At 38.8% G+C, this 72,089-nt stretch overlaps 2 protein-coding genes and 1 long non-coding RNA gene across 5 annotated transcripts in view; 1 reads left to right on the top strand and 2 right to left on the bottom strand.

Moving 5' to 3' along the window:
- LOC120563179 (atrial natriuretic peptide receptor 1-like) overlaps positions 1 to 31,570 on the top strand; it is a 125,379-nt gene extending 93,809 nt beyond the window's left edge. For both annotated transcript variants that reach the window (XM_039807335.1, XM_039807336.1), the window contains exons 14-21: positions 623 to 778; positions 10,981 to 11,149; positions 15,293 to 15,439; positions 16,060 to 16,183; positions 22,189 to 22,257; positions 23,249 to 23,423; positions 25,697 to 25,795; positions 28,849 to 31,570. In XM_039807335.1, the coding sequence (XP_039663269.1) occupies positions 623 to 778; positions 10,981 to 11,149; positions 15,293 to 15,439; positions 16,060 to 16,183; positions 22,189 to 22,257; positions 23,249 to 23,423; positions 25,697 to 25,795; positions 28,849 to 28,994 (1,085 nt within the window). In that variant the 3' untranslated portion in view covers positions 28,995 to 31,570. The remainder of the gene's footprint in view (positions 1 to 622; positions 779 to 10,980; positions 11,150 to 15,292; positions 15,440 to 16,059; positions 16,184 to 22,188; positions 22,258 to 23,248; positions 23,424 to 25,696; positions 25,796 to 28,848) is intronic.
- Positions 31,571 to 33,484: 1,914 nt separating this feature from the next.
- Positions 33,485 to 45,693, bottom strand: LOC120563177 (NACHT, LRR and PYD domains-containing protein 3-like). Of its 2 annotated transcripts, XM_039807329.1 has the most exons (13): positions 45,536 to 45,693; positions 44,725 to 44,814; positions 43,746 to 43,883; positions 43,421 to 43,558; positions 43,051 to 43,187; positions 41,818 to 41,863; positions 41,297 to 41,522; positions 38,175 to 39,960; positions 37,902 to 38,075; positions 36,802 to 36,975; positions 36,527 to 36,700; positions 36,398 to 36,444; positions 33,485 to 35,660 (listed from the first exon to the last, which is right to left on the bottom strand). In XM_039807329.1, the coding sequence occupies exons 5-13, from the start codon at positions 43,122 to 43,124 to the stop codon at positions 35,116 to 35,118; spliced, it is 3,246 nt and encodes a 1,081-aa protein (XP_039663263.1). In that variant the 5' UTR covers positions 43,125 to 43,187; positions 43,421 to 43,558; positions 43,746 to 43,883; positions 44,725 to 44,814; positions 45,536 to 45,693; the 3' UTR covers positions 33,485 to 35,115. The 2 variants fall into 2 exon arrangements, with proteins under 2 accessions (XP_039663263.1, XP_039663264.1); XM_039807330.1 differs by lacking the exon at positions 43,421 to 43,558.
- Positions 45,694 to 51,735: 6,042 nt separating this feature from the next.
- LOC120563188 lies at positions 51,736 to 62,120 on the bottom strand. The gene is made up of 6 exons (XR_005639918.1): positions 62,102 to 62,120; positions 60,052 to 60,098; positions 53,485 to 53,610; positions 52,851 to 52,896; positions 52,469 to 52,540; positions 51,736 to 51,919 (listed from the first exon to the last, which is right to left on the bottom strand). It is a non-coding gene; the product is annotated as an uncharacterized LOC120563188 (long non-coding RNA).
- Positions 62,121 to 72,089: the final 9,969 nt, after the last annotated feature.

Raw genomic sequence — 72,089 nt, 5'->3', positions numbered from 1 at the left:
TCCAGTAGCATGTTACAGGAAATTATCTACACATTCTCACATATATTAAAGTGATTTTTTCTTTTATTTTAGAAGATATTTAATGTTAAAAGTCATAGTATAATATGTGGAAAAAAGTCATAGAATAGTATGTCAAAAAAGTAATAATATAGTTTTTGCGGGAAAAAAAGAAGTAAAAAAGTCCTACTATTGTATGTATAAAAAAGTCATAGTATAGTATGTTAAAAAGATTCTTAAAAAATCATAGTATAATATCTGGAAAAAGGCAAAAAAAAGTCATAGATGTCGAAAAATGTCAGTCAGAAAAAAGTCATAGTATAGTATGACTAAAATGTCGTGAACGTGTTTTTTAAATGTTAAATGTTGAAAGCAAGCAGCTGTACAAGAGCTTTGCTTGATGAAATGCAGTGTCTAAAGTTCATATCAGGAACTATATGATTAAATAAGAAGTAAAGAATATTATCAATATGACCAAACATTCAATTAGCAAAAATACTTTGTCCGATCAACATCAAACTCTGATTAAAAGAAACGTAGATACTGCATAATCATATACTCCCCGAAGCTGTAAAATCAACAAAATTTAAAGTTTAATATCAAATCTATTATCTTTTGGCTGCAGAGAGGTTGTGGATGGCTCCAGAGCTGCTCAGGATGGAGTCTCCTCCTCCTCAGGGAACTCAGAAAGGAGACGTCTACAGCTTCAGCATCATCCTCCAGGAGGTGGCGCTGCGCCGAGGAGCCTTTTACCTGGAGGGGGACCCTCTCAGCCCCAAAGGTAGGACCCGTGTATGCAGGGTGCAGTGTGTGGACACTTTGGCTTTTTAAAGGGTCTAATTACCCTGACCGCCCTAAAGTCCCTCTCCGATCACATCTACATTTTTTCTTTTTTAAGATTATTTGGTAACTCTTTAGTAAGTAAGTAAAGTTTATTTGTATAGCACCTTTCACAGATACAAATCACAAAGTGCTTCACAATAAAATGCAATACAACACAAGAAGTCACAATACAAGCAAATTGAAATACAAATAGAAAACATAACAAACAACCATAAAAACCCCTCGACTAAGTAAAAGCCTGCTTGAACAGCAGAGTCTTCAGCTGCTTTTTAAAAGATTCGACAGAATCCACACAACGTAGTGAGAGAGGCAAGTCGTTCCACAGCCTAGGAGCCACTGCTGGGAATGACCGATCCCCTTTAGTTTTAAAATGAGTGCGGGGAACCACTATAAGCATCTGACCTAATGATCTCAGACTACGGGTTGTAGCTGTATCAAATCAGAGATGTAGGGAGGGACTTGACCGTGTGTTTACTTGAAGGTATCTACATAAGAGTGACATGACACTGTCATGACACATGAACCATAACCATAACCATAACTTATTGTCATAAATGTTTATGACTTGTTCTGGCAGTGGTGGCCTAATGGTTAAAGAAGCGAGCTTGTGACCGGGAGGTCCCCAGACCGACAGGATAAAATCTGGGTGGGGGAAAGTGAAAGAGCAGCGCTTGTCCCCTCCCTCATTACCATCACTGAAGTGCCCTTGAGCAAGGCCCTTAGCCTCCAACGGCTCCAATGGAGCTGCTCAGTGGCCAGCAGATCAGACTGTGGTTGTTCCGGGAAGCTTCCGGGTATGAACGTGGAACTGTGTGAATGTGATCAGGTAGTCGTTGCAAATGAGAAATTGTTCTCAATTGACTTACCTGGATAAATAAAGATTAAATAAATATATTTAATAAATAATGTTTATGATACGTTCATGACAGTGTCATGTCCCTCTTATGTAGATACCTTCAAGTAAAGTGTAACCGATTATTTTTGGGGGCTTTTATGGTTTTTGTAGTATACTGGAAATGTCTTTGACCCAGACATGTTGTTTTCCTATCAACTTTTATGATTGAAATATCATCTATAGGCCTAGTGGATATAATTACACTACAGGCGAATAATGTACAAATTGTTTTTACTTAATGTAAGTAATCAACTGGTTAAGTTTCAGGTTGATATCTATTAGTTAATTTTTTTGCAGTGTCTTAGTGTCTTAATTAGTGTATTATGCTAATTATTTTAATTGCCCGAAATGCAACTTTCAGCATCCTAGCTTAATTTCCTCCAGGCCCAGAGGGTCATGGCAAACAAGAATATAAAGTTTGGCTTTGATACCATTTATTTTGGCCGCGATATGGCAAAGTTCGTGTTTTCGTAGCTAGCTACACAAATTAGTTAAAAATAAAATAAAAATGATTTTGATAACATTTTGTCAGGTCGGTCTGGCAGATCAGTCTAGGAGGAGTTAGAAAAAGTAGGTTTATGATAAATTAGGGGCTTGGACCCCTAATTATATACCACCACTTATGTTTAAGTAAGTGTACATGCTCTAATACGTCTGTTTCATGCTGAGGATAGTTTTTTTCTTGGAATGAAGTGGGCTGAACACACAGAGCCTAGAAAAACACATTCTTGGGTTTCATCTTAGTACTTTAGTAGCCACATGCTGACAACACATTTGTTGCTCTAAGAAAACAGTCTTTCCAGGAATAAACTTGAAAAATGATATATGAGGCTGAAAGAATTTGTTTGTTTTCCAGGAAAGTCAAGGTTCTTAATTATTCTTTTTTGGCTTGTCTCTTTTTGGGGGAAAAAGGCCTTCAACTGAGGTCTGATTCTGAGGTGAAGTCAGAATCAGGCTGACGTTTTTTGGAAAGAAAGTTTGGTTTGCAGATTGGCTATAAATACGGGTGGAAAAGAAACTTATTCAGTAGCTCTGTGCAGATACTGTGCAGCTTTCTTCGATGACTTTGCTGAACTGCTGTCTATGATCTGTATTGACTTTGACTGTGTAATTATTGCTGGTGATTTCACCACTCATGATGACAACCCGCAGAATAGAGGAACCAAGGAACTGTGTTGTGTTTTTGAGAACTATGGCCTGACTCAGCATGTGACGGAGCCCACACACAATAAGGGACACATTCTGGACTTGATTATCTCTGAGGGTCTGATCATTTCCAAGGTTGTGGTGACAGATGTTGCTCTCTCTGATCATTCCTGTGTGTTCTTCAACGGTTCTATCTCTGTGCACAAAAGGGTTCAAATAAAGACAATAAGAAAATGATACATCACTGAAAACACCACTGAATCATTCATTCAGCTTTTCTCCTCCACACCCGCCATTTCTGGGGTCTCAGTCACTGAGCTTGTAGATAATTTCAATTGTAAAATTACAAATGTTATTGATGCCATTTAGGTCAAAGCTGTCTCTGTTAAGAAAAGATCTCCAGAAATGTCACACTTGTAAGATCCGAAAAAAGAGAATATGGAAAAGCTGAATGAAGGTGGTGAAAAACTAATCTCCAGGTCCATTATGATGCCTATAAAGAGAGACTTTGCATTTATAATTTGGAACTAAGGAATGCAAGGCGGTCCTTCTTCTCCGATATTATTGCTAAAATTAAAAATAATTCACGTGCTTTGTTTGCTACTGTCGATAGGTTAACCATCCCTCCCATAGCAATAGCATCTGAACTTTTATCCAGCAAGGCCTGCAATGACTTTGCCATCTTCAGTGAAAAAATTCAGAAAATTAGACAAACAATCAGTGCCTCCATAACAGGTACAGGGTATGCGTTGTCACAGTGTTCAAGCAAAATAAATTCCAATATGACACAATTTCAAACTTTAACCAAAATAACCTGGAGGACAACATCTGAAAACCTCCTCCTGTTGATTATTGATATTTAACCAACCGGCTTTTTAAAAAATGTTTCAAATAGTTTGGTTTCAGATCTTTTACAGATTGTAAACACGTCTCTTCACTCACTAATGGACAACTATAGACCGATATCAAACCTTCCTTTTTTAAGTAAAATCATTGAAAAAGCCTTTTTTCAACAACTCAACCTTTTTTTGTCACTAAACAATGTTTTTGATGCCTTCCAGTTAGGTTTTAGACCACATCACAGCACTGAGACGGCTCTTGTTAAAGTATTTAATGACATCCACTTAAATACAGATAGTGGCAAAACTACAGTCTTAGTATTACTCGATCTCAGTGCTGCATTTGACACGGTCGACTACGACATATTACTAGACCGATTGGAAAACTGTGTTGGCCTTTCTGGCTCAGTAATAAAGTGGTTTGAATCCTATTTAAAGAATAGGTACTACTATGTGTCTATAGGTAATTATGCATCTGACCACACAAATATGACGTGTGGAGTTCCCCAAGGCTCCGTTCTGAGGCCTCTTCTGTTTAATATCTACATGCTCCACTGGCTCAGATTATGGAAAACAACAACATAAGTTATCATAGTTATGCAGACGACACACAAATTTACATAACCTTGTCTCCTGGGGACGACAGTCCAATACAAAAACTGGCTAGGTGCATTGAACAAAGTAATGATTGGATGTGCCAAAACTTTCTTATAGTAAATGAAGAAAAAACTGAGGTGATTATTTTTGGAGCAAGAGAGGAACGATTAAAAGTCAGCGCTCAGCTTCAAACAACAATGTTAAAAACAACAGACATAGCCAGAAATCTTGGTGTAATTATGGACTCTGACCTGAATTTTAACAGACACGTTAAGACAATAACAAAGTCTGCCTATTATCACCTTAAGAATATAACAAGGGTTAAAGGACTTATGTGTCAACAGGATGTCGCTATTTTTTTTGCCAGCTTTCCTTCCTGTTTTAGGAAGCAGCAACTGTATTGCGGTTGTTAGGTTAGGTGAAGCCGGGTAACTGAAAGAAATCCAGCATGTTGATCTTGCTTCGTAGTAGCCTACAGGCTGCCGGTCTCACAGAATTCTGTGAAATGAACACGGCCCCTTAACTCAAAAACGGTGGCAGTTTCACAGATTCGCCGAAAATTCTGTGACGGGCCCATGGATGCGATGCATGTAAGTCAATGACAGGCATCATCCGTGGTCTACGCACAGATTAACTGATCACAGCACGTTTCTTTCTGTACAGAGAAGCTGTATACAGCTTTACTATTATTGGTATTTTTAGCCCAATAACCGCTGTTTTAATCAACATTTATTCACCAGATCTTATCATGGTTTAATTGTATTTCTTTTAATGTTATTATTTCGGTCTATTTCGGCCAGGGAAGCTGCTTTGTTGTTTTGTTATTTTTTAAACTATAATACTACATCTAGCAACATATATGTAGATATTATCATAGTATGCATTTCTTTATTTTAATAATATTATTTTGGTCTTATTACTGGTGAAATATTACAGTATGCTGTAAGACAGAACAGATATGATCAGAGTTGGGCGCATGCAAAGCCGATTTCCCACAATGCAATGCCGGCATTCATTTCAGAGAATCAGACAACAATCAGCGGGTCTTTAACGCCAGCATCACTTCAATATACATATATATAATCAGTGGTTTTGTCACCAGCAACAACACGTTGCTCAGCTTTGTTCCAGTAAGTTATGCACCGTAATAACATTTAAAAAAATCTGCATGTATATATCTATGGTCCTTGTAGGCTTAAATTGACTTAACAGCGCCACCTGCTGTTGTGGAGTGCAAATTACAGGACATTTGTTAGAAAATGTACCTGCATTTGTGTGTGGATCTGAGGACATTTGTGTGTGGATCAGCAAGGCGGAAAATTAGTGCCAAAAGTCACGTAACAGTTTTTTGTACTTGTAGAATTGGTTTTGTACTTGAAGGATTTTTTTTTGTACTTGAAAGATTTTATTTTGTACTTGCAGGATTTTTTGTCATTGAAGAAATAAGTTTTTGTATGTGTAAAACATACTGTATTTGTTTGATAGGTAGGTTTCTTATTTGCAGAACAAAATGCATTAGTTTGTGAATGATGTTTTGTATTTGCAAATCACACTGAGTTTGTTTGTGAATCGTTGGGCGTGAATAAAACACGTTTTGTGTGTGTTTGTGTATGTGTGAGGTTTTGGCATGATTCTAACTCCATAGTCCTGTGCCTCAAAGAATATATTTCAAAATACTTTCGCTGGTTTATAAATCACTAAAGGGTTTAGGACCAAAATACATTTTGGATCTGCTTGTAAACTATGAACCACCCAGACCTCTCAGATCATCTGGGACAGGTCTGCTTGCTGCCCCCAGAATCAGAACCAAAAAGGGGGAAGCAGCGTTCAGTTTTTATGCTCCACATATCTGGAACAAACTTCCAGATAACTGTAGGTCCGCAGCACCTCTTAGCTCTTTTAAATCAAGGCTGAAGACCTATCTTTTTGACGTTGCCTTTTTTTAATTAATTGCACTGCATTGTGAATTATATTCCTGTATTCTGTTTTTAATATTTTATTCATTTCTAACTGCTTTTAATGTTTAGTGTAAAGCACTTTGAATTGCACTGTTGCTGAGATGTGCTATATAAATAAAATTGCGTTGCCTTACACTGAATATACAATGATTCTTTTCTTTTACTTTTTTCAACATACGATACTATGTCTTTTTCGACCTTATTATGCTATGACTTTTCAATAATTTTTTTTGACTTTTTCAAAATACTATACGGACTTTTCTTTACTAATTTGACATACTATACTATGAATTTATCAATTTTTTTTAAAAAAAAAAAAAAGAAAAAAATAAAAAAAAAAATATTATTAAAAAAAAAAAAAAAAAAAAATTTAATATAAATTATTTTAAAAAAAAAATTAAAAAAGTAGAAAAAAAAAAAAAAAAAAAATAATATTATATATGAAAATTAGGAAAGGCCGGGGCCCCCCCAAAAAAACACCCGGTGTTTTGTTTTAATATAAAAAAAAAAAAAAAAAAAAACACCACCAACAAAAAACAAAAAAAAAAAAAAAAAAAAAAAAACAAAAAAAAACTAATTTCAGAATGCAAAAAGGAAAAAAAGCAGGATATGAAAACAAGAGCCCAGAGAACGCAGGGAAGACTAATACACAAACGCAGAGACTGTCACACAATGATCTGACACGAGACAAGGGCAACACAGAGGCTAAATACAAGAGGCAACGAGCAAACAAGGGACAGACGAACAACAGGTGAAATACATCAGGGCCGGCAGGACAATCAGACAGGCGGGAAAACACAGGAAGTAAAACTAGTCAAGACAGAAAACCAGACTATGAAAATAAAACAGGAAACCGAAACCTACACAATCATCACATTCAACAGGAAACGGAAACCACAGTACAGAAGCATCAACAATCAATAAGAAAATACAGGAAACAGAAACATACACAATCACAACAGTATAGTATGTTGAAAAAAGTTTTTAAAAAAGTCATAATATAGTATGTTGAAAAAAGTCATAGTATAGTATGTAAAAAAAAAGTCATAGTGTAGTATGTTGAAAAAGTATATAAAAACATCATACTATTGTATGTATAAGAAAAGTCGTAGTATAGTATGTTAAAAAAGAGTCTTAAAAAATCATAATATAGTAAGTTATTAGAAGTTGTAAAAAAGTCATAGTATATGTGGAAAACAGTCTGCCTTTTTTCAATAAACTATACTATGACTTTTTTATAACTTTTTTTGATATACTATACTATGACTTTTTTATAACTTTTTTTGATATACTATACTATGACTTTTTTTTACTTTTTTTGCCATACTATACTATGACTTTTTTATCGCTTTTTTCGACATACAGTACTTTACAATGACAATTTTTTTGACATACTATAATTAGTTTTTTAATGACATAACATACTACACTATAATTTTTAACGAATACTATACTGACTTTTCTTTTGCTTTTTCGACATGCCAAACTATGACTTTTTTATAACTTTTTCGACATACTATACTATTACTTTTTTTCTCATTTTTTGCATACTATAAGAATTAGTTTTTTACTTTCTCGACGTGATATTCTGACTTATAAGACTTTTTCAACATACTATACTATGACTTTTTTGTAACTTTTTTGACATACTATACTATGGGTTTTTCGACTTTATAACTTTTTTCAACATACTATAACTTTTTTTTTTACTTTTTATGACATACTATACTGACTTATTTCGACATACTTTAGCCTACTATGACCTTTTCTTCGACATTATGACTTTTTTATAAATTTTTTATAACTTTTTTGACATACTATACTTTAACTTTTTATGAATTTTTCGACATACTATACTATGACTTGTTTATGACTTTTCAACATACTTTACTATGACTTTTTAACATACTATACTATGACTTTTTCGACATACTATACTGACTTTTTTTTAAACTTTTTTTACATAGTGTACTATGACTTTTTTCGACATACTATGTTATGACTTTTTTCGACATATATGCTGTCTTTTTTTGACATGACTTTTTTGAACATTCTATACTATGACTTTTTAAATTACTTTTTCGACATACTATACTGACTTTTCTTTTACTTTATTCAACATACTATACAATGACTTTTTAAACTTTTTTTCGACATACTATACTATGACTTTTTTTGACATACATCCAAAAAAAGTCTTAGTTTTCTCTATTCAAACTCATTTACATGCCTAGGAAAATAAAAAATCATGTGAAACAAAGTATTCATAAGTTTATTAGACATACAATATTTTGGTCATGGACAGAGAAATGTGAAAGAACACATCTTTATACTAAAACCAATAGATCAATTAAAAACCAGACCAGGTTTATATCCAAACTAGAAATATTTTCCTAAATTCAAAGGAAAAAATTAAATCATAAATCTGTTAATGAAGACACGGACAAAAAAAATCAATTAAGTTATGAACAAATGAAATCAATAGTCTAATATTTCCTAAAAAAAAACCAAGTCAATGTTTCAATTGAAATCAATTGTGACATTTCAAAGTATGGTCAGAATTATAATGCAGTCATAGTGAAGGAAATATTAATTAAATAAAAAAACAATACATGAGAGAATATTTTTTTTGAATGAAAACATCAAAGAATCAGAACCAAAGTTTCTTAAAATATAAAAAAATAATAATAATGAAATCCAGACAAGCAGCCATTTATCCTCCATCATTAATTGCAAAGTGACATTTTGCTGTTTCTACCTCATTAGTGAAATGAATAATGTTGGCTGTGTCATGGACTTGATTGGAAACTGCTGCTGTGTTAAAGGACAATTCTGGCGCAAAATGAACCTAAGGGTTAATAACATATGTGTACAGAGTCAACCGAATGTGTAAGTGTACAGACAGTTTATTAAAAAGATAGATTATAAAGACAGTGGCGTTCATGTTTACATGCAGGCGCCATCTTTAAGCAGTCGAACCACGAACGCTGTGCAACCAGTAACCAGTAACATAGCTCAAGCAGTCTGTACACTTTTCTCAATGTTTCGGTTTACATGTAGGGGCCCTCAATATGCTACCGTGTAAGTGTGGAGCTATTTTGAGCCTTGTTAGTGGTGTAGAAATAGCGATTTACCCTCTGCCCCGACTACTAGCATTACAAGCTAATCACCGGTTTGCGGAAGCTTGTTTCAAGCTAGAGACACATTCGATTAGCATGAAAACATATCCCAGATAACCGTTGACTCGTTACACATATGTTATTATCCCCTAGGTTCATTTTGCACCAGAATTGTCCTTTAAGTCGTCGATCTGGAGGGCAGGAAATGGTGAGAGCAAACAAAGCAGATGGACGGAGGGATGTGGAGAGATACAGTCTGAGTTGTAAAGCCGTCTGAATTAGAGGAATTAGAGACGTAGCATCACACAATTAAACCCCGACCGAGCAGGAAGACAGACTGGACATTTATGTTTTCTCTTTGTCCGACCTGTTGCCAACTGGAAGACACTTTGATTCCTCAGCAGTTTTTTGTTGTGTTTTTTTCTCTCGCCAGCTTTATTTCCAAAAACACTTTCCAGGACTTAACGTGTTGAACAGTTTACGAACCGTCAGCCCGCAGTCTGCCAAGGCCTCATTTATTTCAAATAGGCTTGTGGTCAATTGTAACGTGTACAGTTGAAAAACCTGAGTAGCCTTAAAGTTGACATGGAAAAGTTTCTGTTTCCAAACCACAGAGGACAGAAAGAATGAGAGCAGAGTTACAGATGAAGTGTGTTTCTAGCAAATAAAACTCAGCAGTAATATCCAGATTGAAAGCTTAATCTTAATGATGTCTAGTATGTCATAAAAAAGTCAGTTTAGTTTGTCATAAACATCATAAAAAGTAGTAGTGTAGTATGTCGTAAAACAATCAAAAAAAGTCATAGTATATAATAGGTCGAAAAAAAGTCATAAAAAGTCATAGTATAGTATGTTGTAAAAAAGTCATAAGATTGATAGATAGATAGATAGATAGATAGATAGATAGATAAAAACTTTATTCATCCCGAGGGAAATTTTAGGCATCCAGTAGCTTAGACAACCATAACACAACAAACACACATACACACATATATTTCACATACATAAAAATCACTCACAGAAATTTAAAGAGTTAAAGGTGCTATGATAGACTGTGTGCAGTGGTGGTAGTGCAAAAGAGAGTGCAGGGATTGAACAGTGCAATAGTTTATTATTAAATATTAACTATGATTATGAATGTAAACATAATAGAATGATACATACATAGTATGTCGTATAAAAGTCCTAGTATAGTATGTCGTAAAAATGTTCTAGTAAAGTGTGTCGTATAAAAGTCATAGTATAGTATGTCGTATAAAATGTATAGTATAGTATATCGTATAAAAGTCATAGTATAGTATGTCGTATAAAAGTCATAGTATAGTATGTCGTATAAAAGTCATAGTATAGTATGTCGTATAAAAGTCATAGTATAATATGTCGTGTAAAAGTCATAGTATAGTATGTCGTATAAAAGTCATAGTATAATATGTCGTGTAAAAGTCATAGTATAGTATATCATAAAAATGTCATAAAGAGTCACAGTACCTTTACCCGCCTATGGCTGGTATTCTTTAGACAGCTAAGACAAGATAACGTGTGTTTCCTTGTGAGGAACGTTCTCATGGCTCTCCCTCCCTCTGCAGAGATCGTGGACCGGGTGGTTCTGGGCGAGTGGCCCTGCCTCAGACCGACCATTGACCCCCAGGTCCATAGTCCTGAGCTGGGACAGCTGATGCAGCGCTGCTGGGCCGAGGAGCCGACGGAGAGACCGGAGTTTAACCACATCTGGTTGCTGCTGCGCAAACAGAACAAGTGAGTCCTCCAACGACAGAAGAAGGGGGTGTCATAGAAACAAAAGAAATTCAAAGAGTTGACATGTTGACATTAGCATGGAATTTCTCTGAGGTAGAGCCGGGACGTTTGAGTATTACGTTGCCTAGAACTTCTAAATCTATTGAGTATTTTTCTACACTTTTCAGGCCACAGATTGCACGGCACACTTACATAATATGCGGTATCGAATGAAAGTAAAGAAATATGCTTCATTGTGTTCTACAAATATAAAGCTGTGGGCTACATGAACATGCTCAAAATCTACTTTAGTTACTGTGATAATTGTGTTGATGTATTACTTTCTACCAACCCTGTAGCACACTCCTTTCAGGGAGCTCACAATAACAGTATGCTCAGACTGGCCAGGAACATTTCAAATGACTCCTCACATGTTTTTGCACAGAGAATATCAGCTTCTGCCTTCAAACAGACGGCATTTAGAGTTCATTCTTTCAATCGCATCAGACTTAAAAACTGTTTCATACATCAATCTATCCTATTGTTAAACCAGCTACATTAAAAATCCAGTGCAATATTTATTCAGGGTTACAAGTCTCCAAGACCTTGTCTGTGTGTATGTTCATGTCATTTTCTGTTGTTATACATGTATGCTTTGTTTCCCCACTTGGGTGTTTATGTCATTTGTGGTAATGTTTCATATATGCCCTTTGGTGTTATTCATCTTATGTATGTCTATGTCCTCATTTTTTATACGAGCTACCCAGGGATGCAAAAAGAATTTCAGCCCTGGCTGACAATACAGTTGTAGTGTATCGTATGTTGTATGATAACAGCAGTAGAAAGAAGACATGAACTGGAGACCATAAATGTATTTAAATCCACAATTATTAACATTATTAACAGGCACTGACTTTAGGAACTGTAAACCAAACTGTGAGCAGTGAAGGCGGACATTTTAATAGAAACTGTGCTGTCATGATGGAGAAGTAATTCTTTAAATCACCATTTACCTCATGTTCACACTCACTAAAAACATGAATACATAGTTTTATTGGTAACTAAAACAGCTGATCAGCATATATTTCATCAAACAGGAGGGAAATAGTGCATGAAATTAATATTTTATTTTCATGTCTGGCCGCTTACATGGCCCATCCATTATACAACATTGCATCATGACTTCAAGTAAATATACACGCCAACTTTCTTAAGCCAAGTGGCGTGTTATCTGTACGCTTTTTGAGCTTAGATTATATAGTATAGTATTATAGGAGAGAGGGGGAGAGAGAGAGGGAGAGTGCAGTTGTTGGGAACTACTTTTAGCGGTGGTGTGTGTTACTAGTAGTAGTAGTAGTTTATTCATCCATCCATCCATCCATCCATCCATCCATCTTCGTCCGCTTATCCGGTGTCGGGTCGCGGGGGGAGCAGCTCCAGCAGGGGACCCCAAACTTCCCTTTCCCGAGCAACATTAACCAGCTCCGACTGGGGGATCCCGAGGCGTTCCCAGGCCAGGTTGGAGATATAATCCCTCCACCTAGTCCTGGGTCTTCCCCGAGGCCTCCTCCCAGCTGGACGTGCCTGGAACACCTCCCTAGGGAGGCGCCCAGGGGGCATCCTCACCAGATGCCCAAACCACCTCAACTGGCTCCTTTCGACGCAAAGGAGCAGCGGCTCTACTCCGAGCTCCTCACGGATGACTGAGCTTCTCACCCTATCTCTAAGGGAGACGCCAGCCACCCTCCTGAGGAAACCCATTTCGGCCGCTTGCACCCTGGATTCGTTCTTTGGTCATGACCCAGCCTTCATGACCATAGGTGAGGGTAGGAACGAAAACTGACCGGTAGATCGAGAGCTTTGCCTTCTGGCTCAGCCTCTTTTCGTCACAACGGTGCGATAGATGGAATGTAATACCGCACTCGCGATTCTCGACCACCAATCTCCGCTCCATTGTCCCCTCACTGCGAACAAAACCCCAAGGTAATTGAACTCCTTCACTTGGGGTAAGGACTCATTCCCTACCTGGAGAAGGCATTCCATCGGTTTCCTGCTGAGAACCATGGCCTCCAATTTAGAGGTGCTGATCCTCATCCCAACCGCTTCACACCTTCGGCTGCGAACCGATCCAGTGAGTGCTGAAGGTCGCAGGCCGATGATGCCATCAGGACCACATCATCTGCAAAAGCAGCGATGAGATCCCCAGTCCACCGAACCGCAACCCTCCCCACCCGACTACGCCGCATATCCTGTCCATAAATATTACAAACAGGATTGGTGACAAAGCGCAGCCCTGGCGGAGGCCAACCCTCACCTGAAACGAGTCCGACTTACTGCCGAGAACCCGGACACAGCTCTCACTTTGGTCGTACAGAGATTGGATGGCCCTGAGTAGAGACCCCCTCACCCCATACTCCCGCAGCACCTCCCACAGTATCTCCCGGGGGACCCGGTCATACGCCTTCTCCAAATCCACAAAACACATGTAGACCGGTTGGGCATACTCCCAGGCCCCCTCCAGGATCCTTGCGAGAGTGAAGAGCTGGTCCGTTGTTCCACGACCAGGACGGAATCCGCATTGTTCCTCCTCAACCTGAGGTTCGACTATCGGCCGAACCCTCCTTTCCAGCACCTTGGAGTAGACTTTACCAGGGAGGCTGAGAAGTGTGATACCCCTGTAATTGGCACACACCCTCTGGTCCCCCTTTTTAAAAAGGGGAACCACCACCCCAGTCTGCCACCTCCTTTGGCACTGTTCCAGACTTCCACGCAATGTTGAAGAGATGTGTCAACCAGGACAGCCCCTCCACACCCAGAGCCTTGAGCATTTCTGGACGGATCTCATCAATCCCCGGGCTTTGCCACTGTTGAGTTGTTTGACTACATCAGTGACTTCCGCCCCGGAAATGTCCACAATCCCCCGTCATCCTCCAGCTCTGCCTCTAACATATAGGGCGTTATTAGTCGGATTCAGGAGTTCCTCAAAATGCTCCTTCCACCGCCCTATTACCTCCTCAGTTGAGGTCAACAGTGTCCCATCCTTACTGTACACAGCTTGGATGGTTCCCCCGCCTCCCTGAGGTGGCGAACAGTTTTCCAGAAGCACTTTGGTGCCGACCGAAAGTCCTTCTCCATGTCTTCTCCAAACTTCTCCCACACCCGCTGCTTTGCCTCTTTCACGGCAGAGGCTGCAGCCCTTCGGGCCCTTCGGTACCCTGCAACTGCCTCCGGAGTCCTCTGGGATAACATATCCCGGAAAGACTCCTTCTTCAGTCGGACGGCTTCCCTGACCACCGGTGTCCACCACGGTGTTCGTGGGTTACCGCCCCTTGAGGCACCTAAGACCCTAAGACCACAGCTCCTCGCCGCAGCTTCAGCAATGGAAACTTTGAACATTGTCCACTCTGGTTCAATGCCCCCAGCCTCCACAGGGATGCACGCAGCCTCCCGCGAGGTGCGAGTTGAATGTCCGTTGGACAGGGGCCTCCTCCAGACGTTCCCAATTTACCCGCACTACACGTTTGGGCTTACCAGGTCTGTCCATAGTCTTCCCCACCCCTGACCCAACTCACCACCAGATGGTGATCGGTTGACAGCTCTGCCCCTCTCTTCACCCGAGTGTCCAAAACATACGGCCTCAGATCAGATGAAACGATTATAAAATCGATCATTGACCTTCGGCCTAGGGTGCTCTGGTACCAGGTACACTTATGAGCATCCCTATGTTCGAACATGGTGTTCGTTATAGACAATCCATGACTAGCACAGAAGTCCAACAACAAACAACCACTCTTATTCAGTCATTGTAAAAACAATAATTATATACATATCAAACAAAGTAAATTAATCACATTTGTTACCCTCAAAAATAGCATTACAAACTAAAAGAGAGCTGCCCATTTTTAAACTTATATTGACATTGTTTCCATAATTTTACCCCAACAACAGAAATACATCTCCTTTTAATTTCTTGGTTTGCTTTTTGTAAATTAATCTTAAAAAATACCTCTAAAATCATATTTACTTTCATATATTGAAAAAAAACCCACAACCTTTGGACACAGTATGGAAGAGGCTTTAAATGAGCCCTGCACATTATCTGGATTATTTTTATAATAAAACAAAAATCCTTTAATTTCATAACTCTGGAATTCATGAATTCAGGGAGTCGAGGACCAACATCCTGGACAACCTGCTGTCCCGTATGGAGCAGTACGCCAACAACCTGGAGGAGCTGGTGGAGGAGAGAACACAAGCCTACCATGAGGAGAAACGCAAGGCTGAAGCACTGCTGTACCAGATACTACCACAGTGAGTACTACAGTACTGCTGTACCAGAATCTACCAGATTAGGGGCGTCGCGATTCGAAATGAGCTTCGAAATCAGAAGCAAGATCAGTGATTCCCCCAGTATTTTTGTCTCCCTTCACCCCGCCTACTTGCGTTTGTCCGATGAAAACAGACACAGACACAGACACAGACACAGACACAGCGTAGCTTACCGTAGCATGCAGCTAAAGACACAGGGTAACGTTAGCTTAGCGGAAGCCGGCAGCTGCACTTTTCCAGGCACCATGGATACTGCCGGAGTTGGAGATGACGGAGTAACAGAACTGGAAGATCCTCCTGCTTCCCTGAAGTCCCTGTGTGGCAACATTAAGCCTTCCCCGTGAGTGAGTTATGCAAAAAACAACAAAGGTAAAGCATGGGGACTTCAACGGGACTCCATGGTGCATTCAGATGCATTCAGGTGCACCTTGTTAAACTAGTTGCATTCAATTGTGTCTCGTAAACTCTTAGGAAATCAAAATGTTGTTGTAAAGTACCCTTCTGCCATCTAGTGGCTCTTATTGTGTAACTGCCGTCTGCTGAAACATATCGTGACACCCCTAATTCGGCGAGTATATTCCTCTGTATCTCTCTCTCCTCAGTTCGGTGGCAGAGCAGTTGAAGCGAGGGGAGACAGTTCAGGCCGAGGCCTTTGACTCTGTCACCATCTACTTCAGCGACATTGTGGGTTTCACTGCCATCTCTGCAGAGAGCACGCCAATGCAGGTGAGCAGAGTCACTACTGTTATAGTCTGGCTTTGTTTGAATGCAAAATATAAATTCACCGCTAGATTGGAGAAATTCCTACACAGTGTACCTTTTAAAAATGGTTGTTTTGCATTATAAAAGAACAAAAAGGCTATGCAATATACAGTGCCTTGCGAAAGTATTCGGCCCCCTTGAACTTTTCGACCTTTTGCCACATTTCAGGCCTCAAACATAAAGATATAAAACTGTAATTTTTTGTGAAGAATCAACAACAAGTGGGACACAATCATGAAGTGGAACGAAATTTATTGGATATTTCAAACCTTTTAAACAAATAAAAAACTGAAATATTGGGCGTGCAAAATTATTCAGCCCCCTTAAGTTAATACTTTGTAGCGCCACCTTTTGCTGCGATTACAGCTGTAAGTCGCTTGGGGTATGTCTCTATCAGTTTTGCACATCGAGAGACTGACATTTTTGCCCATTCCTCCTTGCAAAACAGCTCGAGCTCAGTGAGGTTGGATGGAGAGCGTTTGTGAACAGCAGTTTTCAGTTCTTTCCACAGATTCTCGATTGGATTCAGGTCTGGACTTTGACTTGGCCATTCTAACACCTGGATATGTTTATTTGTGAACCATTCCATTGTAGATTTTGCTTTATGTTTTGGATCATTGTCTTGTTGGAAGACAAATCTCCGTCCCAGTCTCAGGTCTTTTGCAGACTCCATCAGGTTTTCTTCCAGAATGGTCCTGTATTTGGTTCCATCCATCTTCCCATCAATTTTAACCATCTTCCCTGTCCCTGCTGAAGAAAAGCAGGCCCAAACCATGATGCTGCCACCACCATGTTTGACAGTGGGGATGGTGTGTTCAGGGTGATGAGCTGTGTTGCTTTTACGCCAAACATAACGTTTTGCATTGTTGCGAAAAAGTTCGATTTTGGTTTCATCTGACCACAGCACCTTCTTCGACATGTTTGGTGTGTCTCCCAGGTGGCTTTTGGCAAACTTTAAACGAAACTTTTTATGGATATCTTTAAGAAATGGCTTTCTTCTTGCCACTCTTCCATAAAGGCCAGATTTGTGCAGTATACGACTGATTGTTGTCCTATGGACAGAGTCTCCCACCTCAGCTGTAGATCTCTGCAGTTCATCCAGAGTGATCATGGGCCTCTTGGTTGCATCTCTGATCAGTCTTCTCATTGTATGAGCTGAAAGTTTAGAGGGACGGCCGGGTCTTCGTACATTTGTAGTGGTCTGATACTCCTTCCATTTCAATATTATCGCTTGCACAGTGCTCCTTGGGATGTTTAAAGCTTGGGAAATCTTTTTGTATCCAAATCCGGCTTTAAACTTCTCCACAACAGTATCTCGGACCTGCCTGGTGTGTTCCTTGTTCTTCATGATGCTCTCTGCGCTTTACACGGACCTCTGACATTATCACAGAGCAGGTGCATTTATACGGAGACTTGATTACACACAGCTGGATTCTATTTATCATCATTAGTCATTTAGGTCAACATTGGATCATTCAGAGATCCTCACTGAACTTCTGGAGAGAGTTTGCTGCACTGAAAGTAAAGGGGCTGAATAATTTTGCACGCCCACTTTTTCAGTTTTTTATTTGTTAAAAAAGTTTTAAATAGCCAATGAATTTCGTTCCACTTCATAATTGGGACCCACTTGTTGTTGATTCTTCACAAAAAATTACAGTTTTATATCTTTATGTTTGAGGCCTGAAATGTGGCAAAAGGTCGAAACGTTCAAGGGGGCCGAATACTTTCGCAAGGCACTGTATTTCCTAACTGCTAGTTAACTTGGTAATACTAACTTTGCACTAGCAAGTTGTGTTTTAAGCTTTTTTTTTTTGCTGAGTCCGTGGCTCTCAGCTGGACGCCGCTCACAGCGGAGAGCTACGTGACACATTCCACTATATCCCAATATATATTCCATTATATATTCCACTATATCCCACTATATATCCCACTATATCCCACTATATATTCCACTATATATCCCACTATATCCCACTATATATTCCACTATATATCCCACTATATCCCACTATACATTCCACTATATATTCCACTATATCCCACTATATATTCCACTATATCCCACTATATCCCACTATATATCCCACTATATCCCACTATATATTCCACTATATATCCCACTATATCCCACTATATATTCCACTATATATCCCACTATATCCCACTATATATTCCACTATATATCCCACTATATATTCCACTATATATCCCACTATATCCCACTATATATCCCACTTTATCCCACTATATATTCCACTATATATCCCACTATATCCCACTATATATTCCACTATATATCCCACTATATCCCACTATATATCCCACTATATATTCCACTATATATCCCACTATATATTCCACTATATATCCCACTATATATTCCACTATATATTCCACTATATCCCACTATATATTCCACTATATATTCCACTATATCCCACTATATATCCCACTATATTCCACTATATATTCCACTATATCCCACTATATATTCCACTATATATTCCACTATATCCCACTATATATTCCACTATATCCCACTATATATTCCACTATATATCCCACTATATATTCCACTATATATTCCACTATATCCCACTATATATTCCACTATATATTCCACTGTATCCCACTATATATTCCACTATATCCCACAATATATTCCACTATATCCCACTATATCCCACTATATATCCCACTATATATCCCACTATATCCCACTATATATTCCACTATATATCCCACTACATCCCACTATATATTCCACTATATATCCCACTATATCCCACTATATATTCCACTATATATCCCACTATATCCCACTATATATTCCACTATATATCCCACTATATCCCACTATATATTCCACTATATATCCCACTATATCCCACTATATATTCCACTATATACAGTGCCTTGCGAAAGTATTCGGCCCCCTTGAACGTTTCGACCTTTTGCCACATTTCAGGCCTCAAACATAAAGATATAAAACTGTAATTTTTTGTGAAGAATCAACAACAAGTGGGTCCCAATTATGAAGTGGAACGAAATTCATTGGCTATTTCAAACTTTTTTAACAAATAAAAAACTGAAAAAGTGGGCGTGCAAAATTATTCAGCCCCTTTACTTTCAGTGCAGCAAACTCTCTCCAGAAGTTCAGTGAGGATCTCTGAATGATCCAATGTTGACCTAAAATGACTAATGATGATAAATAGAATCCAGCTGTGTGTAATCAAGTCTCCGTATAAATGCACCTGCTCTGTGATAGTCTCAGAGGTCCGTGTAAAGCGCAGAGAGCATCATGAAGAACAAGGAACACACCAGGCAGGTCCGAGATACTGTTGTGGAGAAGTTTAAAGCCGGATTTGGATACAAAAAGATTTCCCAAGCTTTAAACATCCCAAGGAGCACTGTGCAAGCGATAATATTGAAATGGAAGGAGTATCAGACCACTACAAATCTACGAAGACCCGGCCGTCCCTCTAAACTTTCAGCTCATACAATGAGAAGACTGATCAGAGATGCAGCCAAGAGGCCCATGATCACTCTGGATGAACTGCAGAGATCTACAGCTGAGGTGGGAGACTCTGTCCATAGGACAACAATCAGTCGTATACTGCACAAATCTGGCCTTTATGGAAGAGTGGCAAGAAGAAAGCCATTTCTTAAAGATATCCATAAAAGTGTCGTTTAAAGTTTGCCAAAAGCCACCTGGGAGACACACCAAACATGTGGAAGAAGGTGCTGTGGTCAGATGAAACCAAAATCGAACTTTTTGGCAACAATGCAAAACGTTATGTTTGGCGTAAAAGCAACACAGCTCATCACCCTGAACACACCATCCCCACTGTCAAACATGGTGGTGGCAGCATCATGGTTTGGGCCTGCTTTTCTTCAGCAGGGACAGGGAAGATGGTTAAAATTGATGGGAAGATGGATGGAGCCAAATACAGGACCATTCTGGAAGAAAACCTGATGGAGTCTGCAAAAGACCTGAGACTGGGATGGAGATTTGTCTTCCAACAAGACAATGATCCAAAACATAAAGCAAAATCTACAATGGAATGGTTCACAAATAAACATATCCAGGTGTTAGAATGGCCAAGTCAAAGTCCAGACCTGAATCCAATCGAGAATCTGTGGAAAGAACTGAAAACTGCTGTTCACAAACGCTCTCCATCCAACCTCACTGAGCTCGAGCTGTTTTGCAAGGAGGAATGGGCAAAAATGTCAGTCTCTCGATGTGCAAAACTGATAGAGACATACCCCAAGCGACTTACAGCTGTAATCGCAGCAAAGGTGGCGCTACAAAGTATTAACTTAAGGGGGCTGAATAATTTTGCACGCCCAATATTTCAGTTTTTTATTTGTTTAAAAGGTTTGAAATATCCAATAAATTTCGTTCCACTTCATGATTGTGTCCCACTTGTTGTTGATTCTTCACAAAAAATTACAGTTTTATATCTTTATGTTTGAGGCCTGAAATGTGGCAAAAGGTCGAAAAGTTCAAGGGGGCCGAATACTTTCGCAAGGCACTGTATCCCACTATATATCCCACTATATATTCCACTATATATCCCACTATATATTCCACTATATATCCCACTATATATTCCACTATATATTCCACTATATCCCACTATATATTCCACTATATATTCCCCTATATCCCACTATATATCCTACTATATTCCACTATATATTCCACTATATCCCACTATATATTCCACTATATATTCCACTATATCCCACTATATATTCCACTATATCCCACTATATATTCCACTATATATCCCACTATATATTCCACTATATATTCCACTATATCCCACAATATATTCCACTATATCCCACTATATATTCCACTATATATTCCACTGTATCCCACTATATATTCCACTATATATTCCACTATATCCCACAATATATTCCACTATATCCCACTATATATTCCACTATATCCCACTATATATTCCACTATATCCCACACTATATTCCACTATATCCCACTATATATTCCACTATATCCCACTATATATTCCACAATATATTCCAATATATCCCACTATATATTCCACTATATCCCACAATATATTCCAATATATCCCACTATATATTCCACTATATATTCCACTATATCCCACTATATATTCCACTATATCCCACTATATATTCCACTATATCCCACTATATATTCCACTATATATTCCACTATATCCCACTATATATTCCACTATATCCCACTATATATTCCACAATATATTCCAATATATCCCACTATATATTCCACTATATATTCCACTATATCCCACTATATATTCCACTATATCCCACTATATATTCCACTATATACTGTATTCCACTATATCCCACTATATATTACACTACATCGATGAGGACTGGCGGGCAGACACACAGCTGACAACCTCGCAGGGGGATGCGGTGGATACGGGCTCAGACACACACACTACAGAACAATGTGGACTTGTGTCGGTCGCAGGGATGTGCAAGCTGTTCCAGCAACAATGCACAGAACATTGGGGCAGCTGTACTCGGGTGCTTAGCGCAAAAGGTATGTCCGAGCGTCCTGATCGGGTGGACTGGAACTCCCTCGCCTGCCTTTTAGTTAATGGTTAATGATCGGTTTAAGGTGCAGTAAGCAATGCAGCAGATTCACAGACAGATAACTACTGGCCGGCCGGCACATTCACACACTGCCTCACACACTGCTCTTGCACTCCTTTCAGTTTGTTTTCCATTTACACAGCCAGGGCTGTGTTTTAACACCAGACACCCTCCTCTTTCACGTTTTTGCAAGGGCAGCGTTGCTCTATCATCCGGAGGTTAGCGCCGCTCTGGATCTTGGCATCTTCACGTCTCGCTCTCAGCTAGAAATGTCTCGTTTAAACAGAAAGTGTGTGTGTGGATAACTGCAGTGATGCTAACAGCTGAGTGTTGTGACTCTGCAGGTGGTGACGCTGCTGAACGACCTCTACACCTGTTTTGATGCCATCATCGACAACTTTGATGTTTACAAGGTGACAGAATCCACACTAACTACTTTTAATAACTAAGTTCATTAATTAAAAATGTCAGAATTTCCACTTTAACAGAATAATCCAGCACATTTCCAACGGAGGTTCTGCACTGGCTTTATGTTTAAAAGAAGAAGAATCAGCTCTGTTTGTTCAGCAGACTTCAGACTCACAAACATCTTTAACATTAGAGGAGACTGAATATTATTGATCTATAGTATCAAAGTTGTGGCTGCTTAGCTGTTCACTGCAGATGAAATACTTTTCATCAGGTGTAAATATTCATCTCCAAAATTATCAATACAAGAAACCAGCCTCTGGTTAAAAGAGACTAAACAATAATTGGCATTGAAACAGAATTGTGAGCCTGAACACATCCTCCAAAATATAAACTCAATTTATTGAAATATGTATAATGTTTCAGGCTCTTCCAGCTTTTTGGTCCTTCCAAGGGTTCTTACTTTTATGCTGTAATGTCCAGGTCTCGGCCTCCAGCAGGCCTTCACCTCCGTCAACAAACTCATCAAACATGGATAACAACAACATTATATATAACATTTATTATATATAACATGTATTATATATAACATGGAGAATCCTTGAAGGCAGCCTGTATGCCCCAGAAGGGGAAAATAGGAGGAAGAAGAGAAGAAGAAGAACGTTGTCATTTTCTCTTTATTTATTTTATTTCAATTCTTCATCCAATTCCTTTTTCTATTCATATACTGTACATGCTTAATTTTATATATACACTTCAAGTGAAGAAACACACAGTGTTCTGTTTGTGCTCTTCTATTTCACTGTTAAAGAAATGGATCACTTTGTAAAAGTTTGAATCCAAAATGATTGTGAAACTGCTGATATTATGCCGTTCTCAGTAATAAAAAAATAATCTAAACCATTAACATATATTTCAAAAGGCATGTGAACTGAGACAGGCAGTGTTCCTCTCAGACACTCACTCTGTTTATGTGTGTTGCCGTGGCGCCCCCAGGTGGAGACCATCGGTGACGCCTACATGGTGGTGTCGGGGCTGCCGGTGAGGAACGGGAATCTGCACGGCAGAGAGATCGCCCGCATGGCGCTCGCCCTGCTGGACGCCGTCCGAACCTTCAAGATCTGCCACCGCTCAGAACAGCAGCTCAAACTCAGGATAGGAATACACAGCGGTGAGAATATGTACACAGATACTCAGATAGGCTCTACCACTGGTGGAATGTAGTACTAAGTACATTTACTCAAGTGCTGTACTCAAGTACAAATTATTTTTGTTGAGGTATTTGTACTTTAACTTGAGTCTTTTTCTTTTCAGGCCACTTTCTACTTCTACTCCGCTACGTTTCAGAGAGCAATATTGGACTTTTTACTCCACTACATTCATCTGTTCCAGCTTTAGTTACTAGTTACTTTAGTTACTCCGCTACATTCATCTGTTCCAGCTTTAGTTACTAGTTACTTTAGTTACTCCGCTACATTCATCTGTTCCAGCTTTAGTTACTAGTTACTTTAGTTACTCCACTACATTCATCTGTTCCAGCTTTAGTTACTAGTTACTTTAGTTACTCCGCTACATTCATCTGTTCCAGCTTTAGTTACTAGTTACTTTAGTTACTCCGCTACATTCATCTGTTCCAGCTTTACTTACTAGTTACTTTAGTTACTCCGCTACATTCATCTGTTCCAGCTTTAGTTACTAGTTACTTTAGTTACTCCACTACATTCATCTGTTCCAGCTTTAGTTACTAGTTACTTGTTACTCCGCCTACATTCATCTGTTCCAGCTTTAGTTACTAGTTACTTTAGTTACTCCGCCACATTCATCTGTTCCGCTTTGGTTACTAGTTACTTTAGTTACTCCGCTACATTCATCTGTTCCAGCTTTACTTACTAGTTACTTTAGTTACTCGCTACATTCATCTGTTACAGCTTTGGTTACTAGTTACTTTAGTTACTCCACTACATTCATCTGTTACAGCTTTAGTTACTAGTTACTTTAGTTACTCCATTACATTCATCTGTTCCAGCTTTAGTTACTAGTTACTTTCGTTACTCCGCTACATTCATCTGTTCCAGCTTTAGTTACTAGTTACTTTAGTTACTCCGCTACATTCATCTGTTCCAGCTTTAGTTACTAGTTACTTTAGTTACTCCGCTACATTCATCTGTTCCAGCTTTAGTTGCTAGTTACTTAAGTTACTCCATTACATTCATCTGTTCCAGCTTTAGTTACTAGTTACTTTAGTTACTCCGCTACATTCATCTGTTCCAGCTTTAGTTACTAGTTACTTTAGTTACTCCACTACATTCATCTGTTCCAGCTTTAGTTACTAGTTACTTTAGTTACTCCGCTACATTCATCTGTTACAGCTTTAGTTACTAGTTACTTTAGTTACTCCACTACATTCATCTGTTACAGCTTTAGTTACTAGTTACTTTAGTTACTCCATTACATTCATCTGTTCCAGCTTTAGTTACTAGTTACTTTAGTTACTCCGCTACATTCATCTGTTACAGCTTTAGTTACTAGTTACTTTAGTTACTCCGCTACATTCATCTGTTCCAGCTTTAGTTACTAGTTACTTTAGTTACTCCACTACATTCATCTGTTCCAACTTTAGTTACTAGTTACTTTAGTTACTCCACTACATTCATCTGTTACAGCTTTAGTTACTAGTTACTTTAGTTATCTGTTACAATTTTAGTTACTAGTTACTTAAGTTACTCCACTTCCTTCATCTGGTACAGCTTTAGTTACTAGTTACTTTACACATTAGGATTACTCCACACAGAAGACACATGTAGTTCATAAATCTGATGTTTGATTCTAAAGTAAACTAGCCGACGATATAACGGACTACACGTCTACAGCTGAGATGATGAGACCATTACACACACAGCTGGTTGGATCCTTTACACCAGGAGTGTCAAACTCAATTTCCCAGAGGGCCACACTGGAAACTAAGAATCACATCAAGGGCCGGACCTGTTTAGTTAATTCACATGCTTTTATTTCACGGAAAAAGTCAAGGTTCTTTTACTGGATTATTGCGTGTCTCATAGAGCCTTCTCACTTACAGCTTGGTCCACATAAAGACCCAAAAAAGTAACTTAGCCATCAAAGAAAAAAGCGAAAAAGAAAAAACCACCAAAAAAGGCCCCAAAAATGCTGGAAAAAGTGACAAAACATTGAAAAAGCTCCAAAAACTAGGCATGCCAAAGTTGGGCCTTGAGTTTGACACATGTGCTTTACACTTTCTAAAAGGGGTGGATTCTTCTTTACTTTAATACTTAAACGACATTTGTGTTTGTGCGTGGCGTGCGTGCGTGCGTGCGTGTGTGTGTGTGTGTTACCTTGGTGACCTTCAGCACATAAACTGACGGATGCTGTTCCATGTTATGTGTACTTCAGGATGCGTGAGCTGATTGCGACTGTGTGTTGTAGGTCCGGTGTGTGCGGGCGTGGTGGGTCTGAAGATGCCACGCTACTGTCTGTTCGGAGACACCGTCAACACCTCGTCACGCATGGAGTCCAGCGGAGAAGGTCAGAACTGCACAGAAACACGAACGTCGACGAACACATTTTAACACACATTCAGGTTAGATCAGCGGTTCTCAATAATGTACCCCCCATTTGATTTTTTAAGCCAAGTACCACCTGACCAGCGATAGATTTACCAAACAACAGCCATGGAGCTGAAAAAGATTTAAATGCTTTAAAAAACTTGGAAAACGCCAGTAGAAACAAGGAAGTATGGCAAGAATAGGTTGAAAATAGAAAGAAAAACTTCAAAAGAAAAACACAGTAGAAAGAAGGAAGGCAACACTAGGGCGACAAAAGGGACAACAAATTCAAATAAGTGACAAACTTCGAAAAAAGTGACAAAAACTTTGAGAAAAGATGAATTAAAAAAAATAAAAAGAGACAAACTTCGAAGAAAAAAAGACAGTAGAAGAAAGTAATGAAGAAAGGCAAGAATAGGTCAAAACAAACGACAAAACCTTCAAAAAAAAAGGTGACAAACTTCAAAAACAGCGACAAAAACTTTGAAAAAAACGCTCCTGTACCTCCTGCAGTCCTCCAAAGTACCCCTAGGGGTACACGTACCCTCTGCAGTCCTCCAAAGTACCCCTAGGGGTACACGTACCCTCTGCAGTCCTCCAAAGTACCCCTAGGGGTATACGTACCCCCTGCAGTCCTCCAAAGTCCCCCTAGGGGTACACGTACCCCCTGCAGTCCTCCAAAGTACCCCTAGGGGTACACGTACCCTCTGTAGTCCTCCAAAGTCCCCCTAGGGGTACACGTACCCCCTGTAGTCCTCCAAAGTCCCCCTAGGGGTACACGTACCCCCTGCAGTCCTCCAAAGTCCCCCTAGGGGTACACGTACCCCCTGCAGTCCTCCAAAGTACCCCTAGGGGTACACGTACCCCCTGTAGTCCTCCAAAGTACCCCTAGGGGTACACGTACCCCCCCGGCCTCCAAAGCCCCCTAGGGGTTGCATTCCCCTGTAGTCCTCCAAAGTACCCCTAGGGGTACACGTACCCTCTGCAGTCCTCCAAAGTACCCCTAGGGGTACACGTACCCCCTGCAGTCCTCCAAAGTACCCCTAGGGGTACACGTACCCTCTGCAGTCCTCCAAAGTACCCCTAGGGGTACACGTACCCTCTGCAGTCCTCCAAAGTACCCCTAGGGGTACACGTACCCCCTGTAGTCCTCCAAAGTCCCCCTAGGGGTACACGTACCCCCCTTTGAGAACCCCTGGGTTAGATAATGTTGTCGGTCAGGCTGAGGTTCAGTAGCTGTTAACCAGGGCTGGGTATCATCGATACAATATGCTCAACGATACTTATTTCAATACAAATTTTATAAAAATCCATTTTAACAAAAATAAATTTTGACATTACACATTTCGGTAGAAATCAGTTTTTTCCTGCATGTCTCTACGATGTGTCTCGGTAGACCGCCGATCTTTTATTTTTGTTCAGCTCTACAGCTTTCCATCTTTGTGACGCACACGCTGTAGTCAGGCCTCTCAAAGTACAACACACACACACACACCTGAGCCCCTGTGTCTCTGTGTAACGTAGAGATTTTCCTGCGTATCTCTACGACGTGAAACGTTAGCCAATCACAAACATTGTTAGATCTTGGTAGAAGCATGCTGCGTGCTGATTGGCTCACTGACGCTGATGAGATTTACTCCTTAGGGATTGAAATTGGTATTTAATCACAGTGACAAGCAGTCATTGGGCAGGTGCCTAAATCGTTTGGTACCCAGCCCTACATGTAATCATGTAATCAAATCCCTGATCACATCTCAGGTTTAGCGTTCAACTTTAGCAAATACAATAACTACATTTCTCCATTAATAAAACTGCTCCGTTTGTTGGATAAAAAGTCTGAAACAGTCTTGAGCAGCCGGTAACGAAAAACAAACCCATTATACAATATAGTTTGATTAAGAACTAGTAAGTTGATCAGATATTGATATGATAACCACGATAATTAAACTGGGAGATTCTCAGCTGATCAACAGATGTTCAAGATTCATCTGAGCCATACCAAAATGAACTCCAATCAGCCACATCTGGTTAAATCGTTATATCAAATATCACAACATACTTTACCAACCAGAAGCTAGTTCTCTAAGCAGATGAACTCATGTGTTTAGGAGTTCAATTACAGCATTTTTTTAACCTTGCCTTATGTAGAAATTAACTCTTGTGTACGTGTGTGTGTGTGTGTGTGTGTATACCTGTGTGTGTGTGTGTTTTGTGTGTGTTGTGTGTCCCATTTGTGTGTGTTTTGTTTGTGTTCCTGTGTTTCTGTGTGTGTGTGTGTGTTGTGTGTGTGTACCCGTTTGTGTGTGTGTGTTGTTGTTTCCTGTGTGTCTGTGTGTGTGTTGTGTGTACACTCGTGTGCGTCTTTGTTTGTGTGTGTGTCTACCTGTGTGTACCTGTGTGTGTGTGTGTGTGTGTGTGTGTGGTTGTGTGTATACCTGTGTGTGTGTGTGTGGTTGTGTGTATACCTGTGTGTGTGTGTGTGTATGTGTGTGTGTGTGTGTGTGTGCACCCTGTCGTGTTTGTATGTGTTGTGTGTGTGTGTGTGTGTCTACCTGTGTGTACCCGTTATTGTGTGGTGTGTGTGTGTGTTGTGTTTTTGTGTGTGTGTGTGTGTGTGTGTGTGTGTACCCGTGTGGCGTTTGTATTGTGTGTGTGTGTGTGTGTGTACCCGTGTGTGTGTGTGTTCCTGTGTGTGTGGTTGTGTGTATACCTGTGTGTGTGTGTACCTGTGTGTGTGTGTGTGTGTCTATGTGTGTGTGTGTGTGTGTTGTTACTCGTATGCGATGTAGTGTTTTGTGTATTGTTGTGTACCCGTTTGTGTGTGTGTCTACCTGTGTGTACCTGTGTGTGTGTGTGTGTGTGGTTGTGTGTATACCTGTGTGTATACCTGTGTGTGTGTGTGTGTGTGTGTGTCTGTGTGTGCACCGGTATGCGTTTGTTATGTGTATGTGTTGTGTTGTTTGTGTTTGTGTACCCCGTGTGTGTGTGTGTGTGTGTGTGTGTGTGTGTGTGTGTGTGTGTGTGTGTGTGTAGCGCTGAAGATCCACGTGTCGGCAGCGACTCGCGACGTCCTGATGGAGTTCAACTGCTTCCAGCTGGAGCTGAGAGGAGAGATCGACGTCAAGGGCAAAGGAAAGATGACCACCTATTGGCTACTGGGAGAGAGCGACAGCCAATGACAAAACACGGAGGACAGAGACAGAGGAGGAGGGGACGAAGAGACGAGAAGGAGATGAGGGATCAGATGAGAGGAAGGGAAAGAGGGAGGTAAGGAAAGACAATGCAAGGCAGCTTTATTTGTATAGCACATTTCAGCAACAGGGCAAACTGAAAAGGTAAGACGGAGAGAAGGAAGGGAAGGAAACGAGGGAGCAGGAGACAAAAGAGGGAAGTCAAGGGAAGAAAGTAGAGTAGGTATCTCCACGGACGTCTCAGGTCCTCGTCCTCCTGCCGCCGACCTGTCAGAGGACTCGTGTTTGTCACTTTTGCACGAAAGTGAGAGGAAAATACTGCTACATTCTCGCTGACACACAAAAAAAGTGCAAAAACTGAAGGAGGGAGAAGGACATGCGCTCCAAAACGTAAACAGAAACACAGATGTGGAACAATGACGGAGAAAAAGCTGGTCTGAAACAGGAATCAAACCGAACTCACGAAGGGCTGGAACATTATGTAAATGAAGGAGCAGAAAATTAGAGAATATTAACTTTATATTGTGTGTTTTACAGATCTCGCCTGTTATGTTTTATAGAGAAAATCATGATTTGGGTTGAGTTGATTTGAAAACTTTACACCTCAAAAGGTTCAGCGGACAATTCTCTCTTTTGTGCTACACTGCTGACGGACCAGAATCAGCTGTTATTTAGCATGTGGAGGCCCGGCCAGGGGGTTGATGACTGAATAGCTAGACTGTATAAATGAAGCTAACACATCTGGATCTCCCCCTGGTGGCTGGCTGCAGTATAGGTCATAAGCCCCGCCCCCTCTATGTTAACGGATGGGACATGGACCAAACTAAAAATCAAAGTACACATCAAATACGTTTTCCCCAAGATGGTTTTTGGCATTTAGGTAGTTCTGATCACACTGATGTTTGTTCAAGTCAAGTCTTGAAAACTAAAAACATCCACTGGTACTAGGTGAAAATTGTCTTTTTAATTGACGAACATCATATGTGTAATCCATGGCTCAATTAAAACGATTATTTGTGTCTCTCCGTTCACTACCGTTCATATTTTTTATATAAAAAGGTCCCATGGTGGTCCACTAGACGGGGAGGGACAAGTTTCCCAGGCTGGTAAAGGAATGTCCCGCCTTATTCTGCCTCTGATTGGCTAGTACCCGCTGCCTTTGTTGGTTGGATTGGTTGGGGTAAGGGTAAGAATAACAGGGTAAGCCAATCAGGGGCAGAGTAGGGCGGGTCATGCCTTCCATCACCATCCTAAGAAAAGAAATACTGCAGAGCGACATGGTAACTAGGTGTTATTAAATAGGACCTACATTTGCAGTATTAATAAACAAAAACATCTTACTAAAAATGCTAAATGATGGCTACCTTGGGTGCAGCTCTTTTGGAAATAGGACTTCTCTGTAAATATACAAATGTTTTCTTTGTGTTTTTTCAGTAAAAAGTTGCAATTAGATTTAGTAATTATCTCTGCACATCTCTCAGTGGACTGAAACAACCTGAGCAGCCAACAGGACAGACATTTCAGAGCTGTTGCCGGGACTAAATATTTTCTTGGATTCATGAACTGAAGAACCCTCAACGTTAGAGTTGTTCAGATACCGAAAAAAGTCTCCGATACTGCCTAAAATGCTGGTATTGGTATCAGCGAGTATGTGAGTCTACGCACCGATCCGATACCTCACAATTTAGAAAATCTACTTTAGTGCGCAACCTTTTGATATTAATGAACGTCCCATTACATTCAAGCCGTTGCCAAATGCTGCAAAGCTAATGAAGACTATCAGCTTGATCATGTAAGGCTTGTATCATCGACAGTGTTGTTGTCATTGCTTAGAATTCCTAATGGGGGCGACAGAAACTACGCACTATAGTTTTAAAGTAGTTTATTTATGTTATTTTTACGTTATGACTCACTGTCAAACTAGATAATAAAAGAAAGTTCTATGGCATTGATTCTCTGTATGTATTTGCTCACGTTTTACAAAGACTTTAACCTGAGCAAGGCTATACAACAATGATAGTAATCATATCACATCCATCCAGTAGTATACAGCTGTAATAAAATATATGTATATATATATATATTCTTAACTTAATTGGTATCGGATCGGTACTCAGTATCGGACTGATACTCAAGTTCAGATATCAGAATCAGTATCAGGAAGGAAAATATGGTATCGGAACATCTCTACTCAATCTGTCGATGTGTCCTAATGTATTATATGATCTGATATTTTTATATAGTGCCATTACATGTGTATTACATGTGCTGAGTGCCGTACTAAAGCTCATCTCTGAAGAGACTCCAGTCATTAATAACCTGCTATCATTTCAAAACGTTTAGTTTTGTGCCGTCGATCAGTTTGAACTTGTTTATATCTTGTTTCCACTCGATGTTGCACTTTATCTTCCCCGCATCAAGCTGAAGGCTGGCTGCACTTCAAGTAAAGAATCAAAAATGAGCCGTTTGTTTGGAACCGGGGATCAAACCAGCAGTGTGTGTTTGTTTGTACTGACCTGAATAAAGTTGTGTGCAGAGCAAACGGTTTGTTTGGCTGAAACATACATTTCAGGTGTTTTTTGTGTTTTAGAGAGAGCAGAAGATATTACAATTGGTCACAGAGAAAATGTCCTTTATTTTCAGATAAACTTACAGTAGTTATGTAGCATTTTTATCCATATTTCAGTCTAGTACTCATCTTAAACAATTATCTTTCATCATTGCAGACAGGCAGTGATGGAAAGTAACTAACATTAACTTATTGCCTGTACTTTTGAGGTACTTGTTCTTGAGTATTTCCATTTTCTTTTTATCCATTTTTATTCCATTTATATAACTTAAATTACTTTGCAGATTCAGATCAATATATTGTTATAAGTTAAGATAAGGAGGGAACTACACAAACTACCCAGCAGTATAATGGGACTGAATCTCACTTCTTTTATTTGACATCTCTTCGCTTGAACCAGAAGTTGTTGTGGCCCTCCTCGGTGAAGGCCATCTCAAAGCTCTTATTCCTGCCCACAGGAGTGAGGAGCTAGCATAGAGGACGGATCTCTGAGGAGCTATGACCGAGGATGGAGGAGAGATCTCTGAGGAGCTATGATCGAGGATGGAGGAGGGATCTCTGAGGAGCTATGAGCGAGGATACACGAGAGCAGCCTTCCTGGAAGCCGTGCAGCTGAAAGCCGTTGCTAACTCTGCCCGTAGAGCTGACAAATTCACGTGACGCTTAAGAGGAAAGGACGTCTAATACCTCTAAAACACATTTCCTCGTTTCCTCTCACGATTTCCTCACGTCTCTCCCATGCTTCCTCGGCTGGACGGACTAAGATGCGAGGAAGGGAAGCAAGTGAAGGAAATATTAGTTCATTCATTGGTTCTTTCCAAGCGGACCACAAAGCAGTGATTGGTGGGAGTTTTTACAGGATTATAGCAGCTACAGATGACGGATCTTTTTTGCTTCTATGTCAGAGCCCAAAAGTTATTTATTGCTGTCTGGGTGTAAAGAACATTAGAAACAAAATATGAAAAAGGCTATTTTGTAAATAGTTACCAACCCTGCCATTAATGCATCAATAATTATTTTATGTTACCATTATATATCTATATATCTATATCTATATATATTTATACCGTATATATTCTGATATGGGCCATTCTGCATTATGATAAATACTTCTACTTTTGATACTTTAAGTCAGAGGTTGTCAATCTTTTTTTAGTCCCGATGTATGGAATAATTTGACATAGTAGCCAAAGTTTTTAACACTTTATGTATCAAAACATATTTGCAGATTATAAAAGATAGAAGAAAGATATAAGTGAATGTAATCTATAAACTATTTGAGATTAAGAAAATAAAATGTTTGTTGAACTATTAAGCCTTTTGTAAAAAAAAAAAAAAGACGTCATAAATTAAATAAATGAATCTGAAAATCAAATACCTCACCTCAGAATCATTGCTTTAAGTGTATATATAATATGTGGTATTACTGCATTTACTTAAGTAAAAGATCTGAGTGCTTCTAACCCCAACTGATGTGCATTATTCTTAAATAAACACACAGTTCACCGTGGATTCTAGCTACAACAAATACAGCTGTGCTACAATAAATCAGACCTTTATGATGCAAACCAAGAGGCCGTGCTGCTGTTTTAGAGCCAGAGGAGGAACTTCCCTGAATCACGGTTAGATTTTAAACACGTAGGGTCTTTAGTTGTCCTGGCTGCAGCAAACATGAACATGTCTGAGTAAACCAGTTTCCCCAAAATAATACTGATAGCGATAAACCTTAAATAAATACTAATCAATATCACAATTAAAGTATCATATACATCTAAAAAACAAAAAATCACAAAGAACTGCACAGGGTTTCAAATTCACCAAATACAAACACGTTTTGGGCGAGAAATTACCTTAAAAAAATAGAATCAGGAGGATGTGAAATGTGCAAAAGACAAAGCTCAGCCAGTTATACTTTTAGGTTACTTTTAATGAATCCATAACAACATGTTAGTGTTCATGCACAGACAAACAAAACAATTAATAGACCGATGCAGGTATAAAGTGATGTCTATAAATCTATATTATATAAATTACAGATCGATAAATACACAGGATTCCTGCAATGATAACTGCAGCAGATCAACAGGGAATTTGCATATTTTGATAATAGATTAATTTATCATGTTTAAACGGGGCTTGACATCAACTTCTTTTGCTCAGCAGCCACTGTGGTTTTCCAAAGTTACTGGCCACCCAGCATTTCCACTAGCCACAATATTGTGGGAAGTTACATTATTTTGTTAAAATTGCCTAAGGTGTGCTACAATTTACTTATTTTGAGGATGGTCTAGTAGTTTCATAAAAAATAGAAAAATACAGACAAAAAATGAAAATATTAAAACTATACAATAAAAATGTATAAAATATAAAAAGTCAAACATTATAAAAAAAACGTTTATGTTAATTTACGTAACAATTTGGAAAGTTATCACATTTAAATACCACATCATAGAGACAATGGAAACATCTGCTTTCAAATAAGAAAGTAATAATGAAATAAAATAGTATACATGAATCTGAAAATGTGTAAATGTGAGTTACTTAGGACGACTTGTCCTTTGTTGCCTTTACCGTCTTCTTTAATTATAAAAAGATTTGCATTTTTTTTTCAGTTGTGTTTTTTTTTATATTTTGCAGTTTTTTTCTTTTAAATGTCAGTTAATTCATGTTTATTATGAAGTATATGATTGTTTTGGAAGATGCAAAAGACAAGCAGAGTTTGGTTTTTGCAGATGATTTGTTGTTATATACTATAATACAAACGATTATTCAAAAGTTAAGCTTAAAAGAAATGTTTGCAGCTTTCTTTCGACAATTTTTTCAATGTTTTTGTTGCTTCTTTCAACGTTTTTTTTCTCTCGCTTTTCTCAATTCATGCAGGCATGTCCCAGGACCTCCCTAGATAGATGGAGATCTCAACCCCCCAATGTTGAACCTAAAGTTACGCCCCTGAGCAACCTGAATCTGAATAAAGGCTTTGAGCAAGCCGCAGTACAACTTCATGCTACTGCAAGAAAGTCCAATTTAGGGAGGCACACATTTCTTAAATCAACGGGTGGGTTTCCACGGACATTAGTTTTCAGGTTATAAAATGTATCCCGGCATAATGTTTACACGCAACACAGAGAAACCAGGTAATTCACCTATACATGATAAATAGTATCTTGGGTACTGATTACTGCAGTCTATTCTCGCAGGCGCCTTAGATATTTACAAAAACAAACCGACCTACACTGTACACTTAACAACTACTTGACAGCTTTACTCTTCCACCTTTACTTTACTCATCCACCATCTCTCTCTCATGACCTCACACTCACTGCGCTCTTAGTTATTCTTGAAAGCAGCTAAGCTCCTCTTCCTGTCACACTGTCCTCCACACCGGTGTAAGCCTGTCACTACCACCGGGTAGGACTGCAGTTTCATTCTGGATCACCGCTAAAAAAAACAAAGAAAAAATCTGCAGATTCCATTCGGGTCTGCTAATCATACATTGATTCATTGCAATCATCCCTCATTGACTCTTTTCTTCTTGTCAACTTATTCCACCCGACTCAGCCTCACTGAGGAGCCTTCACCCCACACCCGGAAAATTGGGTAGAGCGGCTCAGTGAATTTGGTGTTGAAGGTGTGCAGGTGTGTCAGCGACCCTCCTGAAGAAACTCTGTAGAAGGACAGGATGCCAGCCTCCCAGTCCAGATACACGGCCAGTCTACCAGAGTTTTCATTCAGAGGGACTGGTATGGCAGTGCTCTCGAAGTTATGATACGCACGGTAGCCTTTTCCCGAACAGTGCAGACTCCAAGATATCCCATTGTAACCCATCACGCATTCGTTGCCCGACCCTTTGCGACTGATGCCCCTGTAGGTCACTCCGATCCCGACCCATTTCCCCTCCCACTCCACCTCCCAGTATCGGCGGCCCTTTAGGTCCTCCTGGAATAGGACTTCTGGCCAGTAGTCAAACCTGTCGTTGTGATCTGGATATGGCTGCTCCTCTCGGACCTGGCTAATCTTTCGTCCGCCATCAGATAAGGCGAGGACTTTGTGAGCAGAGTTACGATCCACTGTCAGTTCACAGGCATCTGGTAGCAGGAAATAGTCAAAAGTTAGGCATCTATAATGGCAATTTATACTACAAATTAAAAATATACGTAGAAAAGTGGCCATGGTATAATGGCAATGATGCATGAGGAAATGTCTGAAATATCATTTGAAAGAGGAAACTGAACTTACATGCTTTAGCTTACATGTAGGAGCATGGATGTATAATAAAACCTGGATACAGCGTTCAAAGTGGAGCCCCGTTCATGTCTATGATAGTTGCTCAGTGGCGCATAAAGCCAAAAAAGTTTAACTTCCTTGGCCCATGAAGCAGGCATACTAGAGACCTCCGCCGGCCGAGCCGCTAACTTCAATGGGGATTAAATGATGTAATCGTTAAGCTCTTCTAGACTTTACAAATGTTATCAGACGAAATGGATCAAATTCTAAATCATTTTGTGACGCTCAAAAAATGTCTCCAATGATTTACATTTGAAAAGCAAAAGCACATATTTGGCAAAATTTCCGATTTAAACACAATATTAATAGAGAACCTGATAACGTTAATGAGGCAATCTATAAACTAAACTGGAGAGGCCAGAGATCGAAGAAGGCACTCTGCAAATATTGAGCTTCATTGATGAATTTCTTCCTTTATAAAATGTGTTGTCACGGTGGGAACATTTCCTCACTGTGGCATCCGTATTTCCAAAACATCAACACAATGGTCTGTACTTAATATCGAAAGGATTTTTTTGCAAGAAAATTCAAGACTTACATCGTCTCAGCCCTGGTTTGAACCAGTGTTCTGCGTTGTGGTCGACTCTGTGGAACAGATAGAAAGACATGTTGTTAGCATAGATTACACAAAACAATACAAAAACATTAGAGAGTTTTCTTTCTTTACCTGAGTTTAGCTAATTCGCTCCGTCCTTCCTCCAAAGCTTCAGAGATGAGTTTCACTCCCGACTCTCCTAAGTGATTGTAGCTCAGGTCCAGCTCACTCATGTGGGAGGGGTTGGACTTCACTGCCGAGGCCAAGAAACCACAACCTTTCTCTGTGATATTACAGAACGACAACCTGTGACAGTGTGACAGAATTCATTCTTAACCGGCGTTTTATACCGTTCATAACTATTAAACATGCATTATAGTTTTTATATAGTTTTCTTTCAGTGATACCTGAGGGTTTCCAGTTTACAGACCACATTTCCCAGTCCAGTGGAGAGCTGCTGCACCCCTGAATCTTCAATGTCGTTGTCACTCAGGTCCAGCTCTCGGAGATCTGATGATGGACAGCTAAGTACTGAAGCCAGCTTTTCACAGCATCCCTGAGACAGACCGCATCGGTTCAGCCTGAAGGGACAACACAACATATCCCCTTGCAATATGAAGACATCAAATATAACAATCTCCCAAACTACAATACAACACCACAAATGGTACCACATAGCTAAATCCCTCATCTCAAATATTGATTATAAACCATGCAAAGTAAAATTTATTTACAGGGTTTTGTGTTGGATATTGAAACCATGACTCCTATGACCTTTTTTTATAAGTAAAATGTTGTGAGTCATACCAAAACCTTATGCACATACAGACATCAACGCAAAATGAAAGTGAAATAAAAATAAAAAAACTGAATCGGAAAAAGGCTGCTAGCTGGAATGGAATCTAAATGAATTCAATCCTGTATCAGACCTGATATTTGATCCACAAGGTTCAGTTTGAGTAACAGAGCTGTGATTTTAACCAATGCCAGAACACTGCACAGAGGTTTATAATACTCTCACACAGGATTTTGCAACTCTGGAAAGTGATCAAGGGCCAAGTATTTTATCTTTTGATGGGGCGTTAGAAAATACAGCATTCATGCTTCAATGTAATCATCATGTAATCATTTGGCCAACACCGCACCTTCCCAGATGATGTTGCGTTGCGGCAAAGGTGACACACATAATTGAGTGTAGGTCACCTGTGTTTTGGCAGTGTTCAGAACCCAACACACAAACAGGTGTAAAAAGGAAGAATGAGCTTGATTTTTTTCTCCATCAGACACACTGGAGACGGATGAAAAACAAAGCTGAAATGCCTCCTGTGGAGACACGCCATTAAATTGAGTTGGCCAAACCCACAAATGCTTGCACCATGACTTTGAATTTCTTGGTCTGCATAGTCTGAAATGTGGTCATATTGTAGTCAGTCTGAGTCATGGAAGTTGTGGGTACTTTCCCTATCTTTGTTCAGTTACATTACTGTCAGCTTCAGAACTGACTCACCTCAGCGTCTTCAGTCTGCAGTGTGGGCTTTGGAGTCCAGCGCAGAGAGACTCGATTCCTGAGTCTTGTAAGTTGTTGTCACTTATGTTTAAGTGAATCAGCTCATTAGAGCTTGAGCTGAAAGCTTCTGACAGCTTCTGACAGCAGTCTGCAGTTAGATTACAATCATTCAACCTGATAAACAGAAAGACACAGTGAACTTGTTAGAAAACAAAATCTACGGTTTAAGACACAGGATATTCACATCCAGTAATAAGGATGAAGGATACTTGCTTTGCTGATCTGGATGCTTTGATGGCTGGTAGGAGCCTGAAAAGGCCGTCTTCTGTTCTGGAGTATTTCTTGAGGTGGATCTCCTCTGGTTTCTCTGGTGAGGTCAGCAACGCAAAGACTAGAGCCGCCCACCGAGCTGCAGAGCACTCGTTCATTGCCAAGTCTTGGTCTGAATCCAAGTGGCTCTGGATCTTCTCCACCAGAGCGTGTTCATTTAACTCATTCAGACAGTGGAAGAGATTGATGTACCTCTCGGACTGATGAGTCTGATTTATTTTCTCCTTGATGTACTTGATGGTTTCCTCATGACTTTGGGAGTCACAGGTTTCTACCTCAATGTTCAGGCCTCTGAGAAGACCCTGACTGGATTCCAGAGAGAGTCCGAGAAGGAAGCGCAGGAAGAGATCCAGGTGACCGTTGTCACTTTTTAAGGCTCTGTCCACTGCAGCTTTGTGCAGTTCGGATACAGACTTGGCGTGGTCTACCTGTTCAGGTTCTTTGGTCATCGGGTTTACTCCATAGGCCTTGTACATCACGTGGACATACAAAGCTGCAAGAAACTCTTGGACAGACAGATGCACAAAGCAGAAGACTTTATGCTGCATCCAGGACTCTTCCCTAAAGACTTGAGTGCACACTCCTGAGTAGACAGACGCGTCTTTGACATCAATACCACAGTCTCTTAGATCGCCCTCATAGAAGATCAGGTTGCCTTTCTCCAGCTGCTGGAAGGCCAACTTCCCAAGTGCCATAATCACCTTGTTATTACCTTGGGAGTCCAGTTGTTGCTCTTTGCCGTACTTGACATGAATCTGTACAGTCTGATGGGCCAGAAAGTGGATGTACATCTGAGTCAAAGTCTTCGGCATTTTTCCTCCGCCTGCTTTGGCACACATTTTTCCAAGGACGATAGAGGAAATCCAGCAAAACACCGGCACGTGGCACATGATGTAGAGACTTCTAGTCGACTTTATGTTTGCGATAACTCTCCTGGCTAAGTTTTCATCATCGATTTTCTTGTTGAAGTACTGCTCCTTCTGTAGGTTGTTGAAGCCTCGTATCTCAGTCACCCGGTCGACATACTGTGAAGGGAGGCGGTTTGCGGCAGCAGGACGAGTAGTTATCCAAAGTTTAGCTTTTGGTAGCAGGTGACCTGCAATGAGGTTTGTCAGGAGCACATCCACGGAGGCAGACTGTGTAGCTTTACAACATCTCTCATTTCTGTTGAAATCCAGAGGGAGTCTGCACTCATCAAGACCATCCAGTAGGAACATAACTTTGTACATCTGTAGGTCTTTGATTCCAGATTCCTTTAGGCCTGGAGAGAAGTCATACAGGAGCTCCATCAAACTTCTTGTTTCATTTTTGAGAAAATTTAGTTCCCTTAAAGGAAGTGAAAACAGGAGCTGGATGTCTTGATTGGCCTTATCCTCCGACCAGTCCAGCATGAACTTCTGTGCCATCACAGTTTTGCCGATGCCTGCTATCCCCTTCGTGAGCACCGTTCGGATTTGTTTGGCTGATTGGTTGGGTTTGGCCTTGAAGATGTCTTCACACTTGATCAGAGTTTCAGAAAAATTCTGACGTCTGTTAAAGGCTGTCTCAATTTGTCTCACTTCATGTTCAATGTTGACTTCTCCAAAGTCCCCATCTATCAGATATAGCTTTGTATAAATCTTTCTAAGAGGCACAGGCCACTGCTGTGTCTCTTCCAATATGCAGTCACTTTTCTCCTTCAGGTAAGGTTTTATTTTCTGTTGGCACATGACGAGTTCTCCATAATGACCTAACAACACAGAAATGTGTAACATCAATAACAATAACAACAATGCATGTGCTTTTCCCTCTTGTTACCCTTTACACCAGTTCTGAGGAGGTTGTAATGCTCGTTACTAGGGGTGTTTCTAATTTTAAATCGAAAATTGGTTGAAATGAGCTTTCAATTTTGAGTATCAAAATCAGAAGCAGGATCAGCGATTCCAAAATTATTTGTTTCTCCCTTCACCCACCTACTTGTACATGAAAAACAAAATAGACACAGCGTAGCTTAGCGGCTGGTAGCATGCAGCTAAAGACACAGGGTAACATAGCGGTAGCCTGCAGCTGCTGTTTTCAGTCATCATGGCCACTGCTGGAGCCGGAGATGACGGAGAAACAATAGAACTGGAAAATCCTCCTGCTCTCCTGAAATCACTGTGTGGCATCATTTTGCCTTCCCCATGAGTGAGTTATGGAAACAAAAACCTAAGGTAAAGTGTCCTCATCTGGTATAGCTGGGAGGACAACCAGCCGGGGCATGGGCCTGGTGTAGATCTTATCCTTTATCTTCACGTCAGCAGACCTCACATGACCATCTCCACTGGTGTGCACCTTGACCACTCGTCCAATAGGCCAGAGTGCCCTTGGTAGCTGGGGATCAACCAGCATGACAACTTAAAGTTGCAAGAACTATAGACTAATACAATAATTTGCTTAAATAAACTGACAACATAAATTATACGACTTACAGTTCTCAAGGACGCACACACAAGATCTCAACTGGCTAGTTATCCTCCGGACAGCGGAGAGGATTTTTTCTTTCTCCCCTTTTTCTCTGAGTGGCGCCTGTTCGCGGTGTGAAGCGCGTGGCCACACTGTTCTCCAACACGCACTCTAACAATCACTGCTGATAGACGGCCTTTTGTACATAAAGCATGGGGGCTCCGACGGCATTCAATTGTGCCACTAAAAAAAACTCAAAGCTGTTGTTGCAAGGACACTTCTGCCATTCGTCCCTAAAATATGTTTAAATCAATAATTTTATCAAATCATGGCCTTAAAAACGAAAGTCAAATCAAAACGTGGATTTGGAGAATCGCGACACACCTTCTCGTTACATTTCAGTTTCAGCAGAAAGTTGGCTCAATTGTACTTTTAGCATAATGCTAATGTTAGGATGCAAACATTAATTTTACCTAGCATAACATCAAATGTCATTGCAATTCATCTAATAAATAAACTAAGCCAAATTTAACAGACAAATTGGTAAAGAAAAAGCTTTATGTAGATTAATAACATTTATTAAACAGTGAGCAGCTACAATCTCCTAACACACACTAGTAAAGTAACATGTAGTCTCTTACTTTGCTCAAGTGTGTTAGCATGTTCATCCGCCTTCATGGCCCTCAAGATATGGAGAGCAATCTTCAGAGCTGCTTCACTTGTTTCATCATCAAACTCAACCGGCTGATCATCAAACACGTCCTCCTGCTTGTCTTCCTCAAACAATTCTTTGTGGTTTTCAGAAAGGACCTTCTTATGTGACATCAGAGCTTGGTTTACAAAAGCCATGACTTTAGATTCAAACACCTGACGAAGACCATGAAATTACATGTTAGCTACTATCTACTTTACCATAAATCACACGCTTTAGCAAATCTGCTATTATTAGTTGATTATTTAAGGGATGCTTTGCTGATTTTAATGCAGCCCTGTGTCATCTTTGTGTGGGCAGTGCATTTAGATGAACGTTAATGGCACCAGTGCAGGGAGAACCACAGCAGAGAGGGGAGCCAAACACCGTTCAGGCAAACAAACCGCCCACACAAAGATGACACAGAGCTGGATATAAATCAGCAAAATATTTCTTTAAATATCTGCTTACCTGCAGGGTGTTCTGCTTCCGCCAAATGCCTGATGTGGTCTGGCCACTAAAAAAAAGATAGATAGTAACCAAAAACATGTTCTATCAAAGCATGCATTAGTTAGTGCTGTCCAATTCCCCCTATTGCACAATGAAATTAAGAACAGTGAAATTCATCTTTACTTCCAATTGTGTACGAGTAAATGGTTTTACAATTTATGCCTAACAGACACCATTTGTCTATAATTGTTTTAAATGCTGAGTTTATAGAATTTAGACACTTTCTCAACTTTTGCCTACTGTTTGGCAAACAATCCACATAATTGTATTGCTTTTTATTTTATCTATTGAGCACATAACCACCATTGTGTAAATCTTGTGAATATGATTCATTTTAGTGAGTCATTAGCTAATATGATATATTATAATTAATTCTATGGACTTAAAAAACTAATAAAATGGTATCGTCCATAACTCCCTATATGCTGATTACAAGGCTGTATTTCAGTACAGTACCGCAGAAAAAAATCAGCACACTCTTAAACTTAAAAATGATTTGGATGGGATCTTGCAGAGTGCACAACTTTCATAACTTATGTAAACTCTTAATTTAGAGTAATGTATGTGATGTAACATGCAGATAACATACAAATATAATTCCTAATAATACAAATGATTCATGGGCGCTACCAGTCAGAATGCCAAGTACTACATACATTTAAGTAATTAGTAAGTAATCAACATGACTGGTGTCGTCATGCTATGTCCTGCTACGCCATGAACTACTTCAACAACTACTATTTCTAGTCATAGTTCTATTATCTTTATTGTGACTATTATTGCCACTGTTCATCACACCCCCAACCAGCACCGGCAGACACCGCCTACCAAGAGCCTGGGTCTGTCCCAGGTTTCTTACTAAAAGGAAGTTTTTCCTCACCACTGTCACAATAAATACTTGCTCTTGGGGGAATTACTGGAATTGTTGGGTCACTGTAAATTATAGAATGTGGTCTAGACCTACTATATCTGTAATGTGTCCTGAGATAACTCCTGTTATGATTTGATTCTATAAATAAAATTGAATTGAAATAATATTGAAAATTGAATTGAATTGTTGAACACAGAGCATTTCAAACCAAAACTATTAAATCTAAATATCAGAATCTTTAAATGTTAGTGTTGGGAAATCTTCCCCAGTATAATACATGATGTTGAGTATACATATAGATCTGATATTACTGATCATTTTACCTTGGTTGTGAAGGTCTGAGTTCAGAGGTCAAGTCTGGAGGATATTCTCTGGAGTGGTCAGTCTTTTCAGACATTAAACTGACATTTGAAGACGCTGATGTTTTCTGACGTTTACCCTTTTCTTGACTTTAGTGGATCTGTAAAGATCAGTTAAAATGTAGACACAAAAGATGTTTTGAAACTCAACTGTTGAACAACTACATTAATCTTCAGGAATTCTCTCTAATACTATTGTGGTTGTGAGACAGAGAACATTACAAACCAAAACTATTTGAGCTAAATATCAGAATCTTTAAAGGCTGGTGTCATGCTGGGACATTTGAAAAGGCATAATTTTGAGTACATAATCTGACAGTAGTGATTATCTCACCTTGTATGTGAAGGTCTGGGTTCAGCATTCAAGTCTGGAGGATATTCTCTGGAGTGGTCAGTCTCTGGAGACATTAAACTGACATTTGAAGACGCTGACCCTCTCTGAGATTTACTCTTCTTTTTGACTCCAGTGACTCTGGGAAGATCAGTTACAATGCAGACACAAAAGATGTTTTGAAACTCAACTGTCGATCTAAACAACTACATTTATCTGCAGGAATTCGTGAATAATATTATTTTGGTCTTCAGACAAAGAACATTTCAAACCAAAACTATGAAAGCTAAATATCAGAATCTTTAAATAACAGTACTGATAATCTCACCTTGTTTGTGAAGGTCTGGATTCAGAGCTCACGTCTGGAGGATATTCTCTGGAGCGGTCAGTCTTTTCAGACATTAAACTGACATTTGAAGACGCTGATCTTCTCCGAGATTTATTCATCTTCTTGACTTCAGTGAATCTGGGAAGATCAGTTACAATGTAGACACAAAACAACTACATTTATCTGCAGGAATTCATAAATACTAAAGAAATATCACACGGGAGGGAGTGCTGTTGTACTAAATATCATCTACCTCCTCATCTATACATCTGTGTATTAGAGGAAGGACACCAGAACCGAGCCTGTCGGGACCCAACGGGCCGGGCCAGGTTCAGACAGAAATTTAGAAATTATGTTTGGGTTCGGGTCGGGCTCGGTCACATCAGCGCGGCATTGAACATTTTAAATTTAAAAAAGCTTATTATGTAGGTGTGCGCCTGTGTTAACATAGGCTTGTTGTTCTACAACTGTTCCTACTGTTGCTTAATAAAAGCGGGCTTTCAACACAAACAAACGTACATGTATCATTAGTATGAGTCGGGCTCGGACAGAAATACGTTAATGCCTGTCGGGCTCGGCCCGGGTTTGGTTACTGCTCTGTCGGACATGGGCCGGGCTCGGACAGAAAAAGGCGGCCCGATCCGGAGTGAAATGATGACAATACTCTGCAGCAGATTGCACTGTTACATTTAACACACATCACACAGACACTAAAATAAAATGGTTGTCTAGGTCCCGTTATTAAGGATGTCTCTGTTCTGTTATTATGTAAAACATGTTTTCTCTTATTTCCTGTTAGAACCATGTACAGTACGCACTGACAGCAATGATTTATCAGGAACTGCATTGAATCAAAACAAATCATTTATCTGCAGAGAATATTTCAAATTAAAACTACTAAAGCTAAATATCAGAATCTTTAAACAATGGTGCCAGTGTTAGGATTGAGTATATAATCTGACAGGACTGATGATCTCACCTTGTTTGATAAAAGTTGGGTTCAGTGTAAGGGGTCTGGAGGACATTCCTGGGATTTGATTTTCCTCAGCGTCCATTCAGATTGAATCACCTGACAGAGACAATGAAAGCCTTTGATTAAACTTTGAGCTGTTCTCATACATCAGTTTCCTGTTTCCTCAGGTGAAGCCCTGTGTCACAGAAAAAATAGAGCTAACGTACTAACAATTTTAATTAAAAAATAATTTAAAAAAATAACTTTCTGCTATTCTTTAGGCTTTTTAACATTTTTCAAGTGAAAATTTCTTCACAATGTCACACTCCCCTCTAGAACATGCTCTCAAAGCCATTTACATTTGTAATACATGACATCTATATTTAGTGTAATTGCTTTTGTTTATTTTCATGCATCAGGTTGTAATATCCCTGTGCTGCCACTAGATGCTGCAGACCTACATGATGTTCCTGATAAATTGCAGAACAGCACTGACCAGTTGGTCTAGTACCTCTTCTTGTTAAATACAGTCTGTGTTCTTGTAACATGGACATTTGTCAATCTAAAGCTTTGTGAAACAAGTTTGAGGTGGAAATCGATCAAAAAGCAAACATCTAATGCAGCATTAAAAAAAATCAATGGTGCAAATTTATGTATCTATGATTATGCAAAGAAATACAGAAAGGATCAACCAGATATCAAACATGAAGTTAACAGATGTGGATATAAACTCACCTCTACACTGCTGCAGAAAACACCAAACTTCTACTGCACATTATTGTAAATAAATACATAACATCTCCCCACAGTTTGTTAATGTGAAGTAGTGTTAACTTACCAGTAAGTCTTCGGATCAACACCTCAACCTGTCGCTGTTAGAACACACTGACGCAGATAGAAAGAAACAGGCGGTTAAGTTCAGCAGGAAACAACTTCTACTTTCACTTTCACCCTCTAAAGGGGGATGGGTTTCACACATACAGTATGTGTGTGAAACCCATACAGGATTGTGTGCAGGGGTGATTCTAGGATCAGACCTTCAGGGGGCTCAGCCCCTAATGAGAATGTGACATGGATATAGTCAGAGCTGTATAGTAACGAAGTAGAACTACTTCACTACTCTACTCAAGTACTAAAAGGCTCTATCTGTACTCTACTGGAGTATTCTTTTTTTCTCCTACTTTCACTTTTACTTGAGTACATATTTTCGATGAGTTTAATACTTTTACTCCGATAGATTTTTTATGTGCTGCATCGTTAATCGTTACTGTTGTGAATTCCTCACGCTACGGAGAGTGTGTATGTTAGTGTATGTACGTTAGTTACGTACGCTAATTACGTAAGAAGAAATCCCAGAGATCGCTTTGCGTTTCTTTTCATTACGGTTGCACTTGTACTTTTACTCAAGTATGGGTCTCTAGTACTTTATAAACCTCTGGATATAGTGCATGCACATATGCTTCAAATATGAAGAAATGTATATATCATCAGTAAACTTTTTTTGTGATCATTCACTTAAAAGAAACACATGGTTTGAAAAATCACAACTGAATCCACCCTTACAGGTGCTGTACCTGGGGAACATACTACTACTACTACTACTACTACTGCTGGGTTACAGGTGCGTAGCACCGGCAACAGCCACACAGGATAATAAACCTGTTTCAAGCCCTTTTGAGCCTGTAATTGTTTGTCTTCTGTCACTAACAGACAAGTTCCCAAACTCTAAATTGAAGCACTAAAAAGGGTCTAAAATCACTAATGATTGAGTGTGTCATATACCTTTTTATTGCATTTATGTAGGCTCCATTAAAAATGGAAAATAACATAATTAACAATAACATGCTGAAATGTAGGCCTATTAACTGCCAGAGATGCGCTTAACTATGATGCAATATTTTCTCCCAACAACACAGACTGAAGCTTTTGATAAGTTGTTGCATTTTCATTAGAACTAAAAAGTACAAAAAGCACCGTTATTTTTACAGGTTTTTCATTAAGCCTTTATTCTTTATTTACCAGCTTTGTCAAAGATCTCTTTCACAAGGGAGACCTGGCACAGAGCAGCAGTAACAGTGTAAAAAAAGGAAATTTAAATGACTTAAGGATTTAGAGATTCCACCTTAAGTTTTAAACTCATTCAGCGATAGCCTAATGTGTTTGTTTTACTGCTTAATTTATTTCGTTTATCTGTAGATTATTCCATAGGTGCAGAAAACCTAAAAACCTTCTTTCCCAGTTTAGTTCCAACTTTGGGAACAACAAAACCCCCAAAAAACCTGCAAACAGAGGTAGCAGCTTCCATAATAGGCTACAGATTTAACAGAGAAGATGAAAACATCCAATGACTGAGGCGTGTAGCCGTTATAAAGCAGGCGATTTCAATCTTTACAACAGAATATCCACTGTAAACTCTTCACCTTGAGGCTGAAAGTAGGCAGTCAGAGAGGAACCACACTCACTGGAGCTGTGGAAATAATCCAAGGTGACTGAGATGAACGTGTAGGAAACATTTTTTATATAAACTCAGAGCTTTCTGTTATCTGGATTTTGCATGAGGCCGCCCAGAGGCCACTGTGTGTGTGTCCTTCTTTGATAGTGCTGCTCTTGACTAAACATCACTACGGGAAGTTAACCCTGCTGGTGTCCTCGGGTCTAATTTGACCCATTTTCAAAAAGTTTCCATATCAGAAATTTGGGTTTCTTTCAACCAAAAAAAAAAAAAAAAGATGTGGATGGTTCCATACAACGCTCTTAAATAAATGATCAGTTCACTACTTTCATTGAATTTGGGTGTTTTATTCAATTTTATAGCATGTAAAGAAAAAGTGATAATAGAGCGTTGAAAAACTTCAGAAAAAAATGTCAAAAAAGCATACAAAAAGTGACAAAAATGTTGGGATAATCTTCAAAGACGTCAGGAAAAGTGACAAAACAAATATGAAAAATGCTTATATAGTTTGTATTGTGAAATAAATCTAACGCAGTACATTTCTTAGTTTTAGATATGTGGAAGTATATAAGCAGTAGATATACACACTCAAAGTACAAGCCCCTAAAATTAGACTTAAGGACAGTAGATGTGTGTAAACAACCAGATCAGTCAGATTCTCCTCTGTGCATCCTGGAGCCAACAGACTGTTGTTTCTATTTCACATTTTTAAATCTTTCAATGACTGATATTCATATTTAATAAAAACAGTATTTAATCTAGGGGTCAATTGAAAACCCGACTAACATCCCAAATAAGGCTGGGTTGAAATATGACCGATTCTCCAATTCAAATAAATCTTTGAGTGATCGGATGTTGATTCATAAACTCCAGAAATCAATCTTTTAATATGTTAATATAGTGTCAGTCCTGTTCATTAAAAAGTACTTTAAACAAACATTTTGGGGGATTTAATACAACTTTGTCATATATATATATATATATATATATATATATATATATATATATATATATATATATATATATATATATATATAATATACGGTTATGAGGATTGCTACAGAAAGAAGCATCAAGTCTAACAAAAATATCTATCATAAATTAATTGTGCAAATATCACACATAAATTAGTAAAATGCTAATGTTAAAATCTAGACCTTATGCATTCAGATATTACATTTAATGTTTATATATATTCAGCTTACATCTGTGAGCTCATCATTCCAGCTCTTGCTGTAATAGTTGCAGGAAATCTGTTTGACTTAGTTCATGTGATCTCTTAGACCTCAGTGAATTAAATACTCGACTAAAGTGTTAAAATGCTTCTCAGTGATCTGCAGAACTGTCCCCAAGTCTTTGGTGTTCTGCTCGGTGTTTATGTCACAATACCGGTCTACCATCTCTGTTGGATCTGAACTAATTTAAATACTATAATATAATATATATAATATAATGTATTGGGATATTTCAGTACAATGTGTGAATCTCTTTTGTATCTCTATGTACATAAATGAGTGAGTTTTCATCTGTCATTAAAACTGACTGATTTATTGTCAGACAGGGAGAAGCCTGATCTCCTGATCTGTTATTTGTCGCTCTGCAGGACTGGTGGATCCACATTCTTTAGACTCAGAAGAACAATGTTTTTGTGGGAGACTAACCCAGCTATTAAGTTTCTGTTGCTCCACTCCCTAATCCTACTTTACAATAAAACCAGTTTAACCAGTTCATCTCAACTCATACACAGACTACCTTCAACAATACAAAAACGCCCTAAACACTGCCTGGTGCTACTTCTACTCACAGCTCATACACTCCGGCTCCAACAACCCCAAGACTGTCTTCTCTACAATAAACAAACTTCTACACCCCCCTGACAACATTTCTACAACCTTCACAGTGGATAAATGCAACTTTTTCTCTGATTTTGTCAATCCAAAATCAACACCATTTACAACAACTTGACCACCTTCCGTGCTCCTAAATCTGAAGCTTTGTGAAAGAAGTTTGAGGGGAAAATCTATCAAAAACCAAACTTAATTACAAAAATGTATGTATCTATGATTATGCAAAGAAATGCAGAAAGGATCAAACAGATAGGCCTATTAAACATGAAGTCCTGATGTACAGCAAGACAGAAAGTTAAAAGATGTAGATAGATGTGGATATAAACTCACCCCTATACTGCTGCAGAAAACACCAAACTTCTACTGTACATTATTGTAAATAAATACATAACATCTCCTCACAGTTTGTTAATGTGAAGTAGTGTTAACTTACCGGTTAGTCTTCAGATCAACACCTCGACCTGTTGCTGTTAGAACACACTGACGCAGATAGAAATTAAGTTCCACAGTAAACACCTTATATTTTAATTTTTACCCTCTAAAGGGCGGGGTTGAGTGGGTCATATACCTACTTATTACATTAATGTAGGTTACATTTAAAACGGCACATAAAATTATGTTGAAATGTAGGCCTATTGATATGTAATGAAACAGAATACAGAGATGCTCTAACTGCCAGAGATGTTGTCCTTTTCAAAGTTTTATTATAACAGAAAATATAGGACGTTGAAATAAGCGCTGGAAATGTCAAAAAGTACATTAGGAAAAGCAACAAAAACAATGAAAAAAAAAAAAGTCAAAAACACTGAAAGACCTACAAACTCAGCTGGTCAGATTCTCCTCTGTGCATCCTGGAGCGAAGAGACTGTTGTTTCTATTTCACATTTTTAAATCTTCCAATGACTGATATTCATATTTAATAAAAACAGCATTTAATCTAGGGGTCAACTGAAAACCCGACAAACATCCCAAATAGGGCTGGGTTGAAATATGACCGATTCTCCAATTAAAATCACTGATTCATAAACTTAAGAAATCAATCTTTTAATATGTTAATATAGTGTCAGTCCTGTTCATTAAAAGGTACGTTAATGTAAACATCAACCTGGTGCTTTATAATATTATTATTATATTTGAGGGTTGCTTCCTGCTTGTAGCCTACAACTTAAAGCAGAAGTTCTCTGAGAATCTCTTTTATAGCCGAGCTGAACTGGTATTTCCTGATTTATATCAAATTGGAATCAAATCAGAAAATCATTGCAGGGTTTCTGCAGGTTTTATCAAGTCAAATTTAAGACTTTTTAAGACCATTAAGAATGAAATTTAAAACCTTTATGTTAAAATAAAACATAAAAAAGTCTATTTAGGGAGGTCTTGGGACTTGTATGCATGTATTGAATAAAGCACAAAAACTAAAAAAAATTGCCAAAAAAAAGGAAGACAAAAAGACAAAAAAGCACCAACAGCTTCCAACAAACCCTAAAAAAAAGTTGGTAAAATAGAAAAAAATTTGAAAAATATGAAAATGGCCAAAACCAACAATTTATTGCAACACACTTTATCAAAACATTTTTGCAGATTATAAAAGATAGAATATATAAGTGAATGTAATCTATAAACTATTTGAGATTTAAAAAATCAAATATTTGTTGAACTATGAAGCCTTTTGTAAAAAAAAAAAGAAGTCATAAATTAAGTAAATTAATCTGAAAATCAAGGTCCTCACTTTAAGAATCATTGCTTTAAGTGTATATATACTATGTGGTATTATTACATTTACTGAAGTAAAAGATCTGAGTGCTTCTAACCCCAAAGTTTATTATTATTAACCCTCGTGTTGTCTTTCTGTCGACCATGAACTTGTTGTCCTTCCAGGTAACAATTTAAATGTAACGCTTGACATTTTTTAAATTCATGGTCAATAAACCTAATTTAAATGACATTTTACCTCATTTTTTTGTTTAAAAAAGTAGAAATTATGAATTATTTGGACTAATAGTTAAGATCAGAGGATGTTGATTCAATCACAGTTTATGTCAAAGTTTAGTCAGGAGAGAATATACAAATTCATAGGCATAATTTACAGAGGGGGATGGGTGGTGGCACAACCCGCCCAATAATCAAAATGGGCCAGTGCAACCCCCCCCCCAAATATCTTACCATATTGATAAGTGAAAAATATATAAACTGTTTTAAAACATGATAAGGGGTTGGCTTTCTCATTTAAATTTTTTCTTTGGGAGAGTCCAAGTGGGAGAGTTTGACCAATCAGAGGCGGTGCTTTCAGGGCCCATGAAATAAAGTTAATCGTTTTTACAGAAAGAAAGCCATATTTCACAAGGGTTAAATAAACAAACAGTTCACCGTGGATTCTGGCTACAACAAATACAGCTGTGCTACAATAAATCAGCTCTTTATGATGCAAACCAAGAGGCCGTGCTGCTGTTTTAGAGCCAGAGGAGGAACTTCCCTGAATCACGGTTAGATTTTAAACACGTAGGGTCTTTAGTTGTCCTGGCTGCAGCAAACATGAACATGTCTGAGTAAACCAGTTCCTCCCAAAATCATACTGATAGCGATAAACCTTAAAGAAATAATAATCAATATCACGATTAAAGTATCATATACATGCACAGGGCTTCAAATTCACCAAATACAAACACGTTTTGGGAAGAAATTACCTTAAAAAATAGAATTGGAAGGATGTGAAATGTGCAAAAAACAAATCTCAGCCAATTATACTTTTAGGTTACTTTTAATGAATCCATAACAACATGTTAGTGTTTGGCCTTGAAGATGTCCTCCTCATGTCTGTTAAACACTGTTTCAATTTGTCTCACTTCATGTTCATTGTTGAATTAAACTGACATTTGAAGACGCTGATCCTCTCTGAGATTTATTCATCTTCTTGACTTCAGTGAATCTGGAAAGATCGGTTACAACGCAGATTATAACAGATGTTTTGGCAGCAGAGAACACAACCACGATTTAAAACAACCGATATTATAAGTTATTAAATAGAATCTATAAAGTTGGTGATTGCTTTTTGTTAGAAGACTCTGAAATAATGACAAAACTCTGCAGCAGATTGCAGATTGTTACATTTAACACACATCACACAGACACTAAAATAATATTGTTGTCTAGGTATCGTTTATTAAGCATGTCTTTGTTCTGTTATTATGTAAAACAGGTTTTCTCTTATTTCCTGTTAGAACCATGTACAGTACGCGCTGACAGCAATGATTTATCAGGAACTGCATTAAATCAAAACAAAACATTATATTTTATTACATTACATTACATATTATTATTATTATTATTATTATTATTATTATTATTATTAAAACAACTACATTTATCTGCAGAGAACAATTCAAACTAAAACTATTAAAGCTAAATATCTGAATCTTTAAACGATGGTGCCAGTGTTAGGGTTGAGTATATAATCTGACAGGACTGATGATCTCACCTTGTTTGATAAAGGCTTGGTTCAGAAGTCTATATAAATCACCTTGGAGTCGTTCCTCTCACATTGAATCCCCTGACAGAGACAATGAAACCCTTTGATTAAACTTTGAGCTGTTCTCATACATCAGTTTCCTGTTGCCTCAGGTGAAGCCCTGCATCATCAATCACTTTTATTTTGAAGTAACAGTGTTCCTGCGAGGATACTACGATGTGCCATACAACTCATGTTTTTGGTTGACTAAATAAAAGGTGAGATGTGTTGGTATAAATTAGGGAAATATCAGGAATCAACCTGCATCCAGTAACACATCTGCTCAGTGTTTCCTACTGTTAACTACTTACAAAATAATCAATTATGCAGATTATTAAATATTGCTGCCTACCTTCAGGGTGTTCTGGTTCTCCTGACTGCTTGAAATAGACTGGACCCTGTAAAAACGTTATAGTTATAAGATGATAACCAAAAAAAAACTTTCAATCAAAGCATGCATTAGTTTGTGTGTACCTGTATAAGGGGAACCTATTGCACAATGGAATTAATAAAATAAATCTTACTCAGTATTAACCCTCCTGTAGTCTTCGGGTGAAATTTGACCCATTTTTAAAACGTTTCTACATCAGAAATGTAAGTTTCTTTCAACCAAATTAGAAACAAAATAACGTACAACGCTCTTCACAAATTAAAAAAATGATCAGTTCTCTACTTTCATTGAATTTGGATGTTTTATTCAAATTATAAAAAATTATACTAGAACGAAGAAAAACATAGGAAAAAATGTCAAAAAAGCACAGAAGAAAGTGACCAAAACATCGGAAAAAGTTACAAAAAAACTTCGAAAAAAGTGACAAAAACATGGCAAAAGCTTTAAAAAAGGTCAAAAGCGCAAAAAGATATTGACAGAAACTTCAAAAAAAGTGTCGAAAAAGACGACCAAAATGTTTGCATGGTCGACGGGGAAGACAACACAAGGTTTTAACATGATGATGAGTATATAATCTGACAGTCCCAATTTTTACCATGGTTGTGAAGGTCTGGGTTCAGTGTGAAAGTTTGGAGGATTTCCATTGAAGAGTTGAGACCCTTCAGCCATTAAACGGCCACTTGTAGACGCAGATCCACTCATCTTCTTGACTTCACAAAATCTGGAAAGATCAGTTAGAATGTAGATTTTAACAGATGATAACAGCAGTGAACAACACAAACACAAATTTAACATAACTTTTACATACCAGAAACACATCAAAGCCTTTTTTATGTGCTGATGTGTAGAGCTGTCCTCAACTAAAGACATTCTTAAGTTGACTAATAGATGAGTTGATTTAATCGACAGATCTGTAAAACTGAGTTTCTCCACAAAGAAATCTGGTGTTCACCACAGCTGTGAAATCATCGTGAAAGTCATTCAGCGTGAAAGATACAAAAATGACTAACTGACTAAAGAAATCTTAGTCGACTGAGACCAAAACGACCGATAAGTCAACAAATCGACTAAACCGAAATCAGCTCTACTGATGTGTGATATGATAAATTGTTATTTTGGTATTGTTTAAAAACATGTTTCTCCTCATTTTCTACTGTTCACGAGCATGCACACTATGTGGCTACAGCATGTGGGACAATCTCTTTCAATTGCATAGATTTTTGATGTGCTATGAGAGGAAAGAACATAAAATCTGTCAAAATATGTATCATAAATTAACATAAATTAATTGGGTAAAATAATAAATACACTACCGGTCAAAAGTTTTAGAACACCCAAATTTTTCCAGGTTTTTATTGAAATTCATGCAGTTCAATGTCTTATTGTACTCTCACAACTACAAACCCATCTTCATGCCAATAACCTATTCGAACCTCTCCAATCTGGTTTTCGCCCCCTACACAGCACAGAAACCGCTCTCCTCAAAGTCCTCAACGACCTCCTCACCTTTGCTGACACCGGTTCCCTCAACATCCTCATCCTCCTCGACCTGAGTGCAGCCTTCGATACTGTGAGCCATAACATCCTGCTCACCAGACTCAAAGACCTCCCCGGTCAAGTACTGCACTCAGCTGGCTCCACTCCTACCTTTCCAACAGATCCCATTTCATCTCTCTCCACAACCACACCTCTGCCACAGCCACAGTCACTCAAGGTGTTCCCCAAGGCTCCGTACTTGGCCCCCTCCTCTTCATCATCTACATCCTCCCTCTTGGTCAGATACTCCGACACTTCAACCTGGACTTCCACTGCTATGCTGACGACACCCAGATCTACCTCAGCACCAAATCCCCCCACAATCCTCCCCTCTCCCACATCAACTCCTGTCTGTCAGCTATTAAAACCTGGATGCAACACAACTTCCTCAAACTCAACAGCGACAAAACAGAATTCCTTCTGATCGGCTCCAAATCCACACTCAGCAAAATCAATAACCCCACTATCACCATCGACGGCACCATTGTCTCCCCATCTCCCCAGGCCCGCAACCTTGGCGTGATCTTTGATTCCACCCTCTCCCTTGAGCCTCACATCCGTCAAGTCATTAAAACCTCCTTCTTTCACCTCCGCAGCATCGCCAAAATCAGACCCTCTCTCACACCCCCCGCTGCTGAAAGACTCATTCACGCCTTCATCTCCTCCCGACTGGACTACTGCAACTCACTTCTCCTCGGCATCAGCTCTACCAACATCAACCGACTCCAACTGGTCCAGAACTCAGCCGCCCGCCTCATTACCTGCTCCAAATCCTGGCACCACATCACTCCAGTCCTAAAACAACTCCACTGGCTTCCTATTTCCCACCGGATCACCTACAAAATCCTTGTCCTCACCTACAAAGCCCTCCACCATCTGGCCCCTCACTACCTCACTGACCTCCTCTCCCCCTACCAACCCTCACGGTCCCTCAGATCCACCTCAGCGAGTCTCCTCTCCATCCAAAAGTCCAACCCGCCGCTGTTTTGGGGACAGAGCCTTCTCCAGAGCAGCTCCCAGGCTCTGGAACTCCCTCCCCCAAGAGATCCGCACCTCTGAGTCCCTCACCATCTTCCAGTCCCGCCTCAAGACCCATCTCTTCACCTCAGCCTACCCATAGTCCACCTGCCCCCCTCCCTTTTTCATCTGTATCTTGTTTTGTTCTACTTGTTTTGTTTGCTCGTTTTGTTTTGTTATGTTTTTATAATCTACCCTGCCCTGTAAAGCGACTTTGAGTCCATGAAAAGCGCTATATAAATTAAATTTATTATTATTATTAATCTGAAATGAAAGAATAGAACAAATGAACAATTTAAGTAAAAAGAAAAATCATGGAATCAATTTATAAACCAAAATGTATTCTAAATTATTGACTCATCAAAGTAGGCCCCTTTGGCAGATATAACAGCCAGGGCCGGTTCTAGCCCTTTGGTTGCCCTAGGCAAGATTACGTTTTGCGCCCCCCCCCCCACAGTCTCGCACTGCCAGATCTCCACAGCGCTGTGTCAGCGATAGAGTAGCAATGTATGTTCATTTTAGTTTCTAGCTTCCATGTAAGTTGGCACTAACATTTGGTATAATCATAACTGGTCTGGCAAACCAAAGGCCAGTGTTTTGTTTCCAGATTTGTGTGCATGGTGACTTATGATGGGGGGGGGGGGTCTGGGGGGTCCACCCCCAGCATTAAATACTTAATTTCCTTCATTCTAGTGAATTTTTATGCACTTTTTGCTTTCATCTATTTATTCTCCTTTGGATCGATGTTTCTAATTATATCTGAGTCAGCACACATGTAGCCTAGGCATCATTTACTCTTGCCACTTTTTCTTCTTTTGTTGAGGAAGTAACCACCTTAAATGTGCATATTAAAATTATTCACCTGAATGATACATTAATTCATTTTAATGAATTAATAAACCACTGGACTGTAATATTTCAGATGTGTTTGAGCAAGATTTCTGCTCATTTTCAAAACTTTGTGCACATTCAAAATACAGTATATCTCATCTGTGTTCTCTGACGTTTGGAGGAGTTGGGATATTGTGAGAAAAATAAAGTGATAATACAATAGGCTACTACAAGAATAAAGTCACTATATTTCAGAAAATAATCCATCTGCACCATAGTCTGCTGTGCATTGCGTGATTGTTCTGTTGATACGGTAGATATCAGACCTGCTGCCAGACACAGAGCCCCGTTTGGGACGCTGGCCTCTGAATGAGACAGTTTAGGGAAGTGGCTGTAGGCTACACTGCTCTACATCGGAGGTGGAAACACAAAACTACGCAGAAATAGGGACACATCTGCCGCAGCATACCAACAGCAGAGCGCGTCCATTATAAACCTGCAGCAGCTCCGTGTCTGTGCCGCTGCTCGTCTCTATTTCTACAGCGAGAGTGGACACTAAGCGACACAGGTCTAATTCAGAGCTCCGTGTGTTTAAGTCTGACCCAGAGACTGGAAACGTCTCGTAATGAAAGGTTGACAAGTAAACGTGTGACTGAGGGGGAGCCCTAGGATGATCATGTTTAATGAACATGTTTTATTTCGCTTGTCGTTCTAATTCTATTATTAATGGAAAGTAGACCTAAGGTGGACACGGCGCCCCCAACACTTTTGATGCCCTAGGCCTATAGCAATCGCCAGCCCTGATAACAGCTGAACACATTCGTGGCATTCTTTCTACAATGGAAATCAAATATTCTTCAGAAAGTTCTTCCCAACTCTGTTGCAGAAGTTCCCATAAATGTGTGGCACTTGTAGGTTGCTTTGCTTTTACTTTTCTGTCCAGTTCATCCCAAACCAGCTCAATGGGGTTTAAGTCTGGTGACTGTGCTGGCCACTCCATGTTTTTAAGCTTACCATCTTGTTCTTTTTTCCTAAGGTAGTTTTGGCATAGCTTGGACTTATCTTTTGGGTCATTATCTTGCTGTAGGATGAACCCCTGACCAACTAGGCGCATACCAGAGCGCCTAAATGCTGAGGTAGCCGTTTTGGTTCAGGGTGTCTTTCACTCTGTACAAATCACCGACCCTGGATCCAGCAAAACAGCCCCAGACCATCACGCTTCCTCCTCCATGTTTGACAGTTGATGTCACACACTGAGGAACCATCCTTTCACCTACTCGACGGCGTACAAAAATCCTACGTGATGAACCAAAGATTTCAAATTTTGATTCATCAGTCCATAACACCTTCTTCCAGTCTTCAGTAGTCCATTGACGATGTTTCTTGCCCATGGCAAGCCTCTTTTTCTTATTCTGACGTCTTAGCAATGGCTTTCTTGCTGCAACTCGACCTATCAAACCTGCAGCTCCAAGTCTTCTCTTTACAGGTGAAACTGAGACTTGCTTATTACGACCACTATTAAGCTGTGCTTGAAGCTGTTGTCCTGTGAGCCGCCTATCACTCAAGCTGTTGACTCTTAGAAACTCTGATTCTGTTGTGGCTTTGGGTCTGCCAGACCTCTTCCTGTCAGAGTTTCCCCAGTTTCTAAGTGCCTTTTGATGGTGAAGAATACTGTACTCACTGACACCTTGACTTTCTTCGCAATTTCTCTAGGAAAGACCAACATTCTTAAGTGTTATGATGGTCTGTCTCTATTCCATTGTTAATTGCCTTTTTCCCGCCATTTTTTTCCAACAATACTGTTATACAAACAGAGGGGGTTGTAAGTAATCCAGACAAATTGGAACACCTGGGGGAATTGGAAGCAACAACTTTCAAAGCTTGATCAACCTCCATTGCTGCAGAACAGCTTTACGTTGTTTACCCATTTCTTGTTCCCTGAAAAAGGACTTTTTGTAAAATACTGAAATGTACATAATTTTTCATGTATTTGTTTTTACATCAGGCAGTTCACCACTTACCTTTGTACCATTTCAAGATATTCAGTGGACTTGAACTGCTAAAATTTAAATAAAAAACTAAATGAATCGGGGTGTTCTAAAGCTTTTGACCAGTAGTGTATACATTAGGGAAAATAAACAAGTAAAATTATACTGTAGTATTATATATTATATGCGTGTGTGTGTTTGTCATTTAACCACGTGAGCTCTCTCCATAGTATGTGTGTGTATATATATATGTATGTATAATATATATATATATATATATATATATATATATATATATATATATATATATACTGCTATGAGGATTGCTACAGAAAGAAGCATCAAGTCTAACAAAATAATCTATCATAAATTAATTGTGCAAATATCACACAAAAATGAGAAAAAATGCTAGAGTTAAAATGTAGACCTTAGGCATTCAGATATTACATTTAGGAACTTCATGGAAAGGGGGAACAATTCTTTTTGCAAAACATTATTTCCACAAATGTAGATTGTGTAGGTCACAACTAATAACATCAATAAGTAAAATAAATGTAAAAAAACAAAGAGACCTCACATGAAAGCAAGTATAAAAAGAGGTTTTAAGAAGTGATTTTAAAAGAGTTCAGTGATTCTGTGAGCCCTATCTCCTCAGACAGGCAACACAACGTGTACAAAGATGTGATTTAATTTTTGTGTTTTATTTAAATGGTGTTCAGCTTTGGTGCAGATAATAAAGTAAAAAACGTCTCGCTAGAATAAAAAAAAAAGCTTGAGAGTGCCCAGTAGTTCAAATAATGAAAGTGCTCTTAGAAAGGGAACACAAAAGTTTAAATAGGTCCAAGGCAGTCTTCATTTAGATGGCTATCTATTATATAGATATTAAAATTGTTAGTATGTAGAAAATAGAGCTAACGTAACGTAAACTAATAATTTTAATATAAAAAACGCCATCTATAAAAAATGTTTAGCTCTTTTTTAGGCTTTTTAACATTTCTCAAGTAAGAGTTTCTTGGACCTTTCTTCCATCTTGTTCCTCAGATGTCACAATGTCACACTCCCTTCAATAACATCCACTTGAAGCCATTTACATTTGTAATACATGACATCTATATTTAGTGTAATTGCTTTTGTTTATTTCCATGCATCAGTTTTTAATACTCCTGTGCTGCCACTAGATGGCGGTGCAGACCTACATTGATAACTTGCAGTAAGAGCACTGTCCAGATGGCGATATATGCTTTTCCTACTATGGCCACGCCAAGACCCGCCCTTCAATAGCATTCACTCACTACTATTGGCCAGGCGTCCATGCTTACATGTACAGCTCCTATCCCCTGATTAATCTACTTATCCTAACCTTAAACACTCAATGTCAATGCCTAACTCCAACCACTTGAGCTGCTCTTGAAGGGTGGGTCTTGGCGTGGCCATAGTTGGAGAACAAAAATTGCGTCCAGTTGGTCTACTTCCTCTTCTTTTCTTTGTTAAATACAGTCTGTGTTCTTGTAACATGGACATTTGTCCATCTAAAGCTTTGAGAAATGAGTTTGAGGGGAAAAACCAAACACATAATGCAGCATTAGAAAAAAAAAATGATTATGCAAAGAAATACAGAAAGGATCAACCACATATTAAACATGACGTCCTGACATAGGCCTACAGCAAGACAGAAAGTTAAACTCACCCCTACACTGCTGAAGAAAACACCAAACTTCTACTGTATAATATTGTAAATAAATACATAACATCTCCACACACTTTGTTAATGTGAAGTAGTGTTAACTTACCGGTCAGTCTTCGGATCAACACCTCAACCTGTCGCTGTTAAAACACACTGACGCAGATAGAAAGAAAGTTAAGCAGTAAACAACCTTTACCCTGTAAAGGGTGGGGTTTCACACATATGTTGGTGCTTGAGTGTGTCATATACCGATTACACTCATGTAGGCTACTTGTGTTGTCTTCCCGTCGACCATGGAACTTTTTGTTTTTCTGGGTCAACATTTTGATGATTTTGTACTTTTATCCAAGTTTTTTGTCAGGTTTTCTGATGTTCTTATTAACTTTTTTCTGTGCCTTTCGACATTTTTGTGGGATTTTTTCTGCCTGTTTGAAGCCTTTTCTGACATTTTTGTCACTTTTTCCAACATTCTTTTATCTTCTTTTTTTTTTTTTTTAAATGATATACACTACCGGTCAAAAGTTTGGGGTCACTTAGACATTTCCATTCCAGACAGAATACCAGCTGAGATCAGTTGCATTGTTTTTTTAATCAGAGCAGCAGTTTTCAGATTATATTATGTGCTTATAGAATTGCAAGTGGTACAGCTCCCATACACCTTGACAATCTAGGGTGTGCCTGATATCATTGGAAAGGAAAGACTCTCAAGTTTGTGTTAAAAGTGTCAGGGTGATTCTAGGCCTTACTGACACAGAGTTACAGAGGCTAGAATGGAGTTTTTTTTATTTCCGTCTAAGTCCTATATCTGTAAAATGATTAGAATACACTGCTGTAAACACATCTGACAGGTGACAGACAGCACAGGGCATTAGCCACATGTCTCAGCTTACTACAGAAAAAATCCAGAAGCCATAAGACTCAAAAATGGATGAAATTTCTTTCTACAGATATATCTAGGTTTTTTATTTCCATTTGAAAAGTACAAAGAAAAAAGCCAAAAAACTACAAAATACAACACTTCTCAAATACACAAACACACCCACATCAATCACCCTTCCAATGATGTCAGGCACACCCCAGAGTGTCAAAGTATATGGGAGCTGTACTTTTAATTTGGGTATGACATTTAGACCAAAAAGCATGGAATTTCAAGCGTTTCTTCAGTCACTTCTGTCTACAACAGTCAAGAACCTTTTGCAATTCTATAAGCAAATAATGTAAACTGAAAACTGCTCTGATTAAAAAAACAATGCAACTGATCTCAGCTGGTATTCTGTCTGGAATGGAGTGGAATGGAAATGTCTAAGTGACCCCAAACGTTGGACCGGTAGTATATAATTGAATAAAACACCCAAATTCAATGAAAGTAGCGAACTGATAATTTATTTAACTTGTGAAGAGCATTGTATGGAACCACCCATGTTAAAAAAATTTCAATTTGGTTGAAAGAATCCCAAATTTCTGATATAGAAACTTTTTGAAAATGGGTCAAATTTGACCCGAGGACAACAGGAGGGTAAACACGGCAAATATCATATTACGCTGAAATGTAGGCCTATTAATATGTAATGAAACAGAATACAGAGATGGTCTAACTGCCAGCGATGCACTTAATAACTATGATGCAGTATTTTCTTCCAACAATACAGACTGAAGCATTTGATAAGTTGTTGCATTTTCATCAGAACTAAAAAGTACAAAAAGCACCGTTATTTTTACAGGTTTTTCATTAAGCCTTTATTCTTTATTACCAGCTTTGTCAAAGATCTCTTTCACAAGGGAGACGTGGCACAGAGCAGCAGTAACAGGGTCAAAATGGGACATTTAAATGACTTAAGGATTTAGAGATTCCACCTTAAGTTTTAAATTCATTCAGCGATAGGCTAATATGTTTGTTTCACTGCTTTATTTATTTCATTTATCTGTAGATTAGTCCATGCAGTAGGTGCAGAAAACCTAAAAACCTTATTTCCCAGTTTAGTTCCAACTTTGGGAACAGCAAAACCCCCAAAAAACCTGCAACCAGAGGCAGCAGCTTCCATAACAGGCTACAGATTTAACAGAGAAGATGAAAACATCCAATGACCGAGCGTGTAGCCTTTATAAAGCAGGCGATTTCAATCTTTACAACAGAATATCAACTGTAAACTCTTCACCTTGAGGCTGAAAGTAGGCAGTCAGAGAGGAACCACACTCACTGGAGCTGTGGAAATAATCCAAGGCGACTGAGATGAACGTGTAGGAAACATTTTTTATATAAACTCAGAGCTTTCTGTTATCTGGATTTTGCATGAGGCCGCCCAGAGGCCACTGTGTGTGTGTCCTTCTTTGATAGTGCTGCTCTTGACTAAACATCACTACGGGAAGTTAACCCTCCTGGTGTCCTCGGGTCTAATTTGACCCATTTTCAAAAAGTTTCCATATCAGAAATTTGGGTTTCTTTCAACCAAATGAAGAAAAAAAAAATGAATGTGGATGGTTCCATACAGCGCTCTTAAATAAATGATTTTGGGTTTTAGGAAAAAAATGGGAAAAGTGACAAAAATGTCAGGATAATCTTCAAAGACGTCAGGAAAAGTGACAAAAACATGACAGTTAAAACATCAAATCAGCGTAGAAAAATAGTGACAGAAGTGTCAAAAAAGATGACCAAAATGTTGGATTTTGCATCACGGTCGCCGGGGAAGACAACACAAGGGTTAAATCTGGAAATGGGGTTTATTTTATTCTTAATATAGCTGTGAAATAAATCTAACGCAGTTCATTTCTTTCTTAGTTTTAGATACGTGGAAGTATATAAGCAGTAGATAGACACACTCAAAGTACAAGACCCTAAAATTAGACTTAAGGACAGTAGATGTGTGTCAGATCACTCAGCTGGTCAGATTCTCCCTGTGCATCCTGGAGCCAACAGACTGTTGTTTCTATTTCACATTTTCAAATCTTTCAATGACTGATATTCATATTTAATAAAACAGTATTTAATCTAGGGGTCAACTGAAAACCCGACAGACATCACAAATAGGACTGGGTTGAAATATAACCGATTCTCCAATTAAAATCATTGATTCATAAACTTTAGAAATCAAATTTTAATATGTTAATATAGTGTCAGTCCTGTTCCTTAAAAAGTACTTTAAATAAACATGTTTGGGGGTCAGTTCTTAATGTAAACATCAACCTGGTACTTTATAGTATTACTATTATTATATGCGAGTGTTGCTTCCTGCTTGTAGCCTACAACTTAAAGCAGAAGTTCTCTGAGAATCTCTTTTATATCCGAGCTGAACTGGTATTTCCCTAACCTGGTTGATATCAAATGGGAAATGTTATCAAATTAGAATCGAATCAGAAAATCATTGCAGGGTTTCTGCAGGTTTCACCAAGTTAAATTTAAGACTTTTTAAGACCATTAAGAATGAAATTTAAGATCTTTATGTTAAAATAAAAAAAATAAAAAAAGTCTATTTAGGGAGGTCCTAGGACTTGTATGCATGTATTGAATGAAGCGCAAAAACTAAAAAAAATTGCCAAAAAATAAGGAAGACAAAAAAGCACCAACAACTTCCAACAAACCCTAAAAAAAAAAAGTTGGAAAAATAGAAAAAATATGAAAATGGCCAAAAACAACAATCTATGTATCAAAACATTTTTGCAGATTATAAAAGATAGAACGATAGACGATATAAGTGAATGTAATCTATAAACTATTTGAGATTCAAAAAATAAAATATTTGTTGAAGTATGAAGCCTTTTGTAAAAAAAAGAAGTCATAAATTAAATAAATTAATCTGAAAACCTCTGAGGATCTCACTTTAAGAATCATTGCTTTAAGTGTATATATACTATGTGGTATTACTACATTTACTGAAGTAAAAGATCTGAGTGCTTCTAACCCCAAAGTTTATTATTATTAACCCTCGTGTTGTCTTTCTGTCGACCATGAACTTGTTGTCCTTCCAGGTAAAAATGTAAATGTAACACTTGACGTTTTTTTAATTCATGGTCAATAAACCTAATTTAAATGACATTTTACCTCATTTTTTAGTTTAAAAAAGCAGAAATTATGAATTATTTTGACTAATAGTTAAGATCAGAGGATGTTGATTCAATCACAGTTTATGTCAAAGTTTAGTCAGGAGAGAATATACAAATTCATAGGCATAATTTACAGAGGGGGATGGGTGGTGGCTACAACCTGCACAATAATCAAAATGGACCAGTGCAACCCCCCCAAAAATATTACCATATTGATAAGTGAAAAAACATATAAACTGTTTTAAAACATGATAAGGGGTTGGCTTTCTCATTTAAATTTTTTCTTTGGGAGAGTCCAAGTGGGAGAGTTTGACTAATCAGAGGCGGTGCTTTCAGGGCCCATGAAATAAAGTTAATCATTTTTACAGAAAGATTTTAACTTAGGGTATTTAGTTATCATGGCTACAGCAAACATGAACATGTCTGAGTAAACCAGTTTCCCCCAAAGTCATACTGATAGCAATAAACCTTAAAGAAATAATAATCAGTATCACGATTAAAGTATCATATACATGCACAGGGCTTCAAATTCACCAAATACAAACACGTTTTGGGAAGAAATTACCTTACAAAAATAAAATCATAAGGATGTGAAATGTGCAAAAAACAAAGCTCAGCCAATTATACTTTTAGGTTACTTTTAATGAATCCATAACAACATGTTAGTGTTTGGCCTTGAAGATGTCCTCCTCATGTCTGTTAAACACTGTTTCAATTTGTCTCACTTCATGTTCAATGTTGAATTAAACTGACATTTGAAGACGCTGATCCTCTCTGAGATTTATTCATCTTCTTGACTTCAGTGAATCTGGAAAGATCGGTTACAATGCAGATTATAACAGATGTTTTGGCAGCAGAGAACACAACCACGATTTAAAACAACCGATATTATAAGTTATTAAATAGAATCTATAAAGTTGGTCATTGCTTTTTGTTGGAAGACTCTGAAATAATGACAATACTCTGCAGCAGATTGCACTGTTAAATTTAACACATCACACAGACACTAAAATAATATTGTTGTCTAGGTATCGTTTATTAAGCATGTCTTTGTTCTGTTATTATGTAAAACAGGTTTTCTCGTATTTCCTGTTAGAACCATGTACAGTACGCGCTGACAGCAATGATTTATCAGGAACTGCATTAAATCAAAACAAAACAACTACATTTATCTGCAGAGAACATTTCAAACCAAAACTATTAAAGCTAAATATCAGAATCTTTAAAAGATTGTACTGTTGGATCCAAACAAATGTGCATGAACTGATCTTGTACAAAAGAACACTGGCCAACTGGCACTCAGAGACCATGTGGTCTTTCAAACAGAGGCCTACATGCAAGAGCCGCAGCCTGGTGAGTTCACACCTCTATGCGAAAGTCCAAGCCAAAGGGGAAAAGAGCCTCACAACTGGCGAGAAGTCAAAGAACTACAGGATTGTAGTCTTCACACTTTCAAGAGTTTTGAGTCTTCCTATTGGTTCAGTGGGACCATAAACACAGCATGAGGTCTTAACCTATGAATAGCCTGACCACCCAAAAATCCCAGCATTCCATCTCAACTCTGGTTGGATTTAATTTCGGTGCTGGGAGCACCGTGGATCCTATGAAACCACACGCCAGTGTTTTCATATCTGCAGAAGAAGGAAACAACATTTTTCTTCTCAAGTCGACTAAACTGTTCCCTTCCAACTGCTTTTGGTGGGAAAGTTCTCCGTGACCGCTGACGAGCGACACGGACCCGTTCTGTTTTTCTTCGGTGGAAGTCTATGGGATAATCCAGGACAACACACAGTAAGAAGGCTTACGTCTGGGCAGAGATAGTGTGTTTTATTAATGAGTAACTTGCTATTGTTGGTATTTGTGTTGCCATTAATGTGATCTGATGGATAAGCGCTACTGTTGCGCATTTGATTTATTAACCTGATGGTGACTACCACGTCCCATTATTTTCTGTGAATGTAACATTTGATCATGATACTGTTGATAAGTCGTGTTGAATATGTAGCTTGTTCAGGCTGTAAATGCTACTTTTGCTTCTCCCACTAATGAGGAGTTTTAGTTACTGTTCTGCGAGATAATAATCTCCGTCGGTGTTATCTCCGCGGAAAATCAGCTGTTAGCCACCGGAGTGGTTATATTGAACGTTCCCCTCAGTGAGACAAAATTCTCAGAGTCTGCCCTAATTTCACGTTAGTCCAGACCTGAGTGACTGAGAGGGCTGGTCATTATCGATAACTAAGATCTAAGTGTGTCTAATTGCTGGTTGAACACAGGTCAGTGCTCTAATTCATGATTCCTTTTGTTCCTTTAGAATATACCAGATAAATTAATGAAATTAATCCAGATCTGTATTTTAAAAGGGATTACCACAGAAATTAGACTTTCTGTGGTAATCAGAGACTGAGTAATGAGACTGAGTTTCACAGTTTGATTATTGGTCCCTGACTTTGCAGGGTGGTGGCCCATTTTGATTGTTTGTTGATTTGATAACTTTATTAATAACCATATTCATAACTTTATTAATATTGATAAAACATCTTTGATAATTTGCCAATAATTGAATCTGTACCCTACGAATTCCCAACAGGGCCAGTGTTAGGGTTGAGTATATAATCTGACAGTACTGATGATCTCACCTTGTTTGATAAAGGTTGGGTTCAGAAGTTTGGACGAAATGTCGCTGATTCTTCCAATGTGTTCCTGTTCTCATGTGGAGATTGAATCACCTGACAGAGACAATGAAAGCCTTTGATTAAACTTTGAGCTGTTCTCATACATCAGTTTCCTGTCCCTACGTCATCAATCACATTTTTTTGAAGTAACAGTGTTCCTGCGAGGATACTATGATGAATACTAGAGGTGTTGAAATTAATCAAACAATTGATGCATTGGGATGCGGACATGGACGATGCTGCATCGATGCAGTGGCCCACAATAATCGATTATAATGCAATGACATTGCTCGTTAATTTTCCGGCGCGGCATAAACATTCAAATATAAAATAACATTCTCAGTAGCCTAACCAGTTCCACACACGCACACACACAGGCAGACATGCACACAGACAGACAGACACACAAACAAATAAACCCAGACACACACACACACACATGCAAAACGGCTGAGCGGAGACACGGGAGAGTGGAGAGAATCACGAATCGAGAAGAGGAAAGAAAACAGTGAGAAACATCGAGAGACACTAGAATAGTTAGCTTGGAGAAGATCTAAGTGGAATAACGAAGCTGAAGAGGTGTAGCTACGCTACGGCACTTTTCCTGTCTAACAGCAGTGGTTTAGAACAAACGTTGTGTTAGTGTGCCTGGCTAAAGTTGGAGCTAACGGCGGAGAGTTGCTGGTTCGGAGGACGCTGATTTTGGACCGGAGAGGACGACAGCGTGTTTCCCTGCTGAAGAGGACTTTGCTGTAGCTGGTGACTGGTTTTCGTTTTTGTGTTTGAGCTGTGTTTCTTGGACTAACTGTAAATTCAGGGTGACCAGATTTCGCGGAACTAAAACCGGGACACTTTGCGTGTGACCGTGCTCGTGCAAGCACACGCTTTTTAACGTGAACATGTGCCAGCCCAGGTCAAACATAGACAGAGACAGATTAGACACAATTTTGCCAACAGTACACGTAGGCCTACTGCTCACAACATAATGGGGTATCTCAGTTAATATTAATGAATTTTCTTGGTATTTTGCCTACATATCTAAGAAATAATATTAAAAGTTTTGTGTGGGACCAACTTTATTTTTTAGAATTAAAGCATTCTTTTGGAAAATGCACCCACTGAACTTGTGAAAAACTTTGTGAAAATGTATTTTTCATTGCATGGCACTAAATGGATTATTTGTAACTGCTGCCACTGCTGCTGCTGCTAGGCCTACTATAAAATTGCACACAGGTGACAGCAAAATTGGCCCATGTGCAGTGGCGGCGCCAGAGATGTTCTTTTGCTGGTGCTTTGGGTTTGCTGGACGTTTCAGTGAAGGTGCTCTGAAATTTTGAGTTTCCCTTGACACAAATAGGCTAACATTACACACACTCGCGCAGATGCCCACCCACCTCCACCACGGTTAACTAAGCGATCGTTCGAGAGATTGATTTAAAGTTGCCGATACAACAGCACCATAGAACTCTGATTAGCCCACCAAAACATATTTCAAATACCAGCCAACAAGCCGGGTTCAAACAATCATTACTGCAGCTCTCATACACTGGCTCAGAAGATTAATGCAGCAGGCCAAATGCACCACACATAGCTAAGCACACACATAAAAACACGCGCATGTATGCAGAAGTAAGATCAAAAGTTCAATGTGTGCTGCACCCTTTGGCCGAAAACGATCACCTGTGTTTTTTAGCCTAAAAATAATTGTTTTATTTATAAAAAGTTTTATTAATGTATTTATTCATTTTTCAAATAATAATTACTATTTACACATTAACGATTTTTTATTTATTTATAAATCAACCACAGCAAGTTCTTGGGGGTGCTAAGGGGATGCTATGGCAATCCTAGGGGTAGCTAGGCTACAGCACCCCCTAGCCCCTCCCTGGCGCTGCCTATGCCCGTATGACAAGTAGCGCCTTGAATGGTCATGCGGTTCCTCTTGTTATAACCAATTATGCAGATTATTAAATATTGCTGCCTACCATCAGGGTGTTCTGGTTCTTCTGATTGCTTGAAGTAGACTGGTCACTGTAAAAACGTTATAGTTATAAGATGATAACCAAAAAACACTTTCTATCAAAGCATGCATTAGTTTGTGTATACCTGTATAAGGGAAACCTATTGCACAATGAAATTAATAAAAGAAATCTTACTCAGTTTTAATCCTCCTGTTATCCTCTGGTCTAATCTGACCCATTTTCAAAAAGTTTCTATATCAGAAATTTGGGTTTCTCTCAACCAGATTTTCAACAAAAAAAGTAACGTGGATGGTTCCATACGATGCTCTTCACAAGTCAAATAAAAGATCAGTTCACTACTTTCATTGAATTTGAGTGTTTTATATTAAATTTTAAAGCATTTGACAAAAAAATTGATGAAAAGAACGTTGAAAAACAAACAACAAAAACCTCAAAAAAGTGCAGAACAAATCGACAAAAACATTGGAAAAAGTGACAAAAAAGAATGAAAAAAATGACAAAAACATCGGGAATAGCGACAAAAGTTTTAATTTTGATCCAGAAAAACAAAAGGTTGCAGGTCAACGAGAAGAAAACTCAAGGGTTAAACATGATGATGAGTATATAATCTGACTTTAGTCACAATGTTTTTTACCGTGTTTGTGAAGGTCTAGGTCCAGTGTTAAAGTTTGGAGGAATTCCACAGGAAATATCAGACCCTTGAGCCATTGAACGGTCACTTGTAGACGCAGATCCTCCCATCTTCTTGACTTTAGAACATCTAGAAAGATCAGTTAGAATGTAGATTTGAACAGAAGTTTTAGCAGCAGTGAACACAAACCCGATTTAATATAACTTTGTCATACCAGAAACACGTCAAAGCCTTTTGTACGTGCTGATGTGTAGAGCTGTCCTCAACTAAAGAAATCTTTAAGTTGACTAACTCATATGATTTGATCCACTAAGAAATTAGCTGATTTCATCGACAGAGCTGTATGACACACTACACACATGCATACACAATGCATTTGTAGCATTTGTTTGGTTGCTTGTCACTCAAAAATTCTAAATTCTAAATAGCTGCATGTGATTGGGCATGGAGGAGAAGCAGAGAAGCAGACACACTGGGTAAGTTTTGTATTTATAATTTATTTACCTACAGTGCCTTGCGAAAGTATTCGGCCCCATTGAACTTTTCGACCTTTTGCCACATTTCAGGCCTCAAACATAAAGATATAAAACTGTAATTTTTTGTGAAGAATCAACAACAAGTGGGACACAATCATGAAGTGGAACGAAATTTATTGGATATTTCAAACCTTTTAAACAAATAAAAAACTGAAATATTGGGCGTGCAAAATTATTCAGCCCCCTTAAGTTAATACTTTGTAGCGCCACCTTTTGCTGCGAATACAGCTGTAAGTGGCTTGGGGTATGTCTATCAGTTTTGCACATCGAGAGACTGACATTTTTGCCCATTCCTCCTTGCAAAACAGCTCGAGCTCAGTGAGGTTGGATGGAGAGCGTTTGTGAACAGCAGTTTTCAGTTCTTTCCACAGATTCTCGATTGGATTCAGGTCTGGACTTTGACTTGGCCATTCTAACACCTGGATATGTTTATTTGTGAACCATTCCATTGTAGATTTTGCTTTATGTTTTGGATCATTGTCTTGTTGGAAGACAAATCTCCATCCCAGTCTCAGGTCTTTTGCAGACTCCATCAGGTTTTCTTCCAGAATGGTCCTGTATTTGGCTCCATCCATCTTCCCATCAATTTTAACCATCTTCCCTGTCCCTGCTGAAGAAAAGCAGGCCCAAACCATGATGCTGCCACCACCATGTTTGACAGTGGGGATGGTGTGTTCAGGGTGATGAGCTGTGTTGCTTTTACGCCAAACATAACGTTTTGCATTGTTGCCAAAAAGTTCGATTTTGGTTTCATCTGACCAGAGCACCTTCTTCCACATGTTTGGTGTGTCTCCCAGGTGGCTTTTGGCAAACTTTAAACGACACTTTTATGGATATCTTTAAGAAATGGCTTTCTTCTTGCCACTCTTCCATAAAGGCCAGATTTGTGCAGTATACGACTGATTGTTGTCCTATGGACAGAGTCTCCCACCTCAGCTGTAGATCTCTGCAGTTCATCCAGAGTGATCATGGGCCTCTTGGCTGCATCTCTGATCAGTCTTCTCATTGTATGAGCTGAAAGTTTAGAGGAACGGCCGGGTCTTCGTAGATTTGCAGTGGTCTGATACTCCTTCCATTTCAATATTATCGCTTGCACAGTGCTCCTTGGGATGTTTAAAGCTTGGGAAATCTTTTTGTATCCAAATCCGGCTTTAAACTTCTCCACAACAGTATCTCGGACCTGCCTGGTGTGTTCCTTGTTCTTCATGATGCTCTCTGCGCTTTACACGGACCTCTGAGACTATCACAGAGCAGGTGCATTTATCGCGGAGACTTGATTACACACAGCTGGATTCTATTTATCATCATAAGTCATTTAGGTCAACATTGGATCATTCAGAGATCCTCACTGAACTTCTGGAGAGAGTTTGCTGCACTGAAAGTAAAGGGGCTGAATAATTTTGCCGCGCCCACTTTTTCAGTTTTTTATTTGTTAAAAAAGTTTGAAATAGCCAATGAATTTCGTTCCACTTCATAATTGGGACCCACTTGTTGTTGATTCTTCACAAAAAATTACAGTTTTATATCTTTATGTTTGAGGCCTGAAATGTGGCAAAAGGTCGAAACGTTCAAGGGGGCCGAATACTTTCGCAAGGCACTGTAGATAATAAATAGACGGGTACTGGTTTGACTGAAGTTTAGTCGAGCTAATCAGTAGCTAACCATATATAGTATGTGCTAGGTAAGCTGAAGTACGTTTACTTTAGTTGGACTTCGTTACCAGCTCCTGCTAGAGCCAACGTTAGCTTGTCAGTCTTATCTTAAGTAACGTTAGCATTGAGTTAAACGTTATTGTTATAGCTAGCTAGTTAAACTGGAATCTTCAGCTGGGTTTGTAGTTTGAAGTTGGTCCGTTTCAATGAAGCACAGACATACTGCCTGGCAGGTGGTGTGTTTGTGGCCTCGTTTTTAAAAGGACTTTTAAAGAAGTTTGTTAATATATTTTATCAAATGTTTTGAATTGAGCAGAACTTAAAAAGTCGTCAGTAGTGTCCTACTGTATACCAACCGGCCTATAACCATGATGTAGCTAAGTTGTCACTTTTACTGTGAGCAAAGATTTTTATCCAACAGTAAAATTAGTTATAAACTGTCTCTGGTGTGGGTAATTGTAGCTAACGTTACCAGTACCAGGGTGTGCTCAGGCACTGAAATGTTACACCATGATATTACTGATATAACTTCATGTGTTTTATATGTCAAAAGGATTTAACAAACCATTAAGAATAGACAGTGGTTGGGTTAAATCAGACTTTGATACTTATTACTGTTAATGTATATAACTT

This window comes from Perca fluviatilis, chromosome 7, assembly GCF_010015445.1.
Source record: "Perca fluviatilis chromosome 7, GENO_Pfluv_1.0, whole genome shotgun sequence".
Classification (NCBI taxonomy): domain Eukaryota; kingdom Metazoa; phylum Chordata; class Actinopteri; order Perciformes; family Percidae; genus Perca; species Perca fluviatilis.
Note: the sequence above shows the minus strand (reverse complement) of the source record. Positions and strands in the feature narration are given on the sequence as shown.

Bases quoted from the DNA above. Each gene is read 5' to 3' on its own strand.
- LOC120563177 (XM_039807329.1), bottom strand. From the start codon at position 43,124: ATGTCTGAAAAGACTGACCACTCCAGAGAATATCCTCCAGACTTGACC. The intron at 39,961-41,296 runs GTAAGAGACTAC...CTGTGTTGTTAG, and splicing joins TGCTAACACACTTGAGCAAA to GTCATTATGGAGAACTCGTC. The intron at 36,976-37,901 runs GTGAGTCAGTTC...TTGTCCCTTCAG, and splicing joins TGCAGACTGAAGACGCTGAG to GCTGAACCGATGCGGTCTGT.